The following is a 61,762-nucleotide window of genomic DNA, read 5'->3' on the forward strand; positions in this document are numbered from 1 at the left end:
AGGAGTGTGGACTTCTAATCTGGCAAGCCGGGTTTGATTTTGCACTCCCCCACATATAACCAGCTGGGTGACCTTGGACTCCTCATGGCTGTGATAATGCTGTTCTGACTGAGCAGTACTATCAGGGCTCTCTCAGCCCCACCTCCCTCACAGGGTGTCTGTTGTGGGGAGAGGAAAGGGAAGGCAACTGTAAGCCGCTTTGAGACTCCTTCGGGTAGAGAAAAGCGACATATAAGAACCAACTCTTCTTCAGTAATATCAGGGCTCTCTCAGCCCCACCTCCCACACAGGGTGTCTGTTGTGGGGAGAGGAAAGAGAAGGTGACTGAAAGCTGATTTGAAACTCCTTTGGGTACAACTCTTCTTCTTCATATTAATTCTTTCTAACTAAATGTATATATTTAGATGTAGGGAATAATTTGAATACTTGGAATTCCAAAATGATTTCTTTCACAATTCTCGAGGAATATTATATCATGACTACCAGATGGTACTACGGTTTATTATTACCTTTTCCTTATGAGCTGTGTCCCTGATGGAGTGACCATTTGAATTTATGACTTTTCACAAGATTTATTTTCCTACTTTTATATTTTTCTACCTTTTTTGTATCTTTACAGGCACTATTCTTACTATTCATCAACTTCCAAAACCATTAATCTATAAGATTGTTCATTTCAGTAGTATTCTATTGTATCTCAGCATTACTTTTAAAGACTTTATTTAATTTCTTCGATTTATTACCCGCCACTCCCAGCAAGCTGGCTCGTGGAAGGTTACATGACCATCCCAGTACAATAAAAAAAAAATCCTATCTAAAGCCCCCATAAAAACTTTACAGAAAAGAAAGTACAAAACAGTATGGTGGAAAATAACTATAATCTCACCCTAACAGAACATTTACATTAATAAAATTCTTTGAGAGATCCTCTGACTTTCTGTGGGAATTCTTGTCCTTCCCACGGCAGGGGAAAAGAACAGAACCAGCCCAAAAGGGACTTGGGTTTCACTCCAACACCCCCTTCTGGGACTCCTAATAATATCAACCTTTCAAACTTGGTCATTGTGCAAAGCAAAATTTAAGGCATTTCTGTGCTACATGCCTTTTTGATGACAAGTTTTATTGTTCCTTCCATATTTGATATATAGAACTGAGGCCAAGAAATGGAGTTTTGCTCAAGACATTAGATGAGTTCCGAGTAGAGGTGAGGTCTGAATCCAGGTCACAAGGCCACCACCCTATCAATTTCACCATAGGGCCTCTGAAAATGACAATGTTAAATGTATTTGTTTTTTTCAGGGAGAATGAAAATAACATCTGTGATTCTTGGGTCTCCCAGTAGAGCATGGTTCCTTTAAACAAAGTCTCTTCTCTCCTTAATTGGAATGGCTATTTTAAGAAAAAACTAATTACTGTAATACATAAGAGATGAAAAAATCTATCACATTTTTTGCAAGAACTGTCCTATGCCATGTACCTTGAAATGAATATGTCTGTATCATAGCCTCTGCAGAAGATATTTCACTATGGACATGACTTATTATTTATTTATTTATTGGACTTATATGCCAACACTCCCAGGCCAGGAGGCCCAGACCTAGGAGGATGCATCTGTATGTCTGAGAAATCTATGGTACACACAGCCTGAGGGGAAGAAGATTCATTTCAGTGACTCAAAGAACTGTCTCATCAACCTTTGAATGGAAACTCACCTGGAAAAGAAAAAAAGTAAGTACATTGAAACCTGCCACCATAATCAATGGCTTGGATCCAAGTGCTACACAAGAGAAAACATAAGTCAATTTAGCACAGTTTGCTTGTGCAAATTTTTGTGGAAAACTAGAAGCTTTCCCTGCTATGTATTATAGGGTTCAGGAATGGGTTCTACAAGATATTGCATACACCAACATAAAAAGAGGGGTACAAGAGCTCTAGTAGAAGCAGAAATTTGGTACTGGAGCCAAGCTAATGTCTGTACAATGCTGGAGAAAAAGCCAGTGGAAAGAGAAGAAAGATGTAGAATTTACAGAGTTGTGGGGTTTGGAATATCACAATCTCAGTATTATTCCCCCTAGCGGTCAGGTCTTCTCACAATCAAATCAATAAATATTAAGAAACGAATATGTAAAAAGGTGAAAATGGTATGCACAATAGGAATAGCAAAGAAAAAAAAGATATAAAATAAATGATCATGAACATCCTTGAAACAGAAATATACTGTGTGCCATATGTATGGAAGAACCTGGGCCTAAGACTGATCCAATACAAATATTTCTATTTAAAAGAGATATATCCATGCACGCATCTGAAGGACTGATGACAAAAGAGGGAGCTGAACTGTTTTGGTGAAAAAACAGTAGTTCATTAAACAATAGTCATTATCATTTTACTTTCCCTCTAACCGGTTAAATCTCATCAATTCTCAGATCATTACCACCTGAGTATGATATACATACTCAGAGATCTATACACAGACAGCAAAGTCAGAATTAGCAATCACTCAATCAGTTACAAAACATGATACAGTTAAAAACATACATTTGCTCATAATATAAAATTACATAAAACAGTTTAGAGAGCTGTAATTTTTAATCAGAGCCTCTTGTGGCGCAGAGTGGTAAGGCAGCTATCTGAAAGCTTTGCCCATAAGGCTGGGAGTTCGATCCCAGCAGCCGGCTCAAGGTTGACTCAGCCTTCCATCCTTCCGAGGTCGGTAAAATGAGTACCCAGCTTGCTGGGGGGTAAACGGTAATGACTGGGGAAGGCACTGGCAAACCACCCCATATTGAGTCTGCCATGAAAACGCTAGAGGGCGTCACCCCAAGGGTCAGACATGACTCGATGCTTGCACAGGGGATACCTTTACCTTTACCTTTAATTTTTAATCTTCAAGTCTACAGATTATCACACCATTTTTTCCTTTCCCCCCAAAACCCAAAATCAACAAAAAACTAGTGATGGAATATATTTATGAGAAGATTCTGCCTGCCCCTTCAATAAGGTTTGGATCCAAACAAATAAAAAAGATACTACAATAATGCCAATATAATGGATGTTTAAAATAGTAAGACAGAATACTGATCTTGAAAACAAAATAGTTCCCCCAGTTCTTTTGCATTCTTCCTGGCATCACAAAAGAGAGAGATTGGGATGTTCATAGCTTTTTGGCAAGCCTAAAATGCGGGAAATTAAGAATTCTATTGCCTACAAAACATCAAGCCAATATGTATGATGTGTGTGTCTTTGAGAAACAGTACACTGTTTCTTATTCCTTGGTTTTTGAAAACTATATTTTGATTACTTTTTTACACTGTAGGTCCACAGCAATTTCAATTTGTTCACAGGAAACATGTTTCGGTAGGACAAGTTAAAGAAACCTTTTCCAGTTCCTCGTCACCATGAGTTTAAAGAACCTCTCCCAACCCATCATCAATGAAATTATTCTCCTTGGCTTCTCAAATCTCCATCAGTTTCAGAAACCACTCTTTGTCCTGTTCCTTGTCATGTACACACTGACTTTGCTTGGCAATGGGTTGGTCATTATTCTAATTGAGATAAATCACCGCCTCAAAACCCCGATGTACTATTTTCTCAAGAACCTCTCCTGGTTGGAGATCATCATCACGACAACCGTCACACCCAAGATGCTCAGCTTGCTCATCTTACAGGACAACACCATGTCTTTCTTTGCCTGTGCTCTGCAAGGATATATCTACTTTGTGGCTGGTACTTCTGAAGTTCTCTTGTTAGCCGCTATGTCAGTAGACCGCTACATGGCCATCTGTAACCCTCTGAGATATACCTCTATAATGAGAACCCAAGTCTGCCAGCTGATGGTACTGTCTTGTTGGTTGTGCAGCTTCTTTTCTATAACAATATCTATGGTTCTGAAGGCTGGACTGCCTTTCTGTGGCTCCAATGTTATTGATCATTTTTTCTGTGACAGTGGCCCTATGCTGGAGATGATTTGCTCTGACATTCACCTTCTCCGAGCCTTAGATTTGGCCCTCTCCTGCTTTACTCTCCTGAGCTCTGTATCTGTGACAACTGTCTCCTACATCTGCATCATTGTTACTGTGATGAGGATTCCTTCGGCCAAAGGCAGGAAGAAAGCTTTTAGCACTTGCAGCTCTCACATCACAGTAACCTCACTCTATTATGGTAGCTCCATGTTCATCTACATCAAGCCAGCTGGCAAAACCTCGATGGATTTTAACAAGGTGGCCACGGTGCTTAACACAGTGGTAACCCCTTTGCTGAACCCCGTCATTTACACCTTCAGGAACAAAGTTGTGAAAGAGGCAGTGAGAGATGCCATTGGGACAATGCAGGCTGGTTTTCGAAAATGAGGCCCAAGATTGCATGCCATAGTGCCCAGACAGACCAAATATATAGTGAATGTTGCAAAGTGGTTGTAATTTTAAAAGAATGCCAGTAGAACAGGACATCATAGAACATAGAACAGAATCATAGAATCATAGAACAGGACACCAAGCATATTTTCAGTCATTGAATCAAGCCAACCCAAGAGTCAAATGGTTCTAAAGGTCATTTTCTTCTGCATGAATTATTAAGTACCCATTACAAAGGAAAGTAATATAAGGAGATCAGGAAAGCTCTTTAAAAATGTATTGGCCTCTGGACTTGCCATGATGTTTTCAGCCTCTCCCTTAGGTCTCCAACTGCTGGCCTCTAAATCTCCTGGCTGGTGATCCAATTTCTGCTCTCTTGTCAGCAGCATGTTCCTTCTGGCCTCACTGTTGTCTCTTCTGCTTGCAATTTGTTGGGCCAGGTCACAAGTCCCCCATACTATTTGTTAATTCAGCTAAGATGATAATGAAAATAATGAAAATGGTGGAATGCCGAGAGACGGGAATCCATCTCTACAAATGAATCATAGAATCATAGAGTTGGAAGGGGCCATACAGGCCATCTAGTCCAACCCCCTGCTCTACGCAGGATCAGCCCTAAGCATCCTAAAGCAAATGGATCTTTATTCCCTGTGAAGATTTATTTATGAGAGAACTGTTCTAAAATGAGCAACCAATAGCATATGACACCTCTGAGGTTCTCTAGAACTAGTAGTAGCTTAAGTGATAAATGTTGGCTTTGTAGTTTTGGGAAGGGCCCTGATTTCCAACACGTATAGTAGGGGAGTTTCAGAGCGCAGTTATTTTGGGTAATGTTTCCTCAGGTTCTTCATGATATTTGAAACATCACTCTTTCAATGAATCCATTCCTCCAGTGAAATTATTTTATTGCATTTAAATCGTGCTAAAAGTATAGATGGCAGCAAGAAAGATTTTTGCCAGGCGTTGGAAGACATGGAGCCAACAAAAGAGAATGGATGTTAACAGTTCATGAGACTCTGTGAACTGTAAAATTAAGTGCAATGTAACCTTTTGGGAACCTGAAGAAGGGATTTGGCAACCCTTAATTAGGATTTTTTTTTCATTTAGTGGTAGAGCGATACATAGGACAGTGTGGTTTGTTAGTTAGAAATGATTGTATGTCAGCTACTTCTCAAGCTGAATATTGTTTTTCATAATTATCATTTATGTAACGTCATTATAATGGATCTTATATGGTTTTCAAAAGTAAATGGGCATCTTTAATGTTAAAAACAGCATAAAACAACTTACAATATTTAACATTCACACTGTTCCTGTAAAATTAAAATATCATAACCAATTCAGTTTAAGTTGTGAATAACTCATTAGACCATTTATGTATATTAGATCAGTGGTCCCCAACCTTTTTATCACTGGAGACCGGTCAACACTTGGTAGTTTTACTGAGGCCTGGGGGGGGGGGAGGTAGTCTTTTGTCGAGGGACCTCACCATCACCATCTGAACCCCTGCTCCACTTGCTTTCCCGTGAGTGTCCCTGACTTCCCGCCACCCACTGGGGGGCGCTGCCAGCAGCAGCTGTACAGTGGCACGTCGAGGGGGAGCCCCAGCCATGGCAGCTGCTGGAGAGCACCAAAGATGAGCTGGCAGCAGAGTCGCAGGGCAGCCCCCAAGGCAGCAGCCGGGGAGGAGGACGAGGAGGAGCCGCAGTCCAGTACCAACTGATCCATGGACCAGTCCTGGTCCCCGGACCGGGGGTTGGGGACCACTGTATTAGATCATTGGCCTTTGTATCTCTTTAAAGACTTGATATCATTAACTGTAATATCTTCTGTGAAATAAAGGTACCTTTCAGTCCATTGGTTTTTCCGCGACAAATATTACCCACAAATAAAACTAGGGACTTCATACATATCCACTGCTTCAGGATGTTTGTGAATGCTGCAGTGCAAAACACAAAATAAATCCCCAAAATATTGGCCTGCACAATCCCCAGACCTCCTCCACACACACCTTTTGCATTGGAAGAAAAACATCTCCATCATAATCATCCTCTGAAAATAAGTTAGGCATTTCCAAAATCACCATCCAGCTTCAGAATATCGATGGGAGTCCCGGTGTGCAAAACCAAGATAATTGAAACATCCTGGCCTAGTTTATCTTCAAATCTTTTCCCCTAATTTGCACCAGAAGCTATGATTGGCACTGTCAGGTATAACACAGTTAAACATAAAGCTGCACACCTCCATGTTGCCACTCGCAGTTGCAGTAGACTTCCTGGTATGAGCAACCACCAGAGAACCCCTCCTGCCATGTTTTTTTGCAATGGAAGCGGTGGCTAATTGTGTCAGGCATAACTAAATAAATAAATAAAATGGGGGGGGGGGTAAAAAAACCAATGACAGCCTGACTCTCACAAGGTATGTGGAACATATACCTGCTCTGGGGCTCCTTGTTCCCCACTCCGCCTCTCTCTCTCACACACAAACACACAAAAACTCTTTCTCCCATTCTCCCCTGCTCTCACCCCCTTACCTCTGCTTGCCTGACCCTCCTTTCTGGTCCCTCCCTATTCCTTCCCATCCCCACCCCAGACTTCCTCCTCCCATCCATCTCCCTTCCTCCCATTTTGCTACGGGATGACAAAACGACATGACCTCAGTTCAAATAAAATGTCCTTTTAAGTGTGCACAGTAATATTGGGATCAGGCAGCTAAAGCACATTCCTGTTTGAGTTTTCTGGTGACGGGGGATGAATGGGGAAAGAGGTGGGGCATGTGATGAAGCAGCCCTCTCCTTATTTGCTTGGTGTCCATGCTCTGTGTTTTAAGTTTTTATCGTGAACACAAATTCATCGGGGTCCAGTTACCATGGCCAGCCTGTCACAAATCTACCCAAACATTATACAGACCATTATACAAAGTATCCCCAAAAGTATCCCAAAAGTATCCCAAAAAAGAGATCTAGTTAAATGTTTCATTGTTGTGGTGTGATCCCGAAACAATGTGGAAGTGTGAGGGTTTTACTGTTGTGGCAACACGGAATTGTATTTTTTTAATGATTTGGGGATTTGGGAGGGATGGAAGTTTGAGTCTCCAAAACAAGCACTGTGAAGGGATTGGTGGCTCACATTTATTGACAACCCGAGGAGCGGGGAGAGAAGTGCAAGTTGTCCATGCTTTCAGCTTCTCTGTCACTTCGTCAGAAAGGGAAAAGCCAAGACAAGGCACCTGGATAACAGGGAAGGAGTCTTTCATCAGGAAATGTGCAAACGCATGGTTTTCTATTGCACGTTTGCAAGCAGGAGGTGGCGCCCATTTTATGCCTCTGTACGGAAATGGTCCTTGTTTCATTGCATGATCTTTGAAGGGAGCTACATTATGACCAGCAGAGGGCACTCAAGTGTATTATCAGCCTTTCCTTAACATTGTGCAAAGGAGGCAATTTTGTGCTTGTTGCCCTATAATGATAAGGCTTATTGTTCCTTCCATATTAGAAATATAGAGCTGAGGGCAAGAGACAGAGTTTTGCTCAAGAACACTGGATGACTTCCTGGCAGTGGTGAAGTCAGAATCCAGGTCACAAGGCCACCGACTTCTGAAAACAACGCCACTGCTAAAAATGGCAAGATAAAATGTATTTTTGTGTTTCAGAAGAGATGAAAATACATCTGTGATTTGTGGGTCTCAAGTGGGACCTCCCAATAGAGTATGGTTCTTTTAAACAAATTCTATTCACTCCTTAATTGGAATGGTTTTTCTAAGATAAATGAATATACTAATTGATCTAATACACGCGAGATGAAGAATCTGTCACATATTTTGCAAGAATCATCCTAGGTCATGTATCTTGAAATAACCTTTCCAATAGCATAGCCACTGCTGAAAATATTTTGCTCTGGACTTGACCGGAGAAAGGAAAGTGACATTTCAGTGATTCAAAAGAAGCAGTTACAGAACTGTACCATTGGACTTTGCATGGAAACTCACCCCCAAAAGAAAAAAAAGTAAGTATATTGACTACAACATAGTATACAACAAGTATATTGACTACTACAACCAATGGCTTGAATCCAAGTGAAACGGAAGTGGAAAACTAAATCATCTTAGTATAGTTTTTGCAAATTTTTGTTCAAAACCAAAAGCTTTCCCTGCTATGAATTATATGGTACAGAAATGGGGTACAAGAGGTCTAGCAGAAGCAGAAATCTGGTGCTGGATCCAAGCTCATGTCTGCACAGTGCTGGAGAAAATGAAGTATATAGAATTGAGAGATAGTTCAATTTTAAAGAAATGCACAAATTTAAATTAAAGACGTGAACATGTTAAAGAGTTGCAAACTTTAAAATACATGACACCTTTGAAGGACTGATAACAAAAGAAAAAGCTGAATTATTTTGGTTAAAAATCAGAATTTCATGAAACAATAGTCCTTCATATGGGATTGCTGTTGTGCTTGTGAAAGGAAATCTTTTGTTCAGATATTAATGTATTTATTTATCATTTTTTTGCATTTTAATTTTTTAATTATGGAAAGAATAGATTTAAAAGATTATAAGAAAAACATATTTTAACTTACTATTACATTACTTGATAAATAATGCTATATTATTATTTTACTTCACCTCCAACTAGTTTAAATTTCATAAACTATCAATTCATTAGACCCTTTTCAATATGATATATATACCCAGAGATCTATACTCTTTAATCTTCAAGTCTATGGATTATCCAATGATTATTTTTCTCTTCCTTTAAAAAAAAATCAACAAAAATTAGAGATGGAATTTATTTAAGAGAAAATTCTCCCTCCCACCCCCAGTAGATAATGTACCACCTTTGGATCCAACCAAGAGAAAAGTTATTACAATAATTTTAATATATTAGAAAATTACAGATATAAATTAGAAATTAGAATATTATTACAAATGAACAGGCCTTTTGGATTAATTTTAAAAGTTAGGGTCCATCTCATACTTTTGATACTTTGCCAGGAACTAGCCCCACTGAACAGAATAGGATTCCCCTGTTGATCTGCCCATGATTGCTCCCTTAATGACCCTAAGTTTGAGAACCACTGGTTTAGAGAATGAGGACAAAGGTGCAGTATATGTACTGCATGGGAGGAGAACGTAAGAAAAAGTGTTTGATAGATGTCAGTCCTTTTTTCCAAGGTAAAAGGGATTGGCCATATAGTGATAGAGCTCAAGAAAATACCGTGAGAGACAAAAACAGGGCAAAATGTTGATTATAACAAAATTCGTTCTGACACCAAGGCCTTTACAAAAGTTAAAATTAGTTTCCAAAATTCTATTTCTTTAATTGTGGTATCAGAAAGAGAGACATAGAGAGAGAGAAAGAGATCTGGGTGTTCATCGCTTTTCTGTGAGCTGGAAACAAGGAAAATTAAGGAGGCTATTACCTACAAAATTCTAGACAATGTATGGGATGTTTATGTGTGTTTGAGACAGAGTACAATGATCCTTGATTTAAAAAATATATTTTGATTACTTTTTTATGCTCTAGGTTCTCAATAATTGGAGTTTGTTGAGAGGAAAGATATATCAGTAGGATAAATTAAGGAAACCTTTTCCAGTTCCTCATCAACATGAGTTTAAAGAACTTTACCCAACCCATCATCATTGAAATTATTCTCCTCGGCTTCTCAAATCTCCACCAGCTTCAGAAACCACTCTTCCTCCTGTTCCTTGTCATGTACACACTGACTTTGCTTGGCAATGGGTTGGTCATTATTCTGATTGAGATGGATCACCGCCTCAAAACCCCAATGTATTATTTTCTCAAGAACCTCTCCTGGTTGGAGATCATCATCACAACAAGTGTCACACCCAAAATGCTTGGCCTGTTCATCTTACAGGACAATATGATGTCTTTATTTACCTGTATTCTGCAAGGATATATCTACTTTGTGGCTGGTACTTCTGAAGTTCTCTTGTTAGCTGCTATGTCAGTAGATCGCTACATGGCCATCTGTAACCCTCTGAGATATACCTCTATAATGAGAACCCAAGTTTGCCAGTTGATGGTACTGTCTTGTTGGTTGTGCAGTTTCCTTTCTATAACACTACCTACGGTTCTGATGATGGGATTGCCTTTTTGTGGCTCCAATGTTATTGATCATTTTTTCTGTGACAGTGGTCCTATACTGGAGATGATTTGTGCTGACATTCGTTTTCTTCAAGCCTTAGACTTGGCAGTCTCCTGCTTGACCCTCCTGAGTTCTGTATCTATAACAGCTGTCTCCTACGTCTGCATCATTGTTACTGTGCTGAGGATTCCTTCTGCCAAAGGCAGGAAGAAAGCCTTTAGCACTTGCAGCTCTCATATCACAGTAACCTCACTCTATTATGGCAGCTCCATGTTCATCTACATCAAACCAGCTGGCAAAAACTCTGCAGATTTTAACAAATTGGCCACGGTGCTTAACACATTGGTAACCCCTTTGCTGAACCCCATCATTTACACCTTCAGGAACAAGGTTGTGAAAGAAGCCCTGAAAGATGCCATTGGGAAAATGCGGGCTGGTTTTCAAAAATGAAGCCCAAGATTTCAAGCCATAGTGCCCAATCAGGCCAAATATACTACAAACGTTGCAACATAATTGTAACTTTTAAAAACAATGCCAATACCATAATCATAGAACAGGGGACCAAATGTGCTTCAGACATTGAGTTACATCAACCCAAAGGACAATGGGTTCTAAGGACAATTTTCTTCTGCATGAATGTCAAAGTACACACATGCATATTTTAAATACAGAGAACATCAGAATTTCTGAAAAAAATTCTATGTCTCTGCACTTGACTCCACCCTCTCTCTTAGGTATTCAACTGCTGGCATCTAAATCTACTGGCAGGTCATCCAATTTCTGCTCCCAGAGCAGCAGTACTTTCCCCCAGACCTTACAGTTGTCTCTTCTGCCTGCAATTTTTGGGGTCAGGTTGCCAGTCCTACCTATCATTTATTAATTCAACTTAAATATAAAGATGATAATGAGCACAATAAAGATGGTAGAATGCTGAGAAATTGGAATTTATCTGTACAAAGGGATCATTATTTTCTGTGAAGATTTATTTAGGAGGGAACAGTTTTTTTTAAGGATTAATCATTTATCTTTATTTATCTTTATCCATGGTTTCTCTATATGTTTGTGAAACAGCTTGGGGGGTGGAATGTGTCCAATTGTCCAAGTTGGAATAGCTCCTGCAGCCCCCACGCTCTGTCCCTGGACTCTAGCCTCTTTGCTCTCAAATGCATCAGATATTTGCTAGCTGATAGCTGAAATAACAGAACTCGTGGCTGAATTCTTTGCCACTATGATACAAAGGGACAATTGGCTAAGCAAGAAACAGTTCTAGACCAGGGGCATCTACAGTTGGTGGAAATTGCTGATTGCTGGGCATTTTGGAGGAATGTATTGTTGGTTTCTGCTTATTTTATTTCATGTGTTTTATTTCAGACTATGTAATTACTATCAATTAATTATGAATTATCTCTTTTTTGACAATGTTTTTATATGCCATTAAAGGTTTCTTTGATTTGATTTGCATCAGCTCTCTCTATGGATGGTGAAATTGTGTGCATTTGTGCTTCAAGCTCATCATTTGTGCTTCAAGCTTCAAGGACAACAAATATATTTAAAGCTGTCGATCTCTGAACCTTTAATCTTTTAAATATTTAATTTATTTCTTTGTTAATTTTAATAACAATATGTTTTTTTTTTCATCATTTTAATTTTTATAAAAGACTATAAAGACAGAAAATCACCTAAGCAATCTAAACCAGTGGTCCCCAACCTTTTTATCACTGGGGACCGGTCAACCCTTGACAATTTTACTGAGGCCCGGGGAGGGGTAGTCTTTTGCTGAGGGACGTCAGCGCCTCCTAAGCCCCTGCTCCACTTGCTTTCCTGCTGGTGCCCCTGACTTCCCAGCAGCAGCTGTGCAGTGCCATGCTGAGGAGGAGCCCCAGCCATGGCGGCCGATGGAGAGCACCAAATGTGAGCCTGTGGCAGAGTGGCAGGGCAGCCCCCGAGGCAGCAGCCGGGGAGGAGGATGAGGAGGAGCCGCAGCCCATTACTGACTGATCCACGGACCGGTTCTAGTCCCCAGACCGGGGGTTGGGGACCACTGATCTAAACAATTCCCCCTCGACCCCCATGTCTCTTCTTTTGCTTCTTTGCCTTATTTGGCAAGATAGTTCAAATAAAAAGACCACTGTTCACAAAATTCTTCTTCAGTCTTCTTGTTTACCATAGATGAAAGTTTAACTATTTTAGCCAATTCAGCAAGTTTGTCCAGCCAATCATCTACAGTTGGTATGTCCTGGGATTTCTATTTCTTAGTAATTACTAATCTTGCTGCTATTGTAGATTATAATAATAGATTTCTTGCTTGGAAAGGAATACACGGGTGGAACATTTAACAACATAGTGGATATTTAAGTGCAGACATTTTCTCTAAGATTACGTGAATCATTACTTGTATATCTTATCACACCTCCACCACATGTGAAAAAAGAGCCCACTTTTTCACAACATTTCCAGCACCTATTGTCAGCATTTTTTTTGCAATTTTTGCAATCCCTTTTGGAGTTATATACCATCTATAAAACATTTTATACCAATTCTCTTGTAATAATTGATTGTTGGTTAGTCTAGGAATTTTACACCATATATATTCCCATTGTTCTAATACTACATTCATTTCTATATTTTGCATCCATTTAGTAATACAATCTTTAACACACTCAGTTTCCGTTGCCTATCTCAACAACAATTTATAATTTTGGCCTTGTAGGTGTGGTTTATCTTATACCAATATATTCTCAAACTTCAGGGATGGAGTCCCTGGATCTGGTGGTTTACAGAACTCTATGTTAAATCTGGACAAAATCTGATTATGTTCCAACCATAGAATTTGGAAATTTTCTTCCAGAGTTTGTAATTTCTTGAAACTGACTAATTTAGTCAAGAAGTCTTTGTATTTCCGGCATATAATTCTTCTTTGTTGGGCTTTATGAAGAAGGAAGATGACAACCCATACTTAGGTGTTTTAATTTAGTGTTAAGAGTGATACATAAAACAGAGTGGATTGTTAGTTAGAAATTAACATAACCAGTTTTGAAAACATATATTGTCAAATATTCCTAATATTCTGAATTCCAAAAGTTTTCATTTCATGATCCTTGAGGAAAACTACAGCATGACCACCAGAGAGCACTCGAGTATCAGCCTTTCCTTAACATTGTGCAAAGAAACTTCGGAGGCCTTTCTGTGCTAGGTGCCCTCTAATGACAAGGATTATTGTTCCTCCCAAATTAGAAATATAGAGCTGAGGGCAAGAGACAGAGTTTTGCTCAAGGACATTGGATGACCTGCTGGCTGAGGTGAGGTCTGATTCCAGGTCATAAGATCACCACACCCTGAAAATGACAACGCCTCTTAGTTTTAGAAGAGATGAAAATACACCTGTGATTCATGGGTCCCAAGTGGGACCTCCCAATAGAGCAAGGTTCCTTTAAACAAATTGTCTTCACTCCTTAATTGGAATCTTTTTTCTAAGACAAATGAATATACTAATGACTATAACACTTAAGACATGAAGAATCTCTCATATGTCTTGCAAGAATTATCCTAGGTCACATACCTTGAAATAAACATCCCTGTAGCATTGCTGCTACAGAAGATACTTTGCTTTGCAGTTGACCTAGAATGATGCTTCTGCCTGTCTGAGAAATCCATGGGGCTCGCAACCTGAGGCAGAGAAGATTCATTTCAGTGACACAAAGAACTGTATCATCAACCTTTGAATGGAAACTCACCAGGAAAAGGGAAAAGGGGAAAAGGTAAGTATATAAAAAACTTGTGCCCACAACTAATGGCTTGGATCCAACTGATGCACAAGTTGCACAGTTTGCTTGTTAAACTTTTTGTTCAAAATCAAAAATTTCCCCTGTTATGTTTTATAGGGTCCAGAAATCGGTTCTACATGATATTGCATAAGCCGACATGAAAAGAGGAGCACAAGAGCGCTAGTGGAAGCAGAAATTGGGCACTGCATCCAAGCTTATATCTGTAGAATGGTGGGGGAAAATAGCCAGAGGAAATGGATGAAAGATGTAGAATTTAGAGATATTTATATTTCAATGCATACATTTGAAGACCTGGTAACAAAAGAAAGAACCAAACTGTTCCGGATAAAAATCAGCATTAAACAAGAGTTTAAAGAGTTGAAACAATAGGGAATTTTTGCTTTGCTCATGGAAGTTAATCATTTGTTCAGAGTTGAAATGTATTTCTTTTTTTAAAAATTTAAAAAATTAAATTATAAGTTAGAACAGATAAAAAGATCAATTCTCAAGCCTTTAATCTACAGATACATGCATTATAATGTTCCCCTCTTTAAAAAACAAAAACTAGAGATGGTATTTAAGAGAAGGTTCACATAGTGCAGTATATACAAATTAACTGCAGGTATTGCAGGGAAGGAGAGCCAGGTGATACAGGACATCTGAAAGGCATATCAATGGACAAAATTATCTGGAATGTATATATACCAGATGGAAGGATACATGATTTCCACTGTGTTTTGGTTTATATTTCATTGCATCATTCCATCTGAGATTTATACCTGTTAAATTCACTTTATAATGTACCTGCCTTTTGGATTTTCTATAGATTGCTGGCTTTTTGGAAGAGACGCTTCTCTTTTGTTTGAAGTGCTATTGATTTCAGCAGGATCTCTTCCCAAATAAGTAGAAATAGGATTCAGTCTTATCCCACTTTGTCAGTTTGAGAAACTGACATTTACAGCTCCAGCTGTGGTAACCTATAAGGTAGATCACTCATTAAAGCAATGGATGCCAAGATAATAAATGTTTCCATATTATTTTGGAAGTATTGATGGGGGCATCGAAGGAGGCTATTGCCTAGGGAATGTGTGGGATGTGTGTGTGTGTTTGACAGAGTACATTGTTCCTTGATTTTTGAAAATTACATTTTGATTACTTTTCTTTGCTCCAGGTTCACAGAAATTGGAGCTTTTAAAGGGAAAGTGTACACCAGTAGGATAAGCTAAAGAAACCGTTTCCAATTCCTCATCAACATGAGTTTAAAGAACTTTACCCAACCCATCATCACTGAAATTATTCTCCTTGGCTTTTCAAAACTCCATCAACTTCAGAAACCACTCTTTGTCCTGTTCCTTGTCATGTACACACTGACTTTGCTTGGCAATGGGTTGGTCATTATTCTGATTGAAATAGATTACCACCTCAAAACCCCGATGTACTATTTTCTCAAGAACCTCTCCTGGTTGGAGATCATCATCACGACAACCGTCACACCCAAGATGCTCAGCTTGCTCATCTTACAGGACAACACCATGTCTTTCTTTGCCTGTATTCTGCAAGGATATACCTACTTTGTGGCTGGTACTTCTGAAGTTCTCTTGTTAGCTGCTATGTCCATAGATCGCTACATGGCCATCTGTAACCCTCTGAGATATACCTCTATAATGAGAACCCAAGTTTGCCAGTTGATGGTACTATCCTGTTGGGTGTGCAGCTTCTTTTCTATAACACTACCTTCAGTATTAACCCTTGGACTGCCTTTCTGTGGCCCCAATGTTATTAATCATTTTTTCTGTGACAGTGGCCCTGTGGTGGAGATGATTTGCGCTGACATTCACTTTATCCAAGTCTTAAACTTGGTGGTCTCCTGCTTGACCCTCCTGAGCTCTGTATCTGTGACAGCTGTCTCCTACATCTGCATCATTGTCACTGTGATGAGGATTCCTTCGGCCAAAGGCAGGATGAAGGCCTTTAGTACCTGTAGCTCTCACATCACAGTAACCTCACTCTATTATGGTAGCTCCATGTTCATCTACATCAAGCCAGCTGGCAAAACCTCTACAGATTTGAACAAGGTGGGCACAGTCCTCAACACAGTGGTAACCCCTTTGCTGAACCCCATCATTTACACCTTCAGGAACAAGGTTGTGAAAGAGGCCCTGAAAGATGCCATTAGAAAAATGCAGGCTGGCTTTCGGAAATGAGACCCAAGATGACATGCCATAGTGCCCAAATGGGCTAAATACACTGAAGATGTCGCAAAGGCATTGTAACTTTGAAAATTGCCAATATCACAATTATAGAACAGAAAACCAAACATGCTTCAGAGTCAGTGTCTTATTTCAACCCAAGAGTGAAATGATTCTAAAGACGCTTTTCTTTTACATGCATGACAAAGAATACACATGCACATTTTAAATACAGATATCATTAAAACTCCTCTCAGCCTCTGCTCTTGCCACAATGTTTCCTCTATATCTCCTGGCTCATCAAAGTGATGTCTTTTACTGAAAATTAATACAATATTGTATAAAATCAGGGGCAAAGCCTGTTGTACCCAGGAATGCAATGGCTGCCCTGTTGTTTTCCTGGGCGCCAACCCCCCCCCCCACTCCATTCCCTGCTAAATCCTGTGATCCAACATGTTGGAGGTGATTAAACAGCAGGAAACTCTAATCTCAGGAGCCCAGATTGATCCCCCAGTCCTCCTCCATTTGCAGCCAGCTGCGTTGACAACCTCTCTGTGGGGGCATGACGATCTTCTGGAATCACAACTGATCTCCAGGCACCAGTTCTTCTGGAGAAGACAGGTAGGAGAGAGGAAGGGAGGGAGAGCAGAGGCCATGCTGGGCGCGATGGGGCTTGTGGGCAGACTTTACTCCTTCTCCCACCCACCCCGGGTGTGACCTGGAGACCTCCTGGAGTTGAAGTTCATCTGAGATTAGCTTCTGAGAGAAAAATGGCTCTTTTGGAGGGGGAATTTGATCTCAAATCCAGACAACAGAGATCAGTCCCCCTGGAGAAAAGGCCTGCCTGGGAGGGGGGACTGTGTCCTTGTACCCCACAGAGGTCCAGGGATGCCAGCCTCCAGGAGGGAGCTGGGGATCTCCCGGAAGGACAGCTATTCATCAGACACCAGCCATCAATTCCCTCTCAATTGGGATGGCTGCATTTGCATCCAGCACATGCTGAGGGCAGCAGGAAGTTGGGGGCAGAGAACTGACTCCTTATCAGCCCTTCCTTGTTCAGCTACAGGGGAGGGCCATTTATGTCATTTATGTCCAAGGGCCAATCAGGCAGTGAGTGACCCGTCGTTTCCAAAAACATATGGTTTACTGATTAGCAAATCTACCTCTAACCCATTTAGTCAAACTTAGCTTCCATTATTGTTTGGCAAGAAATTGTTGGTGTGAACTGTTATCTCCCATCCTACATATTGATGCTTTGCTGTCACTTGACATGGTTACATCATGGGAGTCAAAGTCCAAAGCCCTCAGAATCTAAGGGATCTGGGGTACGTCACAAACATTATAGATATGAGACCCAACAAATATATAAAGAACCATAACAGGAGATATTCAGTGAAAGGGATTAAACAGAGAGGGGGACAGCACTTTCAGCAAGTGTGCTTAGAAATGCAAAGTACGACATGGGCCAGTAATTGGCTGGGTCCCAGGGATCCAGCAATGTTTTTCCCCCAGGAAGCAGCTTACCACTGCCTCTTTCAACACATTCAGGAGCTCACAGAGGACAGGCTCATTATTTCTCAAGTGGGCTTCCTATCCTCTCATCGCTTGATGCGCCAGGAAGGGTAGGGGTCCAATGGGCAAGTGGTCGCCCTCACTGAACCTGACAACTTGTCCACTTTGGCTAATAAGAGCTGCATGAAGCCATCAAACATATTCTCCCATGATGGCCTTCTCCAGTCCTCCAGGAATCTTCTTGTTATACAGTTACTTATTCCTCTGGGTCAGATTTAGCTGGGCAGGGTCCTAACATTCAGGGATATAGTGCTGGGAGCATGTTTACTTCTTTCTTTCTGTTGGAAATGAGGCCTCGCTCAGCATGTTCCCCTGAAGGGATGATCTTGAAGATGTAATTATCTCTAATTATTAAGATTCCCCCTCCACGCTGGCAGGTGTCACATGCATGTTCTGAGGCTCAATGAATTCCCCTTATTAATCTGAGAAAGATGAATGCTTATATAAAATGTCCCTTTGCTCTTCAAAGCTGGATAGATGGACATGATCAAATGGTGGACAAAAGAGAGAGAAACATTTGCTCTCAGATGGCAAGCAGATTTCTGTTCCTGCTGTTCTTTCTGTGGCTACAGCTACCTGCAGCTGTGAGAAAAGAGCCCACTAATTGCACCATGACTGATCCTTTGCAGCTCCCGTATGAGTATTCTCAGAGAGGTGACCTAATCATTGGAGACATTGTGGCTCAGTATGGATGTGTTTTTGAGGAAACCACTTATGCTGAAAACCCTGGAAGTATGGAGCTTGATGGACTTATGTAAGGAAATCTCTTTGTTTTGAGTATTAGGCTAGATGTCTTCCAAATAGTCTAAGTGAGAATGGCCGGGGAGTGCTTTATTGCTGATCGTAGGCAGGACCTAAGAGCATAAGAAACAGTCACAGTGCCTCACAGATAAGCAGGAACTGGAGGAGATTTTGGAGCAGAAGGATCCACTTACTCTTCAACAACCCAGAACAAAGTCTTCAGAGCCAGGAATGACTAGACCCCCAGGAAGGCACAGGGTGCTCAAACTTCCACAGAAATAAAGCATCAAAAATAGCTTAACACTGCTACTAAAATCATTGGATTGAGATAGGGTAGTTTGGGCTGTCATGAATTTAATCTTAAAATGGGCAGAACCCAACAGTTGGACTCATCCTTTGGTTGTGGGTTCTTCTTCTTCCCGTTGTGGGTAGGAGATGGTTAAGTATTTTAGAAGAAGAGTTGATTTGTATAGCACGCTTTTCACTATCCCAAGAAATCTCAAAGCAACTTACAATCGCCGTCTCTGCCTCTCCCTGCAACAGACACCCAGTGAGGTAGATGGTGTTGAGGGAGCTCTGAAAGAAATGCTCTGTGAGTATAGATCTAACCATACTGTGATTAGCCCACAGTCACCCTTTATGAGGAGGAGTGGGGTGCTATTCTATTTTCCTTTTGAACTTCTTTTGAAAAGCTCAGGATACGAATATTATAATACATTATATATGTCTGATGTTCATATATTTATATGAAATTGAAAATATGGACCACTAAAATGTAGCTAAAATGTCAGTGGATGATTTTTGAAATGCTAAATAACTTTTTTTTAAATTTCTTTTAAAAAAGAAAAAACAGAACAGTAAGGAGAAAAAACCCAATTTAACCAACTAAATACTTCTAAAACATCAGTGGGTGATTTTTGAAATGCTAAATATTTTTATTTTATTATATTTCTTTAAAGAAACAGGTTGAAAAAAGGTTGAAAAAAGGTTGAAAAAAGAACAGCAAGGAGACAAAACCCCAAATCTCCCAGTTTAGTGCAGTGGTTAGGAGTGCGGACTTCTAATCTGGCATGCCAGGTTCGATTCTGCACTCCCCCACATCCAACCAGCTGGGTGACCTTGGGCTCTCCATGGCACTGATAAAACTGTTCTGACTGAGCAGGAATATCAGGGCTCTCTCAGCCTCACCCACCGCACAGGGTGTCTGTTGTGGGGAGAGGAATGGGAAGGCGACTGTAAGCCGCTTTGAGCCTCCTTCAGGTAGGGAAAAACGGCATATAAGAACCAACTCTTCTTCTTCTAAATAGTAGAAAAAAGGAGAAAAGGTATAAATTAAATAAAGACAAAAGTATAGCAACAATGGTGGCAATTATACACCTAATTTTCTGTTAAACTATTCCAAGTATCTCAGAATAAATCCATATGCAATTGTTTATATGCCAGTTTATGTAGTGGTTAGTAGTGCAGACTTCTAATCTGGCTTTTGATCTTTGAATCCCCCTTTTCCCCCTTACATGCAGCCAGCTGGGTGGCCTTGGGCTCACCACAGCACTGAAAAAATCACTTACAATGAAAACTCTAGAAATAGGTGGGCAAATTGACTTACGTAAGGAAATTTCTTTGCTTTGAATCCTTCCAGTATCGTACTGCAAGTTTTTTTTTTTTAATGTAAGGTATGGAGGGTCTATTTTCACATACCATTGTTTAGCCTACAAGAGATGGGCAGATAGTTTAAAAGTGTATAAGCATTCTCAAAAATAAGTGAATATTCTCATACACAATGGTTACAAGTAATAACATCGAAAATTTGGATAGTTTTTTGAAATCCTTGAAATGGTGAACATCTTTTTTTTAAATAATAAAAACCTGCCTTTAGTGTATCGCCAAAGAACTACCAGCATGTCCTGTCATTTGTATTTGCTGTGAAGGAGATAAATAAAAACTCCAAGATCTTGCCTAACATCAGCCTGGGATTCCAGATCTTCGATGGTTATTTCAGTGCCAGGATGACTCATCAAAACACCCTGAAGCTCCTGTCTTCCTGGGAAAGAATTGTCCCCAACTACAACTGCAACAAAACAAAAAATCTGATAGCTGTGGTTGGGGGACTGAACTCTGAAATGGCCTTTCACATTGCTACTGCTTTACACCTCTACAAGATCCCACAGGTAAAACAAACTTTTACATCTGTACAGTCCTCCTACATCCTGAGAACTAAGCAAGTGTGAGAGAGTGTGTATGAGAGAGAGAGAGAGAGAGAGAGAGAGAGAGATGCAGCCTGCAATGGCAGGGGAATGAGGTGGAAGACTATTTATTTTATTTCTTTCTTTAAATTTATAGACCACTGTCTGTGCTAGAGCAGACTCAGGGCAATGAACAATATATGCTCAACAGTACCATTTAAGCAATGGTTAATAAAAACAGATCAACCAAGAGATAAGAAGCATACAGCAGCTACTTAGTAGTCTGTTCTTAATTAAAATTGCATGGTACTTTGCAACCTGGAAGGTGGTGGGAATGTAATCTCTTATAAGGAGCTTTTTAATTAAAACAAGAGTTAAACAGTTCTAAAATCTGGTCTAAAAATTCTACCCATGAATGTACAACCAGAACCCAGGATGGAGGTGTGATAAAGGAGGGAGGTCAATGAGTCATTGATGTTGACTGTCTTCAGGTGATATGATTAGGCGCACCATTTCATATTGTGAGAGAGGAGGAAATCATATAAATAACGCTCCCACAAATGAAAAAAAAAAATCCTGCAAATTAAAAGAAGGCAATGAGAAAAAAAGGTTTGATCCTAGTTTGTGGATTGCTAGCAGCAGACATGCAGTCTGAAGCTCTGCCCATGAGGCTGGGAGTTCGATCCCAGCAGCCGGCTCAAGGTTGACTCAGCCTTCCATCCTTCCGAGGTTGGTAAAATGAGTACCCAGCTTGCTTGCTGGGGGCTAAACGGTAGTGACTGGGGAAGGCACTGGCAAACCACCCCGTATTGAGTCTGCCATGAAAACGCTGGAGGGAGTCACCCCAAGAGTCAGACATGACCCGGTGCTTGCACAGGGGATACCTTTACCTTTTAACTTTTAGTTTTCAACTCCCAGAGGAGAATGAATCTTGCAGAATTTTGATAAATGTAATCTTCTCCCCTGTAGTCTGAAATGCTGCAGTCCTTTCTACCACCATTGAAATGTACTGCCTCTATCTTACCTCTGGTTGCAATTCTTGCCCAGACCAAAAGGAGTCAGAATTCAGGACTACACTGTGACTATGACATGCTTCATGCATTGAGAGCTTACAGGAGAGCTTACAGGAGCACCTGTCAGGAGTATGTAATTTTTAAGTCCTTGGGAAGGTGGAGGGAGGACGGACCGGATGGCCTTTCTAGTCTCTTTCAGCTCTTTGTGATTCTGATTCATCAGTGGTCTTAGAAGGTTGTAACTCAGTTTAGTATTTTTATCTCTAAAGATTTATCCCTGGATTTCATCTCAACCACAGATTGGGACATATTGTATCTCATCACTTATGCTCACTATCATCATGAACATTCATTTGTTTTTATTCAGATTGCCTACTGTGTATTTGCTCCAGTGAGTAATGTTAAAATTCAGCTTCCTTCCTTCTATCGCATGGTCCCCAATGAAGAGTTTCAGTACACAGGCATTGTCCGGCTCCTTTGGCATTTCCAATGGACTTGGGTTGGGATTATTGCAACAGATGATGATCAAGGTATAAAATTTGTGCATACTTTGACACCTCTGCTTTTCCAACATGGAATCTGTGTAGCCCACATTGAAAAGACACCAGCACTATATCAGGCATTACATGCATTCCAATCATTCCAAAATGTTCTACCTGTGGCCAATTCTATTGCCAGTTCCAATGTCAGACTATTTGTTGTAAATGCAGACCTTCAGACCATAAATGCTTTGAAATGGTTGATACATATTAATGAAATATCAGAAGGAATTACCAAGAAATTCATGGGAATCTTATGGATTATGACAGCCCACTGGGATTTCTCATCACAGACAGAGCTCAGGGGATTTGACATGAACATATTCCAGGGTGCTTTGTCCTTTACAATTCACTCTAATCAGGTACAGGATTTTACCAAATTCCTTCATAGGGTATGCCCTCGTTCACAACAAGAAGATGGTTTCATCAGGGTCTTTTGGGAACAGGCATTCAATTGTGTATTGTCTAATTCTGATGAAAACAAGGGAAGGAATGATGCTTGCACAGGAGAAGAGAGGCTGGATAGCCTACCTGGAATTATTTTTGAAATGACCATGACTGGCCAGAGCTACAGCATCTACAATGCGGTCTATGCAATAGCACATACTTTACATCAGATTTCCTCTTCCAGACAGAAACGTAGAGCAATGGAAAGCAGAAGATGGGATCTTTCAAATCTACAACCATGGAAGGTAATGTTTTGTGACTTTCAGAGCAGACTCATTGCCTTGGGTGGCCCTCTAATGCAGGCTTTCTCAACTAGGAATTTGTGAAACCCTGGGGTTTCTTGACAGCCCTGGAAGGGTTTCCCAAATGGGTGGGAGTTAATTAATCATTTACATATTTTTTGAATTTGTTAAACATTTATTGGGTGATGTGGACATATATGGTTCAGTCGACCCACCCACGCACCCCTCCCAAAATGACCAATGATGCACCTAGAGGGGGTGGGATGGGGAGGGGCCTAGGTGAGGATGTATATAGCTAGGCTTCCTAACCATATTCTGCAAAATTGCACCACTTCTGAGGTTTCTGAAGAATGTTTCAGGGGTTTCGCAACAATAAAAAAGTTGAGAAAGAATGCTGCAATTTGTGAAGATATCTAATACAGGGAGTGCAGAACTGCGTACAAATTTTGTGAGAACATTTCCTTTTCTTTAAAATCTTGAATCTCTCCCATTTCTGAACATTTTCCATTTCCATAGAAGCTGTAGGTACCACTACAGCCCAAAATCATGTTTGTTATGCTTCTCTTACCTGCACATGAGTTAGGAAGCTGATCTGAGTGTTGATAGAGTTTTCTGTCTTTGTCTCACAATATTAAACTATACACTGGAGAACCTGGTGAATTAGGGGTGGTGTCATCTTTATCATTCCTGGTGACTCAACTCAAAACCATCATTTTCTTGTGTGTCTGTGTGTGCTGTGTATACATCAAACACCTGAGTTTTTGCTTATGCTCCATTCTCTCTTTGTTGCCACTTTTTCAAATAAAGGCATGGAACACCAATGAATTGTGAGAAATTCAAGGTGGCGAACATCTGTTCAAAGAATTATTCTAAAAGATTGGTGGCCCATAAGGGGATGGGATTAGAACCAGTTTTAAAACTTGCTTCCCTTGGAATCTTATTTACTTCTAATCTAAACTGAAGCCTACCTCAAAAAGTTGTAAGAAACAAAACCAACCCTGTACTGAAATAGCTCAAAGCCTTTTGCTTGCCAACACGACAGTGATTATTTATTTATTTGTTTGGTGATCATTTTGTTAACATGTGCACTTTCCACCTAGTTTCACCCTTTCCTGAGAATCATCTCATTCAACAACACTGCTGGAGACCTGATATTTTTCAATGAGAATGGTGAAATAGCAGCTGGATTTGATATTATAAACTGGGTTAATTTGCCAAACAAGACTTTCATAAGAGTGAAAGTTGGAAGGATGGATCCGCAGGTTTTGCCAGGCAGTGAGTTCACCATCAATGAAGAGGCCATCACCTGGCCTAATCTGGTGAATCAGGTGGGATCCTAATCATGTATCAAATTCTGAACTTGGCCCCAGGTTTACAGAATGTGCTGTAAAAGCAATGTCTATATCAATGCAACTCTTAAAAAGATTTCATAAGATTGTGCCGTGAGATATTTGCTGTCTTTTGGGATTCCTTAGCTCCCCCAAACCACATTGTTGAGGGTTAGTTTCTGCTATAGGGAGCACGAGTATGATAAGGCTTGGTGGGTGGGAAGGAAGAAATCACTGAAGAACACGGGCTGTAAGGACTGCTGGGGGAGAAAAGAGGGAAAAGGAAAAGTGTGTAGGGAGGGGGGCAGAGGAGGGAACTGTGACTTTTCATGGATCCTTGCATGCCATCGGCTTATAATAATAGTAATTGGGATTCCAATACTAATCCTAAATCTTCCTTCCCACTCTTCTGTTCAAATCTGATTAGACATCAGTAAATTGCTCAGTCATTTAGCTTAAATAGCAAAGTTGGCGAAATTCATTCTGATGTTAATTTGCAAATTAGTTTCTCGTCTTTGAATGCTTTAGTTGGAAATCCAATTGGAAAGACCATTTTGCTGCCATGAATTGAACTGCTGTAATCAACAGGCTTTTAAGAGACCATCGTTCCCTTCTTTTTTGGGGGTAGGAACCTCCCCGTGCAATGTGTAATGACCACTGTCATCCGGGTTACAGCAAAAAGAAGAAGGAGGGGGCACCGTTTTGTTGCTACAGTTGCGCTCTGTGTCCAGAGGAGAAGATTTCCGATCAGAAGGGTAGGAGACAGGGTGTGCAGTGTTAAAATATAAGACAAAAGACCCACAACGAAAATATATGTTCACTTGGTTGAGTATAAATGTGTACTAGTAACATTTCTTTCATGGTTGTAATTCATTACTAAAAGGTCTATTTTATTATTGTGGATCCTTCATTCAGGCAAACACACCCATGTTTATCATTAAAATATAGGAAGCCATCGAAAGGAAAGCTTCCAAGCGAAAACACAGCACAGCAGTCATTTAGCTTGAATAAGAGTAGCCCAAGGAAAAGGCAGCCTGATGAGGCAAGAGCACTTGGTGTCCAAAGTGAGGCAAAACAATAGGAGGTCTTAAAGTAGCACCAGACAGAAGCAACCATAGGGACAGAAATAGCCTTCCTCCCCTGATTATTATGCAGACATGTGGAGATTATTCCATGACGTTATTCCAAATGTGGAAGTGGGAGCTATCCCATGGGGAAGACATAAGATCCAGCAAACTATTAGTGCATGGTATAACTATTTTATGGGCAAATAGAAATGATACAATAGTCCAGGCTAGCTGGATCTCCTCACATCTTGAAAAGTAAGCAGGGATGGCCCTGGTAAGTATGGATTAGAGAGCAAGGTAGATGCTATGCAGAGCCAAGCAATGGTAAACCATCTCGGGGGCGTGGGGGGGGGGGCTTGAGGTCACCATAAATCAGCTGTGACATGACAGCAAAAAATAGCCAAAGTCTGTATATAGGCTTCATGCATAAGAAAGCAGAAATTTCAAATTTGTATGTATAATTGATTCCATCATGAGTCCTGAATGGGAGAGAAGACCAATGATGATGAAGACCAATGATGATGAAGAAGAAAGTGCTATGGAAAAAACGAAGCCAGCATTTCTTTTGTTTTTCAGATATGGATGATTGTTTTGAATGTCCACAAGGCCAGTATCCCAACAAGAACCACGATGAATGCATTTCTAAAGTACTCAATTACCTCTCTTTCACCGACTATTTGGGGATCACTTTAGCCTCCTGGGCTCTCTTCCTTTCTCTCACCACAGCTTTGGTGCTGGGCATTTTCATCAAGAACCAAAACACTCCAATGGTCAGAGCCAACAATCGGGATCTCACCTATCTTCTACTCATCTCCCTGTTGCTCTGTTTCCTTTGCTCCTTGCTTTTCATTGGCCAGCCTCACAAAGTGACCTGTAACTTACGGCAACCTGCTTTTGGCATCATCTTCTCGGTGGCTGTTTCCTGTGTGCTTGCTAAAACCATCACTGTGGTTGTGGCTTTCACAGCTACCAAGCCAGGAACCCAGATGAGGAAATGGGTGGGGAAAAGACTGGCAAACTCCATTCTCATCTCTTGCTCCCTCATTCAAATCAGTGTTTGTGCAGTATGGCTCTGTATTGCTCCTCCATTCCCACATTTTGACATGGACACTCTGGTGGAAGAAATCATAGTGGAATGCAATGAAGGATCAGTCACAATGTTTTATTTGGTTCTGGGGTATCTAGGATTTCTGGCTATTGTCAGTTTTACTATGGCTTTCTTAGCCAGGAAGTTGCCTGACAGTTTCAATGAAGCCAAATTTATCACTTTCAGCATGTTGGTGTTTTGTGGCGTTTGGCTGTCCTTTGTTCCATCTTATCTCAGCTCCAAGGGGAAGTACATGGTAGCTGTGGAGATCTTCTCTATCCTTGCCTCTAGTGTTGGGCTACTGTCTTGTATCTTCTTTCCTAAATGCTTCATAATAATACTGAGGCCTGAGTTGAACACTAGGTACCAGATAACAAGGAAATAACAATGTGGTAGAAGAGCCCTACTCTGGCTTTCAGGCACTGTTCCATCCTGCCCTCCAAGGTTTCACCAACATCTGGAGAGTCTTTTCTTTCTCTCTTGGGTTACCTGCTGCTTCCACCAGACATTAGAAGGAACTGCCCAATAGGAGGATCAGGACTCAAAGCTTCCCTTTCTAGATCTCTTGCCTAGTCACCACAGGAACAGTTGATTATCAGTGCACCCCAGGAAGAATAGCCATTTGCCCTTGATGCTTCTTTTACAATACAATGCCCAAGGCAATGTAGGTATTTGTGGTACAGAGAACCACTACTAGCATCAAAAGTTATAAAGTATTTATTAAAATGGAAAGTTCAGTAGCATGGTTTTAACACAGCAATAGGCTGAGCAAGGGATTCATAAGAAATGTTTAAAATGCAGTTCCTCTGTATGCTGTATCAGATGTTATGATACAGGACAGGCTCTTTAGTTTAGGCAGTTCTCCACAGAGTTTTCATTTCCTTGCAGCTTTCTTCAGCTGTCTAGGCCAACATATGACTAATGACTGCCTTCTGCAGACCTCAGTTAATAGTTCTGTCTACTCTGATGGACTCAACACAAAAGAGAGAACTTCTAGGAGTCAGGCCAGGTCAAGGAAGCTTTACCTGATGTCTACAAAAATTTCTTCCTGAATTCTTTCTAGAATTTAATTCCTCCAAATCTCAGTTCCCTTCTTGGGGAAGGGGGAGCTTGACCATCTATTAATATTTGGTTGAAGGTAGACTGAGGCAAGTCTAGAAAATGACTTTCCCCCTCCCAGCCTATTATCTGCCCAGAGGGGCTGGGGAGAGAAAGCTTTTAAAATGCAGAGAGAATACTTTGTTTGTTTCAAACCTCTGAAGAAAAATGCTGGTTTTTGTAGCATCGCTTTCTGGCCTGAACATTGTTAAACATTGTTAACAAGAAAACAGGGTGTTACCATTCAAAGGAATGCATTGAAATTTCTTTCAACTTTCCTTGATTAAGCTATCAGTGGAAAGGCAGGAAACATCCCAGTTATTATCACACCTCGTTCCAACTCCAGAGGTAGGGCAGAAAAATGAGAATTTGGCCTTCCAGTTTCCAATTCTCATAGCTGGAATTATGAGAGAATGATGAGGTAGGAATAGGCTACTGTCTCTCAAGCCTGGATCCAATTTCACTCATCAAGAATATACATTTGCTTGGCAATATTGGTCTTTATCTGTAACACACATTTGCTTGCAATAAATCAACAACCAAGAAATAAAACTAGCATGCTTATTTTGTCTATTCTTTCCACCAATAACTCAAGATAGTGTGTTGCTGTCCCCACATTCTTGGTTTGATCCTGCTAAGTCAGGGAAGTTAGACTGAGAGACAATGATTGGCCCAAGTTATCCAGTGAGCTTCATTGCTGAGCAGTAATTTGACCTCGGGTCTCCCTAGACCAGGGGTAGTCAAACTGTGGCCCTCCAGATGTCCATGGACTACAATTCCCATGAGCCCCTACCCCTGCACTAGACCATCTTCATATTAGGAGACATACCTTGTTTTAGCCTCGCTTTTAATTTACTTTGGATGCTGCAAGTTGACTCCAGCATTTCTGTATTTGGGCTTTCCTCTATGATTTCCCAGGCTGAAATTTGTAATGTTCTTTCTACATTGAGTCCAAAAGAGGTGGCCTTCCATCGTATTTTTCTCCCTCTCTCTTAATCCTTAATCCTACCATTCTACACCCTTCATTGCCTGCCTCCTACCCCCCTGTGACCTGAATATATGTTTTTCCTGATTTTCAGGTATACGGGTGCAAGATTGTGGGTGTGGGGTGGAAGGGCACTCACTGGCAGGGGCAGCTCTCATGCAGCCAGGATCTGCAGTTTCTGAGCCTCGGAGGAAGGGGTGGTCAGGGGTGGGAGATAGAAGGTGATTGGCTGGCCACTAGGACAGACAGGCAAGCTAGTTGGGGGACGAAGCAACTTGAAAAGATGAAATCTGGTTTCCTGGAGATGCGGCAGAGCAAGTGAGGGAGCAATTCGGGATTATACCTGAACAAGCAAATTTTAGTGCGGAAACTAATAAATAAGTCAACATTTTACAAATATAAAACTGAACAATATTGCATGCCACCATGTAGCTTTCTTCTATCTTTGCTATTAATTTACTCTCTCTTACAGAAAGCTGAGTCACACCCACAAACGCCTTTTTGTGCTTGTGACAACATGTACTGGACCTATTACATCATGCACCTTTATCACTGCATGTTACTGGATCCAAGCCATTATCTGTAGCTTTTGCTCCTGGAGATATAAAATGTTATTCTATTTTCTATTGTTATCTTCTAAGATGTTTTAATTCTTGGTTTTAATGGATGTTTCTCTATCATCTTATGCTGGTCTATGACCGTAATAAACCTAATACTAGTACTAGTGGGTTAGTCTATTTCTCATTAACCTACCATCTTGCAAGTCTGGTGTACATCCAGACAATGCACAGGGGTACGACCTATATCACTGATGGTGCAATTGTAAGCAGAGTTCCCCCTCTTCCATCCTTGTACCTCCATTGGCATCAATGGACTAAAAAAAAAAGAAGAAGCTGATATCCCCCCCCCCCCCGATCAGCTAGAATGGACTCTTGGGAAACCATTTCCCCCAAGTATGAACAGACATTAATAAACCTCCTTCCCTGAAAAACAACCTTCCACTGGCAAATGAAATAAAACTTTCAGCAAACATGTGCTTAGAAATGCAAAGTACGAGATGGGCCAGTAATTGGCTGGGTCCCAGGGATCCAGCAATGTTTTTCCCCCAGGAAGCAGCTTACCACTGCCTCTTTCAACACATTCAGGAGCTCACAGAGGACAGGCTCATTATTTCTCAAGTGGGCTTCCTATCCTCTCATCGCTTGATGCGCCAGGAAGGGTAGGGGTCCAATGGGCAAGTGGTCGCCCTCACTGAACCTGACAAGTCCACTTTGGCTAATAAGAGCTGCATGAAGCCATCAAACATATTCTCCCATGATGGCCTTCTCCAGTCCTCCAGGAATCTTCTTGTTATACAGTTACTTATTCCTCTGGGTCAGATTTAGCTGGGCAGGGTCCTAACATTCAGGGATATACTGCTGGGAGCATGTTTACTTCTTTCTTTCTGTTGGAAATGAGGCCTCGCTCAGCATGTTCCCCTGAAGGGATGATCTTGAAGACGTAATTATCTCTAATTATTAAGATTCCCCCTCCACGCTGGCAGGTGTCACATGCATGTTCTGAGGCTCAATGAATTCCCCTTATTATTCTGAGAAAGATGAATGCTTATATAAAATGTCCCTTTGCTCTTCAAAGCTGGATGGATGGACATGATCAGATGGTGGACAAAAGAGAGAGAAACATTTGCTCTCAGATGGCAAGAATATTTCTGTTCCTGCTGTTCTTTCTGTGGCTACAGCTACCTGCAGCTATGAGAAAAGAGCCCACAAGTTGCACCATGACTGATCCTTTGCAGCTCCCGTATGAGTATTCTCAGAGAGGTGACCTAATCATTGGAGACGTTGTGGCTCAGTATGGATGTGTTTTTGAGGAAGCCACTTACACTGAAAACCCTGGAAGTATGGAGCTTGATGGACTTATGTAAGGAAATCTCTTTGTTTTGAGTATGAGGCTACATGTCTTCCAAATAGTCTAAGGGTAGTGCTTTATTGCTGATCGTAGGCAGGACCTAAGAGCATAAGAAACCATCACAATGCCTCACACAGAATTAGGAACTGGAGGAGATGTTGAAGCAAAAGAATCAACTTGCTGCTCTCTTCAACAACCCAGGACAATGTTTTCAGAGCCAGAAGTGACTGGACCCTAGGCTTTATGTGTCCCCCAGGAAGGCACAAGGTGCTCAAACTTCCACAGAAATAAAGCGTCAAAAATAGCTGAACACTGCTACTGAAATCAATGGATTGAGATAGGGTAGTTTGGGCTGTCTTGGGCCCCAGAATTTAAACTTAAAACGGGCAGAGCTCAACAGTTAGACTCATCCTGTTGGTTGAAAAAAGCCAGGAAAGAGTTTTTTACTTGAAGCAAAACTTGCAAGTCAGCAAGGTTTGCACTGCATCAAAAATATCAGTTTTGCTATCAGATCTTCCTCACTGTGCCCTCCCATCCAAGAGGCCTTTCTTCCCTTGGCTCAGGTGCAGGGCTTCTCTGTTACAGCCTGGACATGAACTTGCTGTGCTCAGTCTTCAGCCAGTTCTACTGATTCTATGCAGCTGGAGGCTGTGATTGTTGTGGAGTCTTTGCTTCCCATTGTGGGGATGAACAAGGATTTTAGAAGAAGAGTTGTATACCCTGTTTTTCACTACCCCAAGGAATAGCAAAGCGGCTTACAATCGGCGTCCTTTCTGCTCCCCGCAACAGACATTCTGTGAGGTAGGTGGGACTGAGGGAGCTCTGAAATAACTACTCTGTGAGTACAGGTCTAACAGAACTGTGACTAGCCCAAGGTCACTCTGCATGTGGAGGAGTAGGGAATCAAACCTGGTGCTCCAGATTAGAAGCTACCACTCTTAACCACTATACCAAGCTGGCTCTCTATTTACTCTTTTACCCCACTGCCTTGCTATCCTATTTTCCACTTGAACCTCTTCTTAAAAACACAGGATACTAATATTATAATACATTATATGTTTCTGATTTTCATATTTTTATATCAAATTGAAGATCTGTACCCCTGAAATACATCTAAAATGTCAGTGGGTGTTTTTTAAATGCTAAATAGTTGTTATTATATTAATGTAAAGAAACAGGGTGAAAAAAGAATAGCAAGGAGGAAAAAAACTCAAATCTTCCAACTAAATAGAATAAAAAAGGAGAAAAGGTATAAATTAATTAAAGACAAAAGTATAGCAACAACGGTAGCGATTCTCCATCTCATTTTATGTTAAACTATTCCAAGTATCTAAGAATGAATGCAATTGTTTATATGCCAGCTTGTGTTGTGGTTAGGGGTGCTGACATCTGGTTTCTAATCTTTGATTCCCTGCTCTTCCCCCACCTGTAGCCAGCTGGGTGACCTTGGGCTCGCTACCGCACTGATAAAGCTGTTCTGACCAAGCAGGAATATCAGGGCTCTCTCAGCCTCACCAACCTCACAGGGTGTCTGTTATGGGGAGAGGAAAAGAAGGTGATTATAAGCCACTTTGAGATTCTTTTGGGTAGAGAAAAGCAGCATATAAGAACCAAATCATCATTATCTTCATCTTCTTCATATACCATGTGTTTTTGAGAAAACCACTTACAATGAAAACCTTAGAAATATGGGGGCAAATGGACTTACATAAAGCAATCTTTTTGCTTTGAGTGTATTGACAGAGTTTTAATCTCCCAACTCCATTGATTTACCAGAGCTGGGCATTTATCCTTCCAGTGTTGTACTACATGTTTTTTTTTTTTAGCTGTAAGGCATGGAGGGTTCATTTTCACAGATCATTGGTTAGCCTACAAGAGATGGGCAGATAGTTCAAAAGTGTATAAGCATTCTCAAAAATAAATGAATATTCACATAAAGAATGGTTATGAGTAATAACATCCAAATTTTTGTCAGTTTTTTGAAATTCTTGAAATGCTGAGGATCTTCTCTTTTTTTTAATAATATAAACCTGCCTTTAGTGTAACACCAAAGAACTACCAGCATGTCCTGTCATTTGTATTTGCTGTGAAGGAGATAAATGAAAATGCCAAGATCTTACCTAATATCAGCCTGGGATTCCAGACCTTTGATGGTTATTTCAATGCCAGGATGACTCATCAAGACACCCTGAAGCTCTTGTCTTCCTGGGAAAGAATTGTCCCCAACTACAACTGCAACAAAACAAAAAATCTGATAGCTGTGGTTGGGGGACTGAACTCTGAAATGGCCCTTCACATTGCTACTGTTTTAAACTTCTACAAGATACCACAGGTAAAACAAGCTTTTACATCTGTACAGTCCTACATCCTGAAAACTAAGCAAGTGTGAGGGAGTGAGTGTGTATGAGAGGGAGAGAGAGAGAGAGAGATAAAGGTAAACAGACAATTCCTATCCTAATCTAAATAGCTGGATGGGGAGAGATGCTGGTGGCATCTCTGCATCCATCGCATCAGGAGAGAGTTATATCCAACACTGGACACTACAGTACAAGAAGGATATTGATAAGTTGGATCACGTCCAGAGAAGGATGACTAGGATGACTGGAATCCATGCCTTCTGAGGAGAGGTTGAGAGAGCTGGGTATGGATAGCGTGGAGAAGGCAACGAGTGATATGATAGCTGTGTTTAACTACATAAAAGGTATACACATTGAAGAGAGGGGTGAACTTGTTTACTGCAGCTTTGTTGGAAGTTTATAGGAGGAGATCAGATGAGCATCTGTCAGGAATATGTGAATTTTAAGTCCCTGAGAAGGTGGGGGGGTGGGCGCTGGACTGGATGGCCCTTGTGGTCTCTTTCAGCTCTGTGTGATTCTGGTTCATCAGTGGTCTTAGAAGGTTGTAACTCAGTTTCGGCACTAAAGATTTATCCCTGGATTTCATCTCAACCACAGATTGGGATGGCATATTGTATCTCATCACGTATGCTCACTATCATCATGAACATTCATTTGTTTTTATTCAGATTGCCTACTGTGTATTTGCTCCAGTGAGTAATGTTAAAATTCAGCTTCCTTCCTTCTATCGCATGGTCCCCAATGAAGAGTTTCAGTACACAGGCATTGTCCGGCTCCTTTGGCATTTCCAATGGACTTGGGTTGGGATTATCGCAACAGATGATGATCCAGGTGAAAAATTTGTGCATACTTTGACACCTCTGCTTTTCCAACATGGAATCTGTGTTGCCCACATTGAAAAGACACCAGCACTATATCAGGTATTAAATGCATTCCATTCATTCCAATCTGTTCTACTTGTGGCCAATTCTATTGCCAATTCCAATGTCAGACTATTTGTTGTAAATGCAGACCTTCAGACCATAAATGCTTTGAAATGGTTGATACATATTTATGAAATATCAGAAGGAATTACCAAGAAATTCATGGGAATCTTATGGATTATGACAGCCCACTGGGATTTCTCATCACAGACAGAGCTCAGGGGATTTGACATGAACATCTTCCAGGGTGCTTTGTCCTTTACAATTCACTCTAATCAGGTACAGGATTTTACCAAATTCCTTCGTAGGGTATGCCCTCATTTACAACAAGAAGATGGTTTCATCAGGGTCTTTTGGGAACAGGCATTCAATTGTGTATTGTCTAATTCTGATGAAAACAAGGGAAGGAATGATGCTTGCACAGGAGAAGAGAGGCTGGATAGCCTACCTGGAATTATTTTTGAAATGACCATGACGGGCCAGAGCTACAGCATCTACAATGCAGTCTATGCAATAGCACATACTTTACATCAGATTTCCTCTTCCAGACAGAAACGTAGAGCAATGGAAAGTAGAAGATGGGATCTTTCAAATCTACAACCATGGAAGGTAATGTTTCGTGACTTTCAGAGCAGACTCATTGCCTTGGGTGGCCCTCTAATGCAGGCTTTCTCAACTAGGAATTTGTGAAACCCTGGGGTTTCTTGACAACCCTGGAAGGTTTCCCAAATGGGTGGGAGTTAATTAATTTTAATATATTTTTTGAATTTGTTAAACATTTATTGGGTGATGTGGACATATATGGTCAAGTCAACCCACCCACGCACCCCTCCCAAAATGACCAAAGATGCACCTGGAGGGGGTGGGATCGGGAGGGGCCTAGATGAGGATGTACACAGCTAGACCTCCTAACCATATTCTGCAAAATTGCACCACTTCTGAGATTTCTCCAAGCCTGAAGAATGTTTTAGTGGTTTTGCAACAATTAAAAAGTTGAGAAAAAATGCTGCTATATGTAAAGATATCTAATGCAGGAGGTGCAGTACTGCGTACAAATTTTGTGAGAACATTTCCCTTTCTTTAAAATATTGAATCTCTCCAATTTCTGAAAGTTTTCCATTTCCATAGAAGCTATTGTTGTTGGTGTTGTTAGGTGCGAAGTTGTGTCCGACCCATATACAATGATCCTCCATGCCTTCTTGTCCTCTACCATTCCCCAGAGTCGCACTGGCTGCTTCAGTGACTCCATCTAGCCACCTCATTCTCTGTCATCCCCTTCTTCTTTTACCCTCAATTGCTCCCAGCATTAGGCTCTTCTCCAAGGAGTCGTTCCTTCTCATGAGGTGGCCAAAGTATTAGAGTTTCATCTCCAGGATTTGGCCTTCTAAAGAGCAGTCAGAGCTGATCTCCTCTAAGACTGACCGGTTTGTTCATCTTACAGTCCAAGGGACTTGCAAGAGTCTTCTCCAGCACTTGAGTTCAAAAGCCTCAATTCTTTGACCAACCCTGTACTGAGATAGCTCAAAGCCTTTTGCTTGCCAACATGACAGTGATTATTTAGTTGTTTGTTTGATGATCATTTTGTTAACATGTGCACTTTCCACCTAGTTTCACCCTTTCCTGAGAAGCATCTCATTCAACAACACTGCTGGAGACCTAATATTTTTCAATGAGAATGGTGAAATAGCAGCTGGATTTGATATTATAAACTGGGTTACTTTGCCAAACAAGACTTTCATAAGGGTGAAAGTTGGAAGGATGGATCCACAAGTTTTGCCAGGCAGTGAGTTCACCATCAATGAGGAGGCCATCACCTGGCCTAATATGGTGAATCAGGTGGGATCCTAATCATGTATCAAATTCTTAACTTGGCCCCAGGTTTACAGAATGTGCTGTAAAAGCAATGTCTATATCAATGCAACTCTTAAAAAGATTTCATAAGATTGTGCCGTGAGATATTTGCTGTCTTTTGGGATTCCTTAGCTCCCCCAAACCACATTGTTGATGGTTAGTTTCTGCTATAGGGAGCACGAGTATGATAAGGCTTGGTGGGTGGGAAGGAAGAAATCACTGAGAACACGGGCTGTAGGGACTGCTGGGGGAGAAAAGAGGAAAAAGGAAAAGTGTGTAGGGAGGGGGGCAGAGGAGGGAACTGTGACTTTTCATGGATCCTTGCATGCCATCGGCTTATAATAATAGTAATTGGGATTCCAATACTAATCCTAAATCTTCCTTCCCACTCTTCTGTTCAAATCTGATTAGACAACAGTAAATTGCTCAGTCATTTAGCTTAAATAGCAAAGTTGGCGAAATTCATTCTGATGTTAATTTGCAAATTAGTTTCTCGTCTTTGAATGCTTTAGTTGGAAATCCAATTGGAAAGACCACTTTGCTGCCATGAATTGAACTGCTGTAATCAACAGGCTTTTAAGAGACCATCTTTCCCTTCTTTTTTGGGGGTAGGAACCTCCCCGTGCAATGTGTAATGACCACTGCCATCCTGGTTACAGCAAAAAGAAGACTGAGGGGGCACCGTTTTGTTGCTACAGTTGCTCTCTGTGTCCCGAGGAGAAGATTTCCGATCAGAAGGGTAGGAGACAGGGTGTGCAGTGTTAAAATATAAGACAAAAGACCCACAACGAAAATATATGTTCACTTGGTTGAGTATAAATGTGTACTAGTAACATTTCTTTCATGGTTGTAATTCATTACTAAAAGGTCTATTTTATTATTGTGGATCCTTCATTCAGGCAAACACACCCATGTTTATCATTAAAATATAGGAAGCCATCGAAAGGAAAGCTTCCAAGCGAAAACACAGCACAGCAGTCATTTAGCTTGAATAAGAGTAGCCCAAGGAAAAGGCAGCCTGATGAGGCAAGAGCACTTGGTGTCCAAAGTGAGGCAAAACAATAGGAGGAGGTCTTAAAGTAGCACCAGACAGAAGCAACCATAGGGACAGAAATAGCCTTCCTCCCCTGATTATTATGCACACATGTGGAGATTATTCCATGACGTTATTCCAAATGTGGAAGTGGGAGCTATCCCATGGGGAAGACATAAGATCCAGCAAACTATTAGTGCATGGTATAACTATTTTATGGGCAAATAGAAATGATACAATAGTCCAGGCTAGCTGGATCTCCTCACATCTTGAAAAGTAAGCAGGGATGGCCCTGGTAAGTATGGATTAGAGAGCAAGGTAGATGCTATGCAGAGCCAAGCAATGGTAAACCATCTCGGGGGCGTGGGGGGGGGGGCTTGAGGTCACCATAAATCAGCTGTGACATGACAGCAAAAAATAGCCAAAGTCTGTATATAGGCTTCATGCATAAGAAAGCAGAAATTTCAAATTTGTATGTATAATTGATTCCATCATGAGTCCTGAATGGGAGAGAAGACCAATGATGATGAAGACCAATGATGATGAAGAAGAAAGTGCTATGGAAAAAACGAAGCCAGCATTTCTTTTGTTTTTCAGATATGGATGATTGTTTTGAATGTCCACAAGACCAATATCCCAACAAGAACCACGATGAATGCATTTCTAAACTACTCAATTACCTCTCTTTCACCAACTATTTGGGGATCACTTTAGCCTCCTGGGCTCTCTTCCTTTCTCTCACCACAGCTTTGGTGCTGGGCATTTTCATCAAGAACCAAAACACTCCAATGGTCAGAGCCAACAATCGGGATCTCACCTATCTTCTACTCATCTCCCTGTTGCTCTGTTTCCTTTGCTCCTTGCTTTTCATTGGCCAGCCTCACAAAGTGACCTGTAACTTACGGCAACCTGCTTTTGGCATCATCTTCTCGGTGGCTGTTTCCTGTGTGCTTGCTAAAACCATCACTGTGGTTGTGGCTTTCACAGCTACCAAGCCAGGAACCCAGATGAGGAAATGGGTGGGGAAAAGACTGGCAAACTCCATTCTCATCTCTTGCTCCCTCATTCAAATCAGTATTTGTGCTGTATGGCTCTGTATTGCTCCTCCATTCCCACATTTTGACACGGACACTCTGGTGGAAGAAATCATAGTGGAATGCAATGAAGGATCAGTCACAATGTTTTATTTGGTTCTGGGGTATCTAGGATTTCTGGCTATTGTCAGTTTTACTATGGCTTTCTTAGCCAGGAAGTTGCCTGACAGTTTCAATGAAGCCAAATTTATCACTTTCAGCATGTTGGTGTTTTGTGGTGTTTGGCTGTCCTTTGTTCCATCTTATCTGAGCTCCAAGGGGAAGTACATGGTAGCTGTGGAGATCTTCTCTATCCTTGCCTCTAGTGTTGGGCTACTGTCTTGTATCTTCTTTCCTAAATGCTTCATAATAATACTGAGGCCTGAGTTGAATACTAAACACCAGCTAATAAGGAAATAAGAATGTGGTAGAATAGTTCAACGATATCTGAACACAATGGAAAAAATGAGCAAATGAGAACAAGATGCAATTTAATAAAGATAAGTGTAAAGTTCTACATCTGGGTCAGAAAAATGAAAAGCATGCCTACTGGATGGGGGTTATGCTTCTAGGTAACACTGACACACTGTGTGTGAACTAGACCATGATTTCCCAGACTAGGCTCTGGATGGCAACCCTTATGTTCTGGCTTAAACTGGTATTTCGGCAGAGGGGTCTTATCAGCCTTCTACTGACAAATTCATTTGTCGCACCCTGGTTAAAGGCACTACTAGAGAAGCTATGCTCCTATGGTCTGTCCTATCAATTTATTTTGGGCCTGGGACATGACAAAGCGAAAGAATTAATAAGGAACAGAGTAATAGATGTAGAAAGACAGCATGATATCAATAAGATATTGGACCCACTTTTTGGGAAAGACCTTCTCAACAAGGCTGTCTTAATGCCATATCTAACTGATCTTCCCAATTCTGAACAAAGAAGATCTTTTACTCTTCTCCGCTATAATGCCCTCCCTTCCGCTTTCCTGGAAGGAAAGTTCAAGGGGCTACCGATAGAAGCACGTAAGTGTGTCTGTGACGAAGGTCAAATAGAGACAGCTGAACATGTCCTATTTGAATGCAGGCTCTATCGTCACCTCCGTACAAATTCACTGGCCTCATTGCTCGCAGAATGCCCCAGAGGTTTGAGGAAACAGCATCTTAAGCTACTACTTTCAGACACAAATAAAGATCTAACAAAAATTATTGCTAGATTTGCTTGGGTAGCTATAAAAATAAGGCAGAGCTGGACCAACCCTGTTCCCTAGTGCTTTTATATTGGATCCATATACAATTGTTCTTATTTCTCAGTTTTCACCCATTTATAATTGATTTTATATCTGTAATTTGTGTTTTTTACTGGCTGGTCTATGACCGTAAATAAAATTGATTGATTGATTTCCCAGGCTGAAATTTGTAATGTTCTTTCTGCATTGAGTCCAAAAGAGGTTTTTCTCCCTTTCTTTTTCAAAAAATGTATTTTTTTGCAAAAATGCCCCTCAATTCCACCATTCTACACGCTTGATTGCCTGCCCCCTACCCCCCAAAGTGACCTGAATTTTTCCTGATTTTCAGGTATACGGGTGCAAGATTGTGGGCATGCGGTGGAAGGGAACTCACTGGCAGGGGCAGCTCTCATGCAGCCAGGATCTGCAGTTTCTGAACCTCGAAGGAGGGAGGGGTGGTCAGGGGTGGGAGATAGAAGGTGATTGGCTGGCCACTAGGACAGACAGGCAAGCTGGTTGGGGGATGAAGCAACTTGAAAAGATGAAATCTGGTTTCCTGGAGATCCCCTTGCGGCAGAGCAAGTGAAGGGGCAATTCCGGATTATACCTGAACAAGCAAATTTTAGTGCGAAAACCAACAAAGCAGTCAACATTGTACAAATGTAAAACTGAACAATATTGTATGCCACCATGTAGCTTTCTTCTAACTTTGCTATTATCTTACAAAAAGCTGAGTCACACCCACAAATGTCTTTTTGTGTCTGTGACAACATGTACTGTCACTGAGTACCAGTATCTCAGGGTGGGGGACGACAGAATTGGTTGAAACCAGTGCAACCTTATATATGGATATAGTCATTTCTATCACATCTGATATTTACTGAGTTAAGGCTATACCATACCACCTTCCTGCTCCCTGCCTCAAATAAGCTTTTGAATAAACCGGAGTTGTATGAACAGTAGCCCACAGGCACTACAGTGGGTTGATGCATTTCTCTGCTCTATGTTATTGGCTGCCATGTGGAAGGAATCAAGGAAGCAACTGATATGAACCTATCACATCATGCACCTTTATCTGTACCTCTTAATAAAACAGTAAGGAGGGTTGGGGTGGGCCGAGTCCAAAATAAAAACACCCGGATTGGCGACTTGGCCCCAGACTGACAAACGGATAGGCCAATTGGAAATCACGAAGCACATTTTGATTGGGCCCTCACCAGGACAGACCAGAGTTCCAGCCAAAGTTCTGACAAGGCCAAAGTTCTGACAGGGCCCGCACATACAGGGGCAACCTGGAGACATGGCTGCCAGTCTACTCCTGACCACCGCAGGAGAGGAGGTCAGTAGGGCTGGCAAGGGGGATGAAAACAGAGGCTTGGACAGGCTGTGCCAGTCCTTTTCGCCCAAAGGCTGTCCTTACTGTCATGTCCAACTGTAAATTGCCTCAGAGCCCCGACAGAGCTGGCAGGAGGCTAGTGAGTGCGCTCGCTCCCCCTCCCCTGGCCCTCCCTCTCCCCCTCCCTCCCTTCAGGCCTGCTGTGAAGGAGCCTCTGACAGGCCCTGACTGAGGGAAGGGAGGCATTTCCGAGAACAACGCATGGGAGCCTGAGGGCATTCCTTTTAATGGGGAGGGGAACTTTCCCCTTCTGCCAAACAGTTGGCTGACAGGGAGACCACAGAAAAGCCCCCTATCACTTAAAATACTGCTCTGGCCAGTGGTTAGATACAGCCAAGACATGTGTCTTTCTTGATTGTAAGCCGTGACTTCTTCGGGTAGTGTCTTTCTGTTTTGCAGATTTGAGGCCACTGCACAGCATTATTCTGCTACTGGATGCTGTTGCAGATATTCTTTTGTCTCCTGTTTCATCTGCACAGCAACCCTGTGCAGTAGGCCTCAAGTCTTCTAATTCAACAACAACCTGTGTGGGAGGCCTTACATGTTTCTTCTCTACCACAACCCTGTCCAAAGTAGCCATTTCTGCCTGGTGAGCTGATCTTCAAACTCTACAGGTGCACTTTAATTCCAGGAACTCTTCAGGCCTCAACTGGAGGTTGGCTACCCCTGGGTTGGAAATATTCCTGGAGGTTTGGAGGTGAGACTACAAAATCGTACAATGCCTCAGAGACTAGCGTTCAAAGGAGCCATTTTTGCCTGCAGTTGGGAGGGAGTGGTGCAGGTGTGTCCCTCCTGGGCTATGGGTTATGGCCAGCCCTTACCAGCAACTGTTTGTATTCTGGGGCACAGACAGGCAGACCAGCATCAGTCCTGTGAGTCTGGAAAGTGCAGGAAGATCTAAATAAAGATTTACAGCCTGAAACTGTAAATAGTGAATAATTAAATGGCTGGAGAAACATGGGAACTGCAATGATTCTTCTGAACCTTGGCCTGGCAAATAAATAACCAGTATAAAAAACCTTACTAAGGTCAAGACTGCTCTGTACAGAGAGTCTTCCTCTTAGGATTGCCAGTTTCCATGTGAGGCTCTCTACCCCACCTCTCTCATGGGGAGTCTGCTATGGGGAGAGTAAGGGAAGACGATTGGAAAATGCTTTGAGATGCCTGAAGCCTGCTGGGTCACTGCAGCCCATTCCCAGTTCTCTCAGACTTCTCAAAGCCCCACATCCCTCACTGGTTGACTATTGTGGGGAGACGAAGGGAAAAGGTTTTTGTAAACCGCTTTGAGACTCCTTTGGGTAGTAAACAAAAGGGTACAAAAATCCATTCTTCTTCTAAGGAGCAATCATGAAAGAGGCATGTGGGCACATAACATTTTATCAACAGTGAAAAAATGGAGAAGAAGGAACAGGGTGGACACCTGTGTACTGTGACTACCCCATGGGTTTTAGGGCAGAGGGGCATTTTGGTGTCTATGGCCTAATTCACACAAGAAGGAAAATGACGCAGAACTGGGGGGAATTGGTTGCCATGTAATCTTCCCCTATGAAGAATCTCCAGTCTGATCTTCCCTTCACATATCTGAAGACATGGCTCTGGAAAGCTCATCTGTAACCACGATGGCCCAATTCCCAAAGGTCAGTCCTCTCCCACACTCAACGAACAGTCCACACCACAGGTTCTTGACACCCATATCTCACACCCACGGCCTCATTTGCCACCACAACCTCCCACACAACACACATATTCAACCCCATGCCCTTACAAACTGGACAACTCCTCCCCTTCCTCTTCCCACTGCCAAGCTCTAGCATTCGTTGTATTCTTGGATACAATGCGCTTTGCTCTTAGTCACTGCATATTATTGGATCCAAGCCATTGTCTGTAGATTTTGCTCCTGGAGATATAAATGCCAGTGGGTAAGTCTTTAACCTACCACCTTGCAAGTCTGGTGTACATCCAGACAATGAACAGCAGCACTACCTATACCAATAATGTTGCAATTGTAAGCAGAGTTCCCCCCCTTCCATCCTTGTACCTCCATTGAAATCAGTAGACTTAAAAAATAGAAGCTATTTTTTCCCCATGATCAGCTAGAATGGACTCTTGGGAAACCATTTCCCCAAAGTATGAAGTTAACAAACCTCCTTCCCTGAACAAGAACCGTCCACTGGCAAATGAAATAAAGAGCAGCTGCATTCAAAGCAGGAAGCTTAAAGAAGAAACTAACCAGCCCGGCAGGAGCAGTGTATAACAGTGAGAGCTACCTAGGGAAAAAGACAGATTTTGAAAACAGTTTCTCAACTATTCCTCCTTCCATCTGCAATTCTTGGACTCTCTCTCTCCTCAAACTACACTCTCATTTAATTTTTGTTCTTTCCGCATGGTCTCAAGAACAGAATGGAATTCTTCTGAAATTAAAAAAAGGACTTGAATGCCACCGGATTGAATAGCGTCATTTGATTCCCACCTGGAAAAGAGGCCCAATGCAAAGTGGAATAGCTTCTTTGCTAACCTGACATCAAAACGTAGAGGGAGAGGGCCCTGTGCAATTTCATTAGACCCACTCATCAGACCCACTATGGCCCAGCACTTTGGCTAGAAGGCACAAACTATTGCAGCACTCTGGGCAGCAGGCTGGAGCAGGGAAGTGGAGCCAGCCGAAGTTTGTTTGTGGGTAAGGCATGATGCAAATTATTTCCTTTCCTTCTATTCCTCTTATTTTGTCATCATGATGTATGGGCGATAACTTGCACAATGCTAATATAAATGATTTCTTTTCCAAGGGCTTATAGTTCAACAGTGAGGCTAATGAGCTTAGAAAGATGTAGCGCTGTTTAGTATTACCCACTGTACGTAATGACAGGACACCGGAAGAAAAGGGAAGGAAGAACAGAAATGGGGTGTGGAATAAGCAGAGGAATATGTTATTCATATCAAATCTAGGTCTTTTTGAAAAGTGAATAACTTCTTGCGTTTCCCAAACAAAGCCTGGGCTCATGCACGTGTTGGGTTATGCACTTTCAGTGCACTTTAGAAGTGGATTTTCCTGTTCCACACAGGAAACTCCAGCTGCAAAAGCTCATTGATAGTGCATTGTCCAATGTGGCTCTGGATCAAATCGTCATTTCTGATTTATTATTATATGGTTCCAGTGCAACTTCCTGTTTTACGTTTGTTTCTAAGATGCCTGTTAAGAGATCTGTGTCTAGCTTCTGATATTGATATTCATTGCAAAAGTAAGCAGTAAAAATATCCTAGCTAGCATCTTACCACTCTACTCGACCAGGTTTCAAGTATTCTTACAGCCTAAGGAGATTTCCTCTGGCCAATAGGATGCTTCTTCCAGGAGAAGAAACATTTCCAGCTGTAGAAGATTGCTTAGGTTTGAGGATGTTCCACATTCATGGCTGAGATCTTTATATGAGGAAGGAATCATTATTTCAGGCCTTCCTCTTTAGATAGCCATTAATGTTTGCTGCCTGTGCTTACAAGAGCATTACAGAAAAGGATGTCTCCTTTGTCTTTGAGTAAGCATGTGCTTCACAAGGTTTTACATTTGTCCTTTTGACTTTTATTATGAACTAGAATTTAAGCCTGCTGTAGCAAAAATTCAGTGGGTGCTAGAAGGCAGTGGCCACCCGGCTCCCCCCCCCCCCGGCCTCTCCCCCATCTGCTGTCTTCAGCATGGGGCTCAGAGCAAGACTCTCTGATTCTCTGGCTAAGGCAAGTATAATCTCTCTCTGTCTCTCCCCCCTCTCTGTCTCTCCCATCTGGCTGACTGGCTAAGGCAAGTATGGTCGGTGTCAGAGAAACGGCCTGTCAAAGTGTGTTTTTGCCAGAGTGCACCCTCTCAAAGAGAGTTGTGGAAGAGGGGAGAACATGTTCATCTCTTGGGAAGGGCTGCACAAACTGTCAGGAGTATCACGGCTTGACAGAATTCCTGCAGGCAACCCTTGCAAACGAGGAGCGTTGGAACTTCTCTCCTCCCATGCAAGGTACTGTGGAAGCTGGTTCCCAAACCCAACAGGCAGCTATTGGAGGGATCTGAGTGTCACCAACACTGTAGTTGTTGGAGGCAGCACAGTGCAAAGCAGTGGGCAACTCCCCATTCCCCCCCTATATGTCGTTTGCTCTCCCTCTGCTTGCTCTCCCTCTCTTGATCTGTCCCCCTCTCCCCCCCTTCTCTCTTTGTCTCTCCCTTTGGGCTGACTGGTCAATGCAAGTATGATCTCTCTCTGTCTCTCCCCCCCTCTCCATCTCTGTCTCTCTCTCTCTGTGTCTCTCCCTCCCCCCGCCCTCTGTGTCCCTCTCCCTCTCCCTCTCCCTCTCCCTCTCCCTCTCCCTCTCCCTCTCCCTCTCCCTCTCCCTCTCCCTCTCCCTCTCTCTGTTTCCCTCCCCGTCTTTCTGTTTCCCACCTTCTATTTTTCTCTCTATCTGTTCCTCTCACTCTGTCTACCTTTGTCTCTGCATTTCTAGCCCCCCCCCCATCTCTCCTCCGCTTGATCTCACCATGGGTCTGTTGTGTGCTGTCTCCAGCACTCCCGGCGCTGAAGCCTCCCTCGCCCTGCCGCCTCCCCCGCATGGCGCAGCTTCAGCGCCGGGCTCAGAGCTGGTCCGGCACATTCCAGACATGCTGGGGCTCCTCCAAGGCGAGCTCTGAAACCTCCCTTGACCAGCCCACTCCCCCCGAACCTCCACCAGCCCCCCACCCCCTCCCACCCCTGGCCCTGACTTTGCGGCGGGGAAAGGAGCAAGGCCACCACGTCCTTTCCTGGCGACAAAGCCTCTTGCCCCAGCCCTCTTACCTCTGAGTCTGGACGGGCCAAGAGGCCAAGTGGTCACTTGGCCCTGGACTGACACTCGGACAGGCCAATTGGGAGCTGCTTCGGGGCTTTCAATTGGTCCCTTCGAGTTTTTATCCCAGACCCGCCCCACCCCTTTCTCTGCCCACTTAGCCCTTACTGCTTTATTCCTACCACTCCCGCAGGAGCGGTTTACAGATGATGGGAGGCATAGAGTGAACTGTTGATCTCTTCACTGCCTATTTGACATCACTACAGCCCCACATGGTCAATAGGTTAGGTCTGCTGTTCCTCAGTACAGCCTTTCAGGGTGATCAAGGTGGACTTCTCCTCCCTTTTTCACCAGCAGAAAAGATTACAGGATGGTTTCAACAAATAATCTATATTTCTGGAAGAATTTATGTCACTGCTGCTTCTCCTCACAGGTAGAATCTGTGAAAGGAAGAATAAGGGAATAACATGTCCAATTTCACCTTCACGTCTGAATTTCTGCTGCTGGGGTTTTCAGAGGACTGGGAACTGCAGATCTTACACTTCCTTGTATTCCTGGTGTTGTACTTGGCTACCATGACCGGGAATCTTCTCATCATTGCCTCAATAGCCCTTGACCATCGCCTGCACACTCCCATGTACTTCTTCCTCATGAACTTGGCCATACTCGACATCAGTGCTGTTTCTGTCATCGTACCCAAATCAATGGCCAATTCCATCACAAGAAGCAGGTCGATCTCTTACTCCGGATGTGCTGCCCAAGTTTTCTTTTATGTCTTATTTGTATCAACAGATTTTGCCATCCTGACTGTTATGGCACATGATCGCTACGTTGCTATCTGTAACCCATTACAATATGAGAGCATTATGCAGAAAAGAGCCTGTGTTCAAATCGCCAGCTATGCATGGACTACTTGTTTTCTCTATGCTGCAATGCATACTGGCTGCATATTCTCTATGAATTTCTGCTCTAATGTTGTTAAACAATTCTTTTGTGAAATCCCACCATTGCTGAATATTTCCTGTTCAGACTTATACCTCGTTGACTTAGTACTTCTGATGTTTGGTTGTGGCATGACAGTAGGCTGTTTCATCTTCATCATTGTAACTTATGTGCATATCTTCTCTGCAGTGCTTAAAATCCCTTCGGTTCATGGTCAGAGAAAGGCCCTTTCTACTTGCATTCCGCACCTCGCTGTTGTCTGCCTGTTTGAGTCCACTGCTATCTTAGCTTATACAAGGCCTCCAGGTAACTCTTCATCTGGCCAAGACTTAGCCGTTGCCATTATGTATTCCGTGGTCCCACCCTTAATGAATCCAGTAATCTACAGCATGAGAAACAAAAACATCAAGGTTGCACTATGGAAACTGTTGGGTATCAGGCAAACTTCAGATACTATTTCCAGAATCGTTCAGTGAAGTTGCTCCCCATTGGATGAAGTCCCCATGAAATAGTTTGTGGACAGTGAGAAGAATTAAGAAAAAGCCAGTTGATTATTTCTTGGTCATGAGGGGAGGGACATTAAAAAGTTAATCTCCCCCCCCCCTAGTACTACAACCCAAGCCACTGTACTATATCCAATTAGCTATTCCACTGGTGAATCTAAGTGCCTCTTTTAATTAATAAAATGGCTTCACCAGAGATACAAAAATCTGTGCACAAAACTCACAGGGAATCAGAAGAGATTGCATGGAAATCTGGTAGGATTCAATTCCTTAAATTTGGGCTAAACTTTCTAAATTGGAGCTAAATGCCCTGAATTGGGACAGGACTTCATATCTGTCCTATTAACATGTAAAGTGGTTTGTGTATATCTAATGGTAGCATACAAATTACCATCTGATGGGAGCTGAGCTATTCTCTCCTTGTCCTCCTTATTCCTATTTCTCTGGATAGTTGCTCTAGACATTTTCCCCCAGCAAGGTTTGCATTTGTTCACAAGCTGAATGGGGAGGAGGGAGAGTTCAGTGAAGGAAATTGATCATTTGTAGGAATTCTAAGTCATGACAAGGTTGTGATCTCAGAGGTGGTTTTAGCTCTCTGGCTCTCTGGGGGAACAAATAGAATATGAAGCCATTTGTTCTTGCTCCTTCTGGGGCAGCCAGATGAGGAGTAGCTACTTGCATCCATTTCTTACAGGGGATGAGGATCCAGCTCAGTTGGAGTGTCTGCTTGCACCCACCTTGGCCAGGATTTGCCCTTGTCTCTCACCTGAGGTTCACGCTACCAGTCCTATGGTGGTAGCCACTCATTCCCATTGATGTTGGCCTGATCTCCACTTTATCTGTGCGTGAGCAGTCACATAAATAAAAAAAACATACTCTTATTGCAATATCCAATTTGTCCCTTTAGTGTTTATTTGATTTGTTGAAGGGACATATGATGCCCCAAATGAAATTTCTCTAATGTTATTAAAACTGTATTAATTTCTCTTTCAAGTAATCTTTTGATGGTTTGCTTGGAAAAGACCCTCCAAGCTCTTGTTGAAGTGATGCTGAGCAGATGACCAAAGATGACCAAAGTTGGTCACTTAATTTTGGAATTCCCATGAAACAGTTTTCTCTTTTCACAAATAGTATTTTCATTGCAGTGTTTTTAGTAGGTCTTGTTTATTCTATAACTTAGAGACTGAACTGAAAAATTACACAGATCCGATCTTTTATCATTGTATTTTATTGTCTCACTAAGGGCTTAGCAGGTTGTATCCAAGCATATAATGTGTGCTAGTGCTTGGCAGTGGGAAGAGGAAGGGGAGGATTTGTCCAGTCTGTAAGGGCATGGGGTTAAATGTGTGTGTTGTGTGGGATGTTGTGGTGGCGTGGTGGCAAATGAGGGCATGGGTGTGGAGATATGGGTGTCAAGAACCTGTGGTTTGGAATGTTCGTTGAGTGTGGGACAGGACTGACCTTTGGGAATTGTGGCATCGTGGTTACAGATTGGATATCCAGAGCCATGTCTTCAGATATATGAAGGGAAGATCAGACTGGAGACTCTTCTTAGGGGAAGATTACATGGCAACCAATTCCTCCCAGTTCTGTGTCATTTCCCTTCTTGTGTGAATTAGGCCACAGACAATGAAATGCCCCGCTGCCCTAATACATATGAGGTAGTCATGGTACACAGGTGTGCGATTGTCTGCTTTGATCTTAAGAGACAACTTTCAGTCAATTTGGCTAAAAACTGTGAAATGCAAACTATCACAGCTTGGCTTTATGGAACAACAGCTAGCCTTCATACAGCAAGATCAAGCTAAATCCATAATTAAACAAAGGGTCAAGGACATCAGTCGGCAAAGGGATCTAGCCAAAACACCAGAATTTCTGTGTCCAGATAGGATCCGATACACGCTTGTTCCAGCTCCATACCTGTCAGACCTAGAACTTACCACCCATAGAAGGGCCTTCGCCCAAGCAAGATGCTCAGCTCTACCCACTGCCGTGCTGGAGGGGCGTTACCAAAAGAAACCCCTTGCTCAGAGACTCTGTCCTTGTGCCAGCGGATGGATAGAGTCAGATGAACATGTGTTTCTGTTCTGCCCCATTTATGACACTATCAGACGCACCTTTATCCAGCCAATTTTGAACACTTACCTGAGATCTTCCACAAAGGAGAAAATCAAGGTACTGCTTCAAGACGAAGATAAGCAAATAACTCTCTGCACAGCTAAATTTTGCACCGCCGCCATGAAATTGCGTACTCGGTATATGGATCAAAAAATTCTCTCTGATCCAACCTTATAAGTACAAGCCATTTTTTTTTCTCTTTAAACTGGTAACTTAAAGTATGTTTTAAATACTGACTATGATGTCAGACTTTTAACATTTTTATAGTATTGGCAGTTTTCCTGCTTTTTGGATTGTCTTAGTTTTAACTGCATGTATTTGGGTTTTGGTCTGAATGACCGTGAATAAATATTGACACAGGTGTGCACCCTGTTCCTTCTTCTCCATTTTTTCACTGTTGATAAAATGTTATGTGCCCACATGCTTCTTTCACGATTGCTCCTTAGAAGAACAGATTTTTGTACCCAGATTCCCCATGAGAGAGGTGGAGTAGAGAGCCTCACTTGGAAGCTGGCAACCCTAAGAGGAAGACTGGGCACAGCAGTCTTGACCTTAGTAAGGTTTCTTATACTGCTTTCTTAATTTGCCAGGCCAAAGTTGAAAAAAGTTATTACAGTTCCCACGTTTCTCCAGCCATTTACTTATTCACTATTTACAGTTTTAGGCTGTAAATATTTATTTAGATCTTCCTGCAATTTCCGGACTCACAGGACTGATGCTGGTCTGCCTGTTTTTTCCCCCAGTTGCTGGTAAGGGCTGGCCATAGCCCATAGCTGAGGAGGGACACACCTGCACCACTCCCACCTAACTGCAGGCAAAAATGGCTCCTTTGAAGGCTTGACTCTGAGGCATTGTATGATTTTGAAGTCCCACCTCCAAACCTCCAGGAATATTTCCAACCCAGGGGTAGCCAACCTCCAGTTGAGGCCTGGAGAGCTCCTGGAATTACAGCTCACCTGCAGAGTATAAAGATCATTTCCCCAGGCAGAAAGGGCTACTTTGGACAGGATTGTGGTAGACAATAAACATTTAAGGCATCCCACACAGGTTGTTGTATTTAAAGACTTGAGGCCTACTGCACAGAGTTGTTGTGCATTTTAAATAGGAGACAAAAAAACCTCTGCAACAGCATCCAGTTTCATCTGCAGAATAACGCTGTGCAGTAGACCTCAAATCTGCAGAGAGTTGCAAAGAAGAAAGACACATGGCTTGGCTGTGTCTAACCCCCAGCCAGAGCAGTATTTTAAGTGAGAAGGGGCTTTTCTATGGCTTCCCTGTCAGCCATCTGTTTGGCAGAAGGGGAAACTTCCCCACCCTCAAAAGGAATGCCCCCAGGTTCCCCTGGGTTGCTCTTGGAAATACCTCCCCCCCCCCCCTCAGTCAGGGCCTGTCAGAGGTTCCTTTGCAGGAAGCCTGAAGGGAGGGGGGAGGGAGGGAGCGCACTCACCAGCGACCTGCCAGGTCTGTCAGGGTTCTGAGGCAATTTACAGTTGGCCATGACAGTAAGGACAGCCTTGGGGTGAAAAGGGCTGGCGCAACCTGTCCAAGCCTCTGTTCTCATTCCCTTTGGAAGCCCTACTGACCTCCTCTCCCTGCGGTGCAGACTGGCAGTGATGTCTTCTGATTGCCCTAGAACTTTGGTCTGTCCTGGTGAGGGCCTTCCGATTGGCCCCTCTGCTTGTCAGTCCGGGGCCAAGGGGCCAATCCAGGAGATTTGATTCCGGACTCAGCCCACCCCAACCCTTCTTACTGTTTTATTAAGAGGGACAGATTATATGATAGTAAACTATTTAGGGACCTTTTGCTTGTAAAGTGTGTTTTAAATTTTCTCAGTCCTATGCATTTCATCTCTTTCCATAACTGTCTTGAGATACATCCTCAGGGGCTCTTCTTCTGTAAATGTGGCTTTATATTGGGTGGCCAATAAAATATATTTGGGACCAAATTCATATGTTCTATTTCCAACTTCTCACCAGGGATTTCATTCAAATTATTGAATTATTGAATTATTCAAATCACTTTCTTCTTGTTGTCCCTCCCTCCTTCTCCCTTCAAGTTCAATAGCCTTTGATCACCACCTTCTTCCTAATGAATTTCATTGGACCTTATTGGACCTTGGTTCCATTTCTGTCAAGGTTCCCCAAACAGTGGCCAATTTGCTCAGGAGTAGCAGAACCATTTTTTATCTTTGTAACATCGTATCTTGCCTTCCTTACAATAATGGCATATGACTGTGAGGTGGCTCTCTTATTTGTTTGTTTATTTAGTTACTTGGATTTTTATACCGCCCATGGGATAATTTTGTTCAAAAGAGCCCACATTTAATTGACACCCAGTACCTGAAGTAGCAGTCTGCTTGTCACAAACCAAGTCGACTCTCTTGCAGGAAACAAACAAACAAAAACTGAGACATTCTTAATAGAAAAGAGTTTATTGTGTCCAGGAGGGTATATCTGGAAACATCAATCTATTGCTAGGATTGACTGGCTTATCCAGCCCTAGGATACGCCTCATTTTCCTGTCATTTGCTCTCCCATGGCTGAAGGGCTTATATCTTCAGTCAGAACAAAGTAAAAGCTACGTGGCCAAAAGATGGCCAGAACTATCTGCTAGAGTCATCACATGTCAAATAAGAGATAACATCATGAAGGACACCCTCCATGCCCTAGGAACAGGCTACAGTATATTCATGCAGACTGAAACCCCAGCAAGGGGGAAGGGAAAGGAAGAACAGCAGAGCAAGAGAAAAGCCGAATGGCTCCTGAGACTTGCCTTTTACATGAATACTTGGCACGTAGTAAGGAACGTATATGACAATGCTCTTTGATCTCTATCGGGACTGTATCAGAACATGTGATTCCCAGGATTTGAAGAGCTCCACAAACAAGAACTTGGGTCCAACTTGCTAGTCCTGGATAAAAGTGTAGCATTTTGTACCAGTCAGAAATACTGTTTCATATTCAAGAGTAGCATCTCCATGCAGAATAAATATTTAGTAGTCTAATCTGAAATTCAGGGTACCATGGATCACCATCGCTATGCTGGCAAAATTAAAAAAGAGAAACAGTTTAGGAAAAATATGAAGTTCAAAGAGCAAACTCATACCAACCTGCTCTTCTGTCAGCAGGACTGGATCCAACTGTCTGCCCCCCCCCCACCCAAAATTCTTTACTTGATCCATTAGGTAGAGTTTACATTTGACTTTTTTGCAGACTTTTACCAACTGGTAGCAGTCTTCTGCCAATGGTTAACATTGCTTATGTGCCTTATTATTATTATTATTATTATTATTATTATTATTATTATTATTATTATTATTATTATTATTATTATTATTAAATATTGTAACACCAACAGTGAGCAACTTTTGATCAATATTCACATTTTAGCAGTGATGCCAAAGAATTGGAGTTGATGATGATGAAGATGATGATGATATATTTTATTTTAAGCTCACCCTTCCAAATGCTCAGGGTGGGAAACATCAGTAACATCAATATACAATTTAAAACCTTAAAACAACTACCATATACAAATACCCCCTCTAATATTCCCCTTTAATAAATGTATTAGGAAATAATAAATGTATGAATAAATAATATTAATAAATGCTTAATAAAAAGGTAAAGGTAAAGGTATCCCCTGTGAAAGCACCGAGTCATGTCTGACCCTTGGGGCGATGCCCTCTAGCGTTTTCATGGCAGACTCAATATGGGGTGGTTTGCCAGTGCCTTCCCCAGTCATTACCCCAGTCAAATCTGCAGAGACTGCTGTGTGAGTCTTTAAAGGTAAAGGTAAAGGTATCCCCTGTGCAAGCACCGGTCATGTCTGACCCTTGGGGTGACGCCTTCTAGCGTTTTCATGGCAGACTCAATATGGGGTAGTTTGCCAGTGCCTTCCCCAGTCATTACTGTTTACCCCCCAGCAAGCTGGGTACTCATTTTACCAACCTCGGAAGGATGGAAGGCTGAGTCATCCTTGAGCCGGCTGCTGGGATCGAACTCCCAACCTCATGGGCAGAGCTTCAGATAGCATGTCGCTGCCTTACCACTCTGCGCCACAAGAGGCTCATAAATGCTTAATAATAAATACATAAATATCCCCCTCTAATATTCCAAATGTGTGGTCCCAGTCAAGTTCAATTTCACCCCTTTCTGACTGGGGGCCCTGAACAGATGATAATAATAACTGTATTAGTAAATAATGAATGTATTAATAAATACTATTATTAAATGCTTAATAAAAATAAATAAATACCCCCTCTAATACCCCAAACATGGGAGTTCTCTAGTAGGGAGCCAGCTTGGTGCAGTGTACATTCAGACAATGCACAGTGGTACTACCTATACCACTAACGGTGCAATTGAAAGCAGAGGGCCATTCCACACAGCTGGTAGAAATCCGTAATCAACACTGAATACTCCATTGCTGTGTATTGTCATTTCACACCTGACCAAAAACTCTGTTTTCCTAGCGGGACAGTTTCTCCTCAAGCATTCCTCACCTACTTCCGGTACTTGCCAAGGAGCAATGAAAACATCACAAACTTCCCTTGCCCCCTCCCACCTCGAGCCTGCCAATCAACCAGACAACCAATCAGCCTCGGCTAGCCACACAAAGCCTGCCTCCCCCCTCCTTAAAACAAACAAACAAACACGGAAGTAATCATTGCAACGCAATTTCATTTGTTCACAGAGGCATTGTTTATCTGTCACAGCTTGTGATTATGCGTTGCTACTCAACATTCTCCATTTTTAAAAAACACCCAACTCCTGTCCCCCAGAAGCCATGGAGGCAGGACCAAGGGAGGGACATCTCCATGGGGAAATGAGTACTGATGATACCTCCTCACTGAAACCTAATGGGTGATTGCGCAATCTGTCGTATTTTGACCAGGGGAATGCAGTTTAACCCATTTCCCGCTACAAATAGGCGGATGGAGCAAAACTGGGACAGAAGGCTGATGGCCTCATCTGAAACCATGATTTCAGCGTCTGGTAATGATTTCGCTGAAATTCCCTTGGGCAAAATGTCCCAGAGTTCCCCCTCTTCCATCCTTGTACCTCCATTGACATCAGTGAGCTAAAAAAATAGAAGCTGATGTTTTTTCCAAATGATCAGCTAGAATGGACTCTTGGGAAACCATTTCCCCAAAGTATGAAGTTAACAAACCTCCTTCCCTGAAAAAGAACCACTGGCAAATGAAATAAAGAGCAGCTGCATTCAAAGCAGGAAGCTTAAAGAAGAAACTAACCAGCCCGGCAAGACCAGCGTATAACAGTGAGAGCTACCTAGGGAAAAAGACAGATTTTGAAAACAGTTTCTCAACTATTCCTCCTTCCATCTGCAATCCTTCGACTCTCATTTAATTTTTGTTCTTTCCCTATGGTCTCGAGAACAGAATGGCCCAATGCAAAGCGGAATAGCTTCTTTGCTAACCTGACATCAAAACGTAGAGGGAGAGGGCCCTGTGCAATTTCATTAGACCCACTCATCAGACCCACTATGGCCCAGCACTTTGGCTAGAAGGCACAAGCTATTGCAGCACTCTGGGCAGCAGGCTGGAGCAGGGAAGTGGAGCCAGCTGAAGTTTGTTTGTGGGTAAGGCATGATGCAAATTATTTTCTTTCTTTCTATTCCTCTTATTCTGTCATCATGATGTATGGGCGATAACTTGTACAATGCTAATATAAATGATTTCTTTTCCAGAGGCTTATAGTTCAACAGTGAGGCTAATGGGCTTAAAAAGATGTAGCGCTGTTTAGTATTACACACTGTACGTAATGACAGTGAAGGAAGAACAGAAATGGGGTGTGGAATGAGCAGAGGAATATGTCATTCATATCAAACCTAGGTCTTTTTGAAAAGTGAATAGCTTCTTGCGTTTCCCAAAGAAAGCCTGGGTTCATTATGCACATGTTGGGTAATGCACTTTCAGTGCACTTTAGAAGTGGATTTTCCTGTTCCGCACAGTAAACGCCAGCTGCAAAAGCTCATTGATAGTGCATTGTCCAATGTGTGCATAATGGGCCCTGGATCAAATCGTCATTTATGATTTATTATTATATGGTTCCAGTTTGGTGTAGTGGTTAGGAGTGCAGACTTCTAATCTGGCATGCCAGGTTCGATTCTGCGCTCCCCCACATGCAACCAGCTGGGTGACCTTGGGCTCGCCATGGCACTGATAAAACTGTTCTGACCGGGCAGTGATATCAGGGCTCTCTCAGCCTCACCCACCTCACAGGGTGTCTGTTGTGGGGAGAGGAATGGGAAGGTGACTGTAAGCCGCTTTGAGCCTCCTTTGGGTAGGGAAAAGCGGCATATAAAAACCAACTCTTCTTCTTCTTCTTCTTCTTCTTCTTCTTCTTCTTCTTCTTCTTCTTCTTCTTCTTCTTCTTCTTCTTCTTCTTCTTCTTCTTCTTCTTCTTCTTCTTCTTCTTCTTCTTCTTCTTCTTCTTCTTCTTCTTCTTCTTCTTCTTCTTCTTCTTCTTCTTCTTCTTCCAGTGCAACTTCCTGTTTTACGTTTGCTTCTAAGATGTCTGCTGAGAGATCTGTGTCTAACTTCTGATATTGATATTCATTGCAAAAGTAAGCAGTAAAAATATACTTGCTAGCATCTTACCTCTCCACTCAACCAAGTTTCAACTATTCTTCCAGCCTAAGGAGATTTCCTCTGACCAAAGGGATACTTCTTCCAGGAGAAGAAGCATTTCCAGCTGCAGAAGATTGCTTAGGCTTCATACATTGCAGGGTGGGGTTTCAGGGTGCAAACCACTGTGGTATCTTCTGAGTCATTGTCAGTGTGAAGGGAGCTGGGTTTGAGGATGTTCCACATTCATTTATATGAGGAGGGAAACATTATTTCAGGCCTTCCTCTTTAGATAGCCATTAATGTTTATTGCCTGTGCTTACAAGAGCATTACAGAAGACGATGTCTCCTTTGTCTTTGAGTAAGCATGTGCCTCACAAGGTTTTACATTTGTCCTTTTGACTTTTATGAACTAGAATTTAAGCTCACTGTAGCAAAAATACAGTGGGCGCTAGAAGGCAGTGGGTGGGTGGGTGGGTGGGTGCTAGAAGGCAGTGGGGGCTCCCCTCCCCTGTCCCCCTGGCACACTCCCCCCCCCCAGCCCCTGGCTTCATCGTGGGGCTTGGAGCAGGACTCTCTGATTCTCTCATATCGGGCTGACTGGCTAAGGCAAGTATGATTTCTCTCTGTCTCTCTCTCTCCCCCCTCGCCCCCCCTCTGTCTCTCCCATCTGGCTGAGTGGCTAAGGCAAGTATGATCTCTCTCTCTCTGTGTCCCCCCCCCCCCCCGCTCTCTCTGAGTCTCTCATATCGGGCTGACTGGCTAAGGCAAGTATGGTCGGTGTCAGAGAAATGGCCTGTCAACGTTTGTTCTTGCCAGAGTGCACGCTCTCCAAGACAGTTGTGGAAGAGGGGAGATTTTAATCTCCTGGGAAGGGCTGCTGCCTGGCAAACACTGTCAGGAGTATCGCAGTTTGACAGAATTCCTGCAAGCATCCCTTGCAAACGAGGAGCATTGGAACTTCTCTCCTCCCATGCAAGAGACTGTGGAAGCTGGTTCCCAACCCCAACAGGCAGCTATTGCAGGGATCTGAGTGTCACCGATACTGTAGTTGTTGGAGGCAGCACAGTGCAAAGCAGTGGGCAACTCCCCATGCCCCCCCTCTGTATGTCGGTTGCTCTCCCTCTACTTCCTCTCCCTCTCTTGATCTGTCCCCCTCTCCCCCCCTTCTCTCTTTGTGTCTCCCATTGGGCTGACTGGTTAACGCAAGTATGATCTCTCTCTGTCTCTCCCCCTCTCTCCATCTCTGTCTCTCTCTCTCTGTGTCTCTCCCTCCCCTCGCCCTCTGTCCCTCTCCCTCTCCCTCTCCCTCTCCCTCTCCCTCTCCCTCTCCCTCTCCCTCTCCCTCTCTCTGTTTTCCTCCCCGTCTCTCTGTTTCCCACCTTCTATTTTTCTCTCTATCTGTTCCTCTCACTCTGTCTACCTTTGTCTCTGCATTTCTAGCCCCCCCCCATCTCTCCTCCGCTTGATCTCACCATGGGTCTGTTGTGTGCTGTCTCCAGCACTCCCGGCGCTGAAGCCTCCCTCGCCCTGCCACCTCCCCCGAACGGCGCAGCTTCAGCGCCGGGCTCAGAGCCGGCCCGGCACATTCCAGACACGCTGGGGCTCCTCCAAGGCGAGCGCTGAAACCTCCCTTGACCAGCCCACTCCCCCCGATCCTCCACCAGCCCCCCGCCCCCTCCGACCTCCCACCCCAGGCCCTGACTTTGTGGCGGGGAAAGGAGCAAGGCCACCGCGTCCTTTCCTGGCGACAAAGCCTCTTGCCCCAGCCCTCTTACCTCTGAGTCCAGAGGGGCCAAGAGGCCAATTGGTTACTTGGCCCTGGACTGACACTCGGAGGGGCCAATTGGGAGCTGCTTTGGGGCTTTCAATTGGTCCCTTCGAGTTTTTATCCCAGACCTGCCCCACCCCTTTCTCTGCCCACTTAGCCCTTACTGCTTTATTCCTATCACTCCCGCAGGAGCGGTTTACAGATGATGGGAGGCATAGAGTGAACTGTTGATCTCTTCACTGCCTATTTGACATCACTACAGCCCCGCATGGTCAATAGGTTAGGTCTTTTGTTCCTCAGTTCAGGGTGGTCAAGGTGGATTTCTCCTCCCTTTTTCACCAGCAGAAAAGATTACAGAAATAATCTATATTTCTGGAAGGATTTATGTCACTGCTGCATATCCTCACAGGTAGAATCAAAAGAAGAATAAGGGAATAACATGTCCAATTTCACCTTCACGTCTGAATTTCTGCTGCTGGAGTTTTCAGAGGAATGGGAACTGCAGATCTTACACTTCCTTGTATTCCTGGTGTTGTACTTGGCCACCCTGATTGGGAATCTTCTCATCATTGCCTCAATAGCCCTTGACCATCGCCTGCACACTCCCATGTACTTCTTCCTCGTGAACTTGGCCATACTCGACATCAGTGCTGTTTCTGTCATCGTACCCAAATCAATGGCCAATTCCATCACAAGAAGCAGGTCGATCTCTTACTTCGGATGTGCTGCCCAAGTTTTCTTTTATGCCTTATTTATATCAACAGGTTTTGCCATCCTGACTATTATGGCACATGATCGCTATGTTGCTATCTGTAACCCATTACAATATGAGAGCATTATGCAGAAAAGAGCCTGTGTTCAAATGGCTGGCAGTGCATGGACTACTTGTTTTATCTATGCTGCAGTGCATACTGGCTTCATATCCTCTATGAGTTTCTGCTCTAATGTTGTTAATCAATTCTTCTGTGAAATCCCATCATTGCTGAATATTTCCTGTTCAGACTTATACCTCATTGACTTATTACTTCTGCTGCTTGGTTGTGGCTTGTCATTGGGTTGTTTCATCTTCATCATTGTAACTTATGTGCATATCTTCTCTGCAGTGCTTAAAATCCCTTCGGTTCATGGTCAGAGAAAGGCCTTTTCTACTTGCATTCCCCACCTCGCTGTTGTCTGCTTGTTTGAGTCCACTGCAGTCTTAGCTTATGCAAGGCCTCCAGGTAACTCTTCACCTGGCAAAGACTTAGCCATTGCTATTATATATTCCATGGTCCCACCCTTAATGAATCCAGTAATCTACAGCATGAGAAACAAGGACATCAAGGTTGCACTATGGAAATTGTTGGGTATCAGGCATGCTTCAGATACTATTTCCAGAATCGTTCAGTGAACTTGCTCCTCATTGGATGAAGTCCCCATGAAATAGTTTGTGGACAGTGAGAAGAATGAAGAAAAAGCCAGTTGATTATTTCTTGGTCATGAGGGGAGAGCCAGTAAAAGGTTAATATCTCCCCCCCCCCCCCAAGAACTACAACCCAAGCCACTGTACTGTATCCAATTAGCTATTCTACTGGTGAATCTCAGTGCCTCTTTGGAGTAGTAAAATGGCTACACCAGAGATCCAAGAAACTGTGCACAAAAATCACAGGGAATCAGAAGAGATTGCATGGAAATCTGATAGGATTCAATTCCTTAAATTCGGGCTAAATGTTCTAAATTGGAGCTAAATGCCCTGAATTGTAACAGGACTTCATATCTGTCTTATTAACATGTAAAGTGGTGTATGTGTATATCTAATGGTAACATACAAATTACACAAATTTGATGGGAGCTGAGCTATTCTCTCCTTGTCCTAATAACTATTTCTCTAGATAGTTGCTAGATAGGCCTCCAACTGGTTGCAGATCCTTGGCCCCAAAGAAGCATGGTGGACCTCAATGAGGGCCAGAGCTTTTTCGGTCCTGGCCCCCACCTGGTGGAACGAGCTCCCTGAAGAGTTCAGAGCCCTGGCCGAACTTCCACAGTTCCGCAGGGCCTGCAAAAGGGAGCTCCTCCACCAGGCATTCGCTTGAGGCCGACCGACTGAGAACATCTGCTGGGCCCCCCCTCAGACGCCCTTCCGTAACTGAACTAATTTGATCTCCCCAGTGTTGTTGCTATTTATGTGGTGTTATAAATTGTTACTTGGCTGTTGTGATGTTGTATTGAAACTTGTAATGGTTTATTATAATGTTCCATGTAAAATTACATAAAGTTCCATGTAAACAGCCCAGAGTTGTAAAGAATGGGCGGTATAAAAATCCAAAATAAATAAAAATAAAATAAACAAGCATACTCTTATTGCAATATCCAATATGTCCCTATAGTGTTGATTTGATTTGTTGAAGGGATATTTGATGCCCCAGGTGAAATTTCTCTCAAGTTATTAAAACTGCATTAGTTTTTCTTTCAAGTAATCTACTGATTGTTGCCTGGAAAAGACCCTCCAAGCTCTTGTTGAAGTGATGCTGAGCAGATGTCCAAAGAAGGCCAAGTTGGTCACTAAACTTTGGAATTCCCATGAAACAGTTTTCTCTTTTCACAAATAGTATTTTCATTGCAGTATTCTTAGTAGGTCTTGTTTATTCTATAACTTAGTCAGAGATTGAACTGAAAAATTACACAGATCTGATCTTTTATCACTGTGTTTTATTGTCTCACTAGGGGCTTAGCAAGAGCCTCTTGTGGCGCAGAGTGGTAAGGCAGCGACATGCTGTCTAAAGCTGTCTGCCCATGAGGTTGGGAGTTCGATCCCAGCAGCCGGCTCAAGGTTGACTCAGCCTTCCATCCTTCCGAGGTCGGTCAAATGAGTACCCAGCTTGCTGGGGGGTAAACGGTAATGACTGGGGAAGGCACTGGCAAACCACCCCGTATTGAGTCTGCCAAGAAAACGCTGGAGGGCGTCACCCCAAGGGTCAGACATAACCTGGTGCTTGCACAGGGGGTACCTTTACCTTTACCTTTAGGGGCTTAGCAGGTTGTATTCAAGAATACAACGGACACTAGTGCTTGGCAGTGGGAAGAGGAAGGAGAGGATTTGTCCAGTCTGTAAGGGCATGGGGTTGAATGTGTGTATTGTGTGGGATGTTGGGGTGGCGTGGTGGCAAATGAGGGCATGGGTGTGGAGATATGGGTGTCAAGAACCTGTGGTTTGGAATGTCCGTTGAGTGTGGGACAGGACTGACCTTTGGGAATTGTGGCATCGTGGTTACAGATTGGATATCCAGAGCCATGTCTTCAGATATATGAAGGGAAAATCAGACTGGAGACTCTTCTTAGGGGAAGATTACATGGCAACCAATTCCTCCCAGTTCTGCATCATTTCCCTTCTTGTGTGAATTGGGTCACAGACACCGAAATGCCCCGCTGCCCTAATACATATGGGGTAGTTATGGTACACAGGTGTGCACCCTGTTCCTTCTTCTCCATGTTTTCACTGTTGATAAAATGTTATGTGCCTACATGCTTCTTTCATGATTGCTCCTTAGAAGAAGAACGGATTTTTGTACCCTGTTGTTTACTACCCACGGGAGCCTCAAAGCAGTTTTCAAACATCTTTTCCCGTCAGCTCCCCACAATAGTCAACCTGTGAGGGATGTGGGGCTTTGAGAAGTCTGAGAGAACTGGGAATGGGCCGCAGTGACCCAGCAGGCCTCGGGTATCTCAAAGCATTTTCCAATCATCTTCCCTTCCTCTCCCCATAGCAGATTCTCCATGAGGGAGGTGGGTTAGCGAGCCTCACATGGAAGCTGGCAACCCTAAGAGGAAGACTGTGCACAGCAATCTTGACCTCAGTAAGGATTCTTATACTGTTTTTTTAATTTGCCAGGCCAAAGTTGAAAAAAGCCTGCCTCCCCTCTCCTTAAAAAAAAGAAAAAACACGGAAGTAATCATTGCAATGCAATTTCATTTGTTCACAGAGGCATTGGTTATCTGATACAGCTCCGTCTTCCAGTTTTGATAGTTATTACGGTTTGCACCAGACATAAAACAGAGGAAATTATACAATGCATCCCAGATAAAACATGAGGTTAAAATACAAATACAAATATAAATACAAAAGTAACATTAAAACTTGGTAATAAAATGTATAGTGGATTATTAAAACTAGAGCAGAAATAGCTTTGAGCCTGAAACAGGATCTTCATATTACATTTTTCATGGTGGACCCTACTAGCTCCACGAACCCTACATACTATTGAACAAAATTCAGCAACAGGTTTAGTGATTTTGGGGGAATCATCAGGCAGTAATTTATTGATAATGTCTGTGTTATGTGTTACAGTTTGTCCTGAGTTTTGCTTTACAAAGGGGTGGATGAACTCAGCTTGGGCCTCGGCATAGAAAGGACAGTACAGAAAAACATGTTCAAGATCTTCTACCTGGCCAGAATTACAGGGGCATGTTCTCTCAGGGTAGAGACTGCTGAGCAAATCTTCCCAAATGGCAGCCCCTTCTCAGATGCAAAGAGGTGATGCTTTGGGGCCAAAAGATTTGTCCGTGATGGAGAAAATGTATGCCTTG

The 61,762-nt window shown here is 42.6% G+C and overlaps 7 protein-coding genes across 7 annotated transcripts; all 7 read left to right on the forward strand.

The window, feature by feature from the left end:
• The first annotated feature begins 3,412 nt into the window (after positions 1-3,412).
• LOC143826662 (olfactory receptor 6M1-like) lies at positions 3,413-4,600 on the forward strand. Its single transcript, XM_077315535.1, has one exon. The coding sequence runs from the start codon at positions 3,504-3,506 to the stop codon at positions 4,347-4,349; it is 846 nt and encodes a 281-aa protein (XP_077171650.1). The 5' UTR covers positions 3,413-3,503; the 3' UTR covers positions 4,350-4,600.
• A 5,311-nt stretch (positions 4,601-9,911) lies between these two features.
• LOC143825226 (olfactory receptor 6M1-like) lies at positions 9,912-10,908 on the forward strand. Its single transcript, XM_077313250.1, has one exon. It carries the CDS (start codon positions 9,958-9,960, stop codon positions 10,906-10,908), a length of 951 nt encoding a protein of 316 aa, XP_077169365.1. The 5' UTR covers positions 9,912-9,957.
• Positions 10,909-15,475: 4,567 nt separating this feature from the next.
• LOC143825227 (olfactory receptor 6M1-like) lies at positions 15,476-16,426 on the forward strand. Its single transcript, XM_077313251.1, has one exon. The coding sequence runs from the start codon at positions 15,476-15,478 to the stop codon at positions 16,424-16,426; it is 951 nt and encodes a 316-aa protein (XP_077169366.1).
• A 2,168-nt stretch (positions 16,427-18,594) lies between these two features.
• On the forward strand, positions 18,595-27,015 carry LOC143825228 (vomeronasal type-2 receptor 26-like). The gene is made up of 7 exons (XM_077313252.1): positions 18,595-18,737; positions 20,601-20,892; positions 22,288-22,450; positions 22,631-23,151; positions 24,249-24,476; positions 25,105-25,231; positions 26,120-27,015. Exons 1-7 carry the CDS (start codon positions 18,595-18,597, stop codon positions 27,013-27,015), a joined length of 2,370 nt encoding a protein of 789 aa, XP_077169367.1.
• Positions 27,016-30,490: 3,475 nt separating this feature from the next.
• On the forward strand, positions 30,491-38,278 carry LOC143825229 (vomeronasal type-2 receptor 26-like). Its single transcript, XM_077313254.1, has 6 exons — positions 30,491-30,633; positions 32,662-32,953; positions 33,647-34,510; positions 35,510-35,737; positions 36,365-36,491; positions 37,383-38,278. Exons 1-6 carry the CDS (start codon positions 30,491-30,493, stop codon positions 38,276-38,278), a joined length of 2,550 nt encoding a protein of 849 aa, XP_077169369.1.
• Positions 38,279-42,721: 4,443 nt separating this feature from the next.
• On the forward strand, positions 42,722-47,539 carry LOC143826263 (olfactory receptor 14I1-like). Its single transcript, XM_077314977.1, has 2 exons — positions 42,722-43,156; positions 45,710-47,539. The coding sequence occupies exon 2, from the start codon at positions 45,744-45,746 to the stop codon at positions 46,692-46,694; it is 951 nt and encodes a 316-aa protein (XP_077171092.1). The 5' UTR covers positions 42,722-43,156; positions 45,710-45,743; the 3' UTR covers positions 46,695-47,539.
• A 6,560-nt stretch (positions 47,540-54,099) lies between these two features.
• LOC143826224 (olfactory receptor 14I1-like) lies at positions 54,100-59,401 on the forward strand. Its single transcript, XM_077314909.1, has 2 exons — positions 54,100-54,440; positions 57,609-59,401. Exon 2 carries the CDS (start codon positions 57,639-57,641, stop codon positions 58,587-58,589), a length of 951 nt encoding a protein of 316 aa, XP_077171024.1. The 5' UTR covers positions 54,100-54,440; positions 57,609-57,638; the 3' UTR covers positions 58,590-59,401.
• Positions 59,402-61,762: the final 2,361 nt, after the last annotated feature.

Source organism: Paroedura picta, chromosome 16, assembly GCF_049243985.1.
Source record: "Paroedura picta isolate Pp20150507F chromosome 16, Ppicta_v3.0, whole genome shotgun sequence".
NCBI lineage: Eukaryota > Metazoa > Chordata > Lepidosauria > Squamata > Gekkonidae > Paroedura > Paroedura picta.

What these genes read in the sequence shown, in the direction of transcription:
- LOC143825226 (XM_077313250.1), top strand. Translation starts at nt 9,958, where the DNA reads ATGAGTTTAAAGAACTTTACCCAACCCATCATCATTGAAATTATTCTC.
- LOC143825227 (XM_077313251.1), top strand. Translation starts at nt 15,476, where the DNA reads ATGAGTTTAAAGAACTTTACCCAACCCATCATCACTGAAATTATTCTC.
- LOC143826224 (XM_077314909.1), top strand. Translation starts at nt 57,639, where the DNA reads ATGTCCAATTTCACCTTCACGTCTGAATTTCTGCTGCTGGAGTTTTCA.
- LOC143825229 (XM_077313254.1), top strand. Translation starts at nt 30,491, where the DNA reads ATGACTGATCCTTTGCAGCTCCCGTATGAGTATTCTCAGAGAGGTGAC. An exon ending in GGCCTAATATGGTGAATCAG is followed by an intron (nt 35,738 to 36,364) that starts GTGGGATCCTAA and finishes TTTTGGGGGTAG; the next exon opens with GAACCTCCCCGTGCAATGTG. An exon ending in GAAGATTTCCGATCAGAAGG is followed by an intron (nt 36,492 to 37,382) that starts GTAGGAGACAGG and finishes TTTGTTTTTCAG; the next exon opens with ATATGGATGATTGTTTTGAA.
- LOC143826662 (XM_077315535.1), top strand. Translation starts at nt 3,504, where the DNA reads ATGTACACACTGACTTTGCTTGGCAATGGGTTGGTCATTATTCTAATT.
- LOC143826263 (XM_077314977.1), top strand. Translation starts at nt 45,744, where the DNA reads ATGTCCAATTTCACCTTCACGTCTGAATTTCTGCTGCTGGGGTTTTCA.
- LOC143825228 (XM_077313252.1), top strand. Translation starts at nt 18,595, where the DNA reads ATGACTGATCCTTTGCAGCTCCCGTATGAGTATTCTCAGAGAGGTGAC. An exon ending in ACCTCTACAAGATCCCACAG is followed by an intron (nt 20,893 to 22,287) that starts GTAAAACAAACT and finishes GTTTTTATTCAG; the next exon opens with ATTGCCTACTGTGTATTTGC. An exon ending in GAAGATTTCCGATCAGAAGG is followed by an intron (nt 25,232 to 26,119) that starts GTAGGAGACAGG and finishes TTTGTTTTTCAG; the next exon opens with ATATGGATGATTGTTTTGAA.